Below are 57,822 nucleotides of genomic sequence, written 5' to 3'. Positions count from 1 at the left end.
TCTTCTCGACTGGAGTCAAAAAAGCTGATGGAAATTGGTAAAAATCAGTGTTTTCCTGGTTTTCTGACCTGCATTTGTTTCTCAACATCCATACACAGATTATCATATCAGTCCTTGATCTCATTGAATGGCAGATCAAACTCAATGGGCTGATTCTGCTCCTACGTTTTATGGTCATTACAACAACACAAAAAATGCTTAATTGACCAAAAGCAATTTGGCATATCCTATTATTATGAAACTGCTGTCTGAATAATGTTTATTTCTTTCCACTATAATGTTGCAGCTCTCACATTACAGCTGAATTGTCAATCATGGTGCAGTTAATAGCACTTACATGCCTGAGTCAAGATTGTAGGGTCAAGTCCCATTCCAGAGATTTGGTATACTCTCATGAATGTACCAGCAGGTTCAAAGCCACCAACATTTCAAAAGGTATTTCACAGGATGTGAATTCCAATATGGAGATTAGCAGTTATAGACAAGAGAAAAAGAAATACATTGTTCCGCTAATAGGAAACACTTTGAACAGACAATTGCACAAATGTAAAGAGTCTTCAAAAGGGAAGCAATGGTATAATTGGCAATCTTTTTGTGGAAGCAGGACACAGATTCCATCTAGAAGCCTGAGGTGCCAGTTCTAGTTAGCAGACCAGATGCAAAAGTGCAGAAACCTTTGTGAAGACAGTTAAAACCATATCTTCGCTGAACCATGAGGAGACATTCCACTGCACAACTACTCAATCGTGTACAGTGTGAAATTATTAGCTGGCTTTTTCTTATAGATCTTTTGAATCAGATATTGTTTGTGAAGAGGGAAGTCCTGAAAGAGTTCAGATCTTATAAATGTACCTGAGACAAAAAAGTAATTTCTACTTAACCTGTGTGGATGTGTTTAGTAGTTTCTTGCATGTAAATGTCTTAGGTCATTAAAGTCCTGTTCACATATATATATATATATATATATATCTTTATTGTAATAAATAGTTTTTAATAAGTATTATATGATGACTGGACTAGTTGCTGCTCTCACACGTGCTCCTTACACCATTCCTGTAGACAAAACTATACACCACCATGAACTGGTGTTCCCAAGGTGGGGCACACTTACAGATATCAGCCGGGTTTGTGATAGTACAAAATTTAGGCTGACAGTCCAGTGAAGTTACTAAAGGGAGTGCTACACTGTCAGTGATGCTACCTTTCAGATGAGACATTAACCTGAGTCACTGTTTGCATTCTAAGGATACAAAATACCATGGCATTGTTTTGAAGGTGAGCAAGAGAGTTTTGGTCTATATACACCTCAATCAACATGAGAAAGAACCAGTTGGTCATTATCATATTGCTATTTGTGGAAGCTTGCTGTACACAAATTGGCTGTAGTGTTTCCGACATTACAGCAGTGACTACGTTTCAAAAGTACATCATTATCTGAAACGCACTTGAGGTCCAGAGGTTGTGAAACTACTATATAAATGTAATTTATTTTGGAAACTTTATGTTTGTGTGAAAAGTCACATCCCAAGAATGGGAGGGTTTGATGTAACTGGTCCTTGACCACCTTATACAAAGAAAAAAGGAAATGGGGGAGGGGCAGCTAGGAACTCAGATATTACTTAAAAGAAAAAACTGGAAAATTCTAGTTTACTTCATGTTGGAACAATGGTTAGCACTGCTCTCTCACAACTCTGGGGATCCTGGTTCAATTTCAGCCTGGGTGGGGGGGGGGGGGCTCTTTCAGGTAATTTCAGCCTTGGGTAACTGTGTGGAGTTTGCACATTCTTCCCATGTCTACTAAATTGGCCTTTAGTCCTAACATGTGTAGGTTAGGTAGAATATCCATGGTAAATGTTTGGGGTAAACACAGTAAGAAGTCTCACAACACCAGGTTAAAGTCCAACAGGTTTATTTGATAGCAAAATCCACTAGCTTTTGGAGCTCTGCTTCTTCATCAGGTGAGTGGGAGTTCTGTTCACAAACAGGGCATATAAAGACACAAACTCAATTTACATAATAATGGTTGGAGTGTGAATCTTTATAGGTAATCAAATGTTTGGGGTTACAGAGATGGGGGGGGGGGGTTAGAAAGCTTGAGTAAGACACTCTGTCAGAGAGTCAGTACAGACTCGATGGGTCAAATGGCCTCTTCTGCAATGTAGAGATTCTATAATACATGTTCTCAAATAAGAGTTGTTTAAAATGTATTTGGTGAGTTATAAAACTAAACTGGCTAAAATAGTCAAGTAACACGAAAAGGGGTCCAAAGCAGGGCCATCATGGAATTGTGGATTGAGAATATGCATTGAGGATTCATTTAAATAAGCATAATGGCAGCCCAAGTTGATTTTTAATTCATATAACAAATCTATATAAAAGGGGAAGGATAATCATCCTTTACAACATCATTGTAAATAAGAGATTAAAAACAGAGGATCAGGCTAAAATATGAACACTGAACAAAATATCTAAATAATCAAAATGGAGACAAAAGAAACAAATAATAGATCACATTATCCTCCCAGCATTGACTAGCAATATGTTTTAAACCAAAATCCTTGCTTTGCATGCACTGACCATAAAAATCAGCCTAAAAAGCAATTGTATCATAGTTAAATACATTATATATAAAAGCAAAACAAAAAAAATGCTGGAAACTGAAAGGAAAGGTACATTATTATTACAAACACTTGGGCCAGCCAGCATCTTTCAACAATTGTGCTCCCTCTTCACACATCAAACAAAATAGAAATTATTCCGTTCTTGTTAATTTGCTTTTCATTATATTACAAAAAGGAAAAATGTCTCTTCTGATTAAACTGCTATACTGCTCCACCATCTCCACTCTCCTCTCCAACTGCATAATCCATCACATTTCCACCCCTCATCAGCTCTAAAGAAGTCATACAACCCTGCTGCATATCAAGTAAAATGCACAATACTTAAAACAAACGGGCAAAGGGGTGCACAGGTTTTAAAACGGGATTAAAAAGTTGTTTGTAAACTTGTCCTTTGCAGCAGGTTTTAGAAGTGGGGCGGGCCAGACAGCACGAATCGACCCACAGTCGCTGCTATCTGTCATTCGATGTGCCACTGGTGCAGTCTGGTAATCATGGCGGCGGAGATAATGGTGGTGGAGACTGCGAGCCAATTCCAGGAGGTGCTGGAAAAAGCCAAGAGGTAGGCAGGCCGGATGGCTGGGGTCCAAAGAGTGTTCGCACCCTACCCTTTATCGGGGTGATAGACGCGGCGGAGCCGGGGAGGGAAGAGCAGGGGCAGGAGGAGTTGGAGGCTGGCCGCTATGTGGGGCCCTCTGCTGTGGGTGGCCTAGGGGCTCCTTGCTTGTCGGGGTTTCTCCCCCCCACCCCCAGCTGAAGCCCCCGGGCGGGATGTTAGCAGGGGAACCAGCCTCTGCAGCTCTGATAGCATTGCTGGAGAAAAAAAAGTTACAGTTTGGAGTCTGTGTGACTTCTTCAGAGCTGATGAGGGGTGGAAATGTGATGGATTATATAGTTGGAGAAGGGAGTGGAGACGGTGGAGCAGAAAGCAATAGCGATTGAGTGGCAATGGTGGGGATATTTTGGGGGTAGTAAATCAAATCAAATGAACTAAGTTAAACTCAGGGACAAAACAAGAAGCTGGTGCGGACTCAATGCGCTGAATGACCGCCTCCTGTACTGTAGTGATCTTATTCTATTCTAAGGGCGGTTCCAAAAAGGCGACTGCCTAAAATAAAAGACAAAGAAAGGAAACTTACCTTAAATCAAAATGTGATTTAAGGGGGCTGATAATACACCCAGTCCTTGCGGTGCCCAATGGACAGAGAAGGCCTCGACGGTGCCCCCAGACACCGCATTTTCCCTCCCTAGGGACACCCAGCTGTGAATTTAGCCATGATACCGGGGCAGACCGCCAGGCTGGATACAATGATGGGGCAAGGGAGGTGAAATCCAAATACACCAAGCAGTTCTTCTGATCTCAGCTAGTTGCTGTTTGAGGGAGGGAGGGAGGAGGGGTATTAAATAGAGCTTAATTGGAAAAAGCCCCTTCTGAATAATTAGTGATGGTCTTACTCTCGAAAAGAAGTGGGTGTAGAGAAATTGGCAGGAACCATCAACTAATGATGTTTACTCAAGTTGTCCTCCTGCACCTCCACCTAAGCCTGTTTAACTGGTTCAGTCAGTTAAATTGTTTGTAAAGGTAGACATTATTTTGTGTTATTAATGATTGTTAGGAGTTTATGCAGACAGCATAACAGCAAAATCTGTAATTCAGTCATTCAGTGTGTGTTGGTATTTATCCTTCAAGTAACAGTGGTTCTAATGTCATCTGTCTATACACCTTGATCCCAGGTAGGAAAGTATTTGGGAAAGCATAAGCTTATATTTTAAAAATCTGTAAAATACAGGTTAAGGTCATGGAAGTAGATTTGTCACAATCTTAAGCTCCTTGAAAAATTTGGTATGATAAAATTACTGAAATTAATTGCCCAAAGTAATGGATGATTTACCAAAATTGTGGCCTCCAATTTTTTTTTCCGTTTCATTTGTTCAGATTTTGCCCTATTTCCCACATAAGCATAGGAGTTGCAAATCTGTTCATTCACAATATTGTGCAGGTTTCCAAACAATTCTTGCAGGTGGAAACAGTTCTTCCTGCAGCTTAGTTAATATGCTGTATTTGCCACTCACTTTATGCCAGGGAGCCGAATGCAGCTTATACGACTGTTATGCTGAACACCGCTGTTTTCCTAAATGTGATCTCTGCGCTCTCTGTTGTTTTGTCAATTCAGCTGTCTGTCCTATTATCTCTCTAACCATTGCTTTTTGCTCTTCCACAATGTTCTAATGGCACTCAGCACTTTTTCTGTGGACCATTTTATAGTCCTCTGGATTTAGTATCAACATCAACAACTTGACCTTAACTATAGCTCCCACCTTGTCTTGCAGAAGCTGTTTGTTTTCCTCTCTGTTTCACGGTTGTGGCTCTCCTACGCTCCTTCCCTCATCCTCCTTTATCCTTGAGTCCAGTTATCCACAATCTAGCACTACTTGACTGGACCAGTAAAAAGAAATCAGTAAAATTGAGGTGTATATGGGCTAACATCATATTAACCTTCATCTCAAATGGGCTGGAATAAGGAGTGCCACAGTTGTACAAAGCAATAATAGCCCATGCCTGGAGTAATACATTAGCTATGGATACCGCACCTCAGGAAGAATATGCTAACCTTGGTAGGACTGTATGCAATACAGATACATCAGAATGTCAATAGAGCTAAAAGAGTTACATTAAGAGGCCAGGTTACATAGACTTATCCCTGCAAATGGAATTTAACGCAGACAAGTGTGAAGTATTGCACTTTGGAAGGACAAACCAAAGTAGAACGTACAGGGTAAATGGTGGGACTCTGAAGAGTGCAGTTGAACAGAGGGATCTGGGAATACAGGTATAGAATTCCCTAAAAGTGATGTCACAGGTGGATAGGGTTGTAAAGAGTGCTTTTGGTACATTGGCCTTTATAAATCGAGTATAAAAGTTGGTGTGTTACGCTAAAGTTGTATAAGGCATTGGTGAGGCCGAATTTAGAGTATTGTGTACAGTTTTGGTCAACTAGTTACAGGAAGGACGTAAATAAGGTTGAAAGAGTGCAGTGAAGGTTCACAAGGATGTTGCCGGGACTTGAGAAGCTGAGTTACAGAGAGAGATTGAATAGGTTAGGACTTTATTCCCTGGAACGTAGGAGAATGAGGGGAGATTTGATAGAGGTGTATAAGATTTTGATGGGTATAGGTAGAGTGAATGCAAGCAGGCTTTCTCCACTGAGGCTAGGGGAGGAAAAAACCATGGCTTAAGGATGAAAGGAGAAAAGTTTAAAGGGAATATTAGGGGGGGGGCTTCTTCATGCAGAGAGTGGTGGGAGTGTGGAATGAGCTGCCGGATAAAGTGGTAAATGTGGGGTCACTTTTAACATTTAAGAAAAACTTGGATGGATTCATGGTTGAGAGGGGTGTGGAGGGATATGGTCCAAGAGCAGGTCAGTGGGACTAGGCAAAAAATGGTTCGGCACAGACAAGAAGGGCCAAAGGGCCTGTTTCTGAGCTGTAATTTTCTATGGTTCTATGGACTTAGCTTGTATTTCTTTGACTATAGAAGATTAATTTGTGATATAATTGAGATGTTTAAAATGATTAAAGGATATGGATAGAGTGAAACCATCTTCCCTCTGGCTAGTTCAGAACAAGGGAAGTTAATCATCGTATTAAAGCTAACCATTCAGGTGTGATATCAGGAAGCACTTCTGCACACAGAGTAATGGAAATCTGAAACTCACTCCCTCCCCACCCCACCCCACCCCACCCCACCCCACCCAACCCAACCCAACCCAACCCATACTCCCACCCCACCCCACCCCACCCCACCCAACCCAACCCAACCCATACTCCCACCCAACCCAACCCATACTCCCACCCCACCCCACCCCACCCAACCCAACCCAACCCATACTCCCACCCCACCCCACCCATACTCCCAATCAAGATTTCTGTTAAGCAAGCCTATTGGGATATAGAATCAATGTGGACGAATGGTTAATGTCCAGATCAACCATGATCAAAATGAAAGGAGGAAAGGACTCAGAGTGGTGCTGAATGTCCTGTTTTTATTCCTTTGATCTTGGCTACCTGTCCCTTGGCTATCTGTTCTACAAAGGTATGTAGAGAGACAGGAAGTATTGAGGAAGCAGGGGGACTGCAGAAGGACTTGGACAGATTAGAAGAGTGGGCAAAGAAGTGGCAGATGGAATACAATGTGGAAAAGTGTGAGGTAATGCACTTTGGAAGAAGGAATGGAGGTGTAGGGACTTGGGAGTCATTGTTCAAGACTCTCGTAAGTATAGGTTCAGTCGGCAATTAAGAAGGCAAATGCAATATTAGTATTCATGTCGCGAGGGCTAGAATACAAGAGCAGGGATGTACTTCTGAGGCTATATATGGCTCTGGTCAGACCCCATTTGGAGTATTGTATGCAGCTTTGGGCCCCATATCTAAGAATGGATGTGCTGGCCTTGGAAAGGGTCCAGAGGAAGTTCACAAGAATGATCGCTGGTGTGAAGATCTTGTCGTATGAGGAATGATTGAGGATTCTGGGTCTGTACTCGAAGTTTAGAAGGATGGGGGGGGGGGGGGGATCTTATTGAAACTTACAGGATACTGCGAGGCCTGATAGAGTGGACATGGAGAGGGTGTTTCCATTAGTAGGGAAAAACTAGAACCAGAGGGCACAACCTCAGACTAAAGGGATGATCCTTTAAAACAGAGATAAGGAGGAATTTCTTCAGAGTGGTGCATCTGTGGAACTCTGTCGTAGAAAGCTGTGGAGGCAGGTCATTCAGTATTTTTAAGACAGAGATAGATAGGTTCTTCATTAATAAGGGGATCAGGGGTTATGGGGAAAAGGCAGGAGAATGGGGGTGAGAAAAATAATCAGCCGTGAATGAATGGCAGAGCAGACTCGATGGGCCAAATGGCCTAAATCTGCTCCTATGTCTTATGGTCTTATGGTGTGCAATGACATAGCAGGTCAAGTAGTACAGAATAATGAATGGTGGGAGTGCAGTATAAAAATGCTGTTGTCCTAATGGTAAACCCAAAATTATAACAGTTGGCAGATACACTTTGGCCATTTATATTTTGCATAATCGCTGCTGGTTATGTTGAGGTTTGATGTAACAGTAGATTTTAATAAGTCAAAATGACGAAGGCAGATCTATGGTATTGAAGCTTGTCATTAAAGGTCAAGTAAAATATCCAGTTTTGGTGTGGAGTTGTTAAGCTTGGTTTATTCATTAATATAAAACTTGAACCTCTGTACACGTTTATGTGATGCAGTTGAGTTTCAAAACATTGAAAAATGAACAAAGTTGCAAGATCTGATCTAATGTCTGGACGTTAAAGTTTACTTTTAAAAAATCCTTTTTTTAGGTCACTGGTCATGGTCCATTTCTGGGCACCATGGGCTCCACAGTGTGTGCAAATGAATGAAGTCATGACTGAACTGTCCAAAGAATATCCTCATGTTATATTTGTAAAGGTAATTTTCTTAATTATTCTACCAAGTTGACTGCAATGTAACCATCAAAGTTAATGAATGACTAACAAAGGTTAGTAATATTTCCAAGTGTGCTGATGACACTATACTTGGTGGGAAGGTGAACGCTGAAGAGGACGTTAAGAGGTTTTAGGGTGCTTTAGACATGTTGAGTGAGTGGGCAAAGACATGGCGGATGCAGTATAACATGAATAAAGATGAAATTATCCACTTCAGATGGAGAAACAGAATGGCAGAATATTATTTAAATAGTGATAGATTGGGAAATCTTAACATACAAAGACAAGCATGCAGGAATAGCAAGCAGTTAGGAAGACAAATAGTATGTTGGCCTTCATTGCAAGAGGACTTAAGCACAGAAGCAAGCATGTCATAATGCAGGTATACAGGGTCTTGGTGGGATTACACTTGGATTATTTTGTGCGGTTTTGGTCTCTTCATCTAAGAAAGGATGTACTTGCCATAGAGGGAGTGCAGCGAAGGTTCACCAGACTGATTCCTGGGATGGCAAGATTGAAGAGAAATTGGGTTGACTGGGCTTGTATTAACTGAAATTTAGAAGAATGTGAGAGGATCTAATTGAAATGTATAAAATTGTAACAGGGCTGGACAGACTGGATGCAGGGATATTGTTTCTTTCGCTGAGGTCTAGAAAAAAGAGGTCATAGTCTCAGGATATGGACTGAGATGAGGAGAAATTTCTTCATTCAGATGTTGGTGAACCTATGGAATGCCTTATAATCCAAAACTGCGGATTACTAACTTCTGAATATATTTAAAAATGAAATAAATGTTTAGACTCTAAAGGTGTTGAGGAGTATGGGGAGAATGCTGGAGTATGGCGTTGAGCAAAAGGATCAGCCATGAACATGTTGAATGGACAAGCAGGCTCGGATGGCCAAATGGCTTACTCCTATTTTCTATGTTTCTATGAATTAGAAGGTGGAAAAATAAAATGCATCTGTTTTTACTATGGAGTTCTTGCCAGGAAAATGGAAGCTTTTGGTATAAAACATTAATCGTTATAGTTTTTATGGAAAGCTCAGCAAACAACATACACATGTTTAAACAAAGAGGAATTTACAACTCTTAATGTAGAATGTTTATGGAATCATAAAGTTAATTCTGCCCACATGAATCTGGCTGACAAACAGCTATTTGGGCTAATGTCAATTTTCAGCTCTTAATGCCTAGTTTAAGTGTATATCCAAGCCTGTAAGATTGAGGAACATGTATACAAAGAATTTGAAGATTTACCAAGAGTGTTGAAATAAAAAGATGTCAAGTCCATTCGCAGAAATACTGGCTATGCAGTCAGCAAAAGATTAGACAGCTGGGTGGATGGTTAGAGGAATGTGGAGTAGGGTTTGATTTTTGTGGGAAATTGGGACCAGCTTTGGAACAGGAAGTGATTATCCAGATAATTTAATAAAGCTAATTCTGTCTCCTAAATTCCAGCATCAAGTATAGAATGCTATGGTTGTACATTAAAATAATAAACTTAAAGAAATTGACATGGGAAAGTAGTTAAGAATAATTACTTGGAAACACAAAGTACTCTAGAATAATAAATGAGTGAGGAGGCAGAACTAATTTTACTGAGATTATTTGATAAAACTAGGACAGATAGAACTAAAGCTAATGAGGAGCAAAGTGAAAGATAATAGCTGTGTGAGTGGTTTAGAGTGGGAATATTTATATGCAACTGTGTATGGATTTTAAAGAAAATCAAAACCAGGGAACTAGTGACATAATTAGAATGAAAGGATATAATGTAATCTGGGCTGATTTTGATTTGTGGTGTGTTTTTAGTAGGGAAGATTGGGGGGAGGGGTGCAGGGAAGCCAGAGAGAGGGCTGAAATTGGCTGTTTGTACACCATACTTATACTAATAAAGACTCACTTGAAGTTGTTAATAAGCCGGTTGAACCTGATAACACGTTGCTGATGCTGTACTATGGTTAAGTGAGCAGTTGGGAGAGGGGGAGCAGGCTGTTCTTCCCTTTGAAAAACATTTTAAAATGAAAGGGAGTTACTATCTTTGCGCAGTGCCCTTTATTTTATGTTTCTATGAATTAGAAGGTCAGGCCCCGGAAGAAAACATCCCCCCCCACCCCCCACCCCATTACTTCCCTGCTCTATAAGACACACCAACCCTTCCCTCCTGCACCCCAAATCCTCTCTGCTCAAGACTCCAGATGATTCTTGCTCTTAGATTCATGGACTGCCTGCTTGTCCTTGCTCTATTTCAAGCTCTTGGAGTTGCGGTCCAAATAGAGTGATCAGAAGCTTCTGAGTGTGCAATTTCCTCCTCACTGAGGGGTGGAAGTCCCAGAAACTATAAGAATTGGTCCACCAGCACTGTTTTATGATTGTAGGAGGTTGGCATGGAGCAAGCCCTCTCCAGAGGAAAGCATGGGGCAGCATATTACAGAGTAGGGTGTGTAGCTCCTTGTCTCCTTTTGCTCCCTCATGGAACTGGTAATGTGCTGTCCCATGCTTTAGCTTGCAGAAATGATCACAATTGTAGAAAGGAAAATTTGTAATAATGGTGATGGAGTCTTTTTGGATTCAGTTAATAAATAGTGGGTGGCATTATGTTTAGAGTGCACAGTAGACCACAGAATGATGGGAATGTAGAGGAATTTGCATTACTAAGTGATGGAATGGTGAGCATGCTTCATTACTTTATGCTTTTCTTTCACTCCTTAGTGGTGTAAGAGTACTGTCCTCAGCAGGTGTGTACTATTCATGATGTGGACTGTCTATTTGACTTTGCAGCGAATAAGAATTTTCTGTATGCATACTGAATTTAACTACATCCTGTGTAGTAACACTTGCAGCAAATGTGAGATTAAATTTTAAAAATCTGGCAATATGTAGTGTGGCATCAGATTGTTGCAGAACCTAACTGTTCATTCTAGTTCTCTCTCTCTCTCTCTCTCTATGTCCCATGCTCTTTATATGGAACGTAGAACATTACAGTGCAGTACAGGCCCTTCGGCCCTCAATGTTGTGCTGACCAGTGGAACAAATCTAATGACCCTCTAACCTAAGCTAATCCAATGTTATCCATATGCCTTTCCACTGATCATTTGAACGCCCTTAAAGTTGGCGAGTCCACAACTGCTGCAGGCAGGGCATTCCACGACCTTACTACCCTCTGAGTAAAGAACCTACCTCTGACAGCCGTCCTATAATTACCACCCTGCAATTTAAACCTATGTCCTCTCGTGTTAGCCATCACCATCCGATGAAAATGGCTCTCACTGTCTACCCTATCTAACCCTCTGATCATCTTGTAAGCCTTGATTTGGTCACCTCTTAATGTTCTCTCTAACGAAAATAACCTCAAGTCCCTCAGCCTTTCCTCATAAGACCTTCCCACCATACCAGGCAACATCCTGGTAAACCTCCTCTGCACCATTTCCAATGCTTCCACATCTTTCTTGTAATGCGGCGACCAGAACTGCACGCAGTACTCCAAGTGCGGCCGCACCAGAGTTTTGTACAGTTGCAACATGATCTCATGGCTCCAAAATTCAATCCCTCTACCAATAAAAACTAACACACCGTATGCCTTCTTAACAACCTTATCAACCTGGGTGCCAACTTTCAGGGATCTATGCACGTGCACACCGAGATCTCTCTGCTCGTCAACACTACCAAGAGTCCTTCCATTAGCTCTATGTTCAGTACTCCTTTAATCTTACCAAAGTGAATCACCTCACACTTTTCCTCATTAAACTCCATTTGCCACCTCTCAGCCCACTCTTGCAACTTATCTATGTCCCTCTGCAAACTGTAACATCCATCCTCACTGTCTACAACTCTGACTTTGGTGTCGTCAGCAAATTTACTAATCCATCCTTCTACACCCTCATCTAGATCATTTATAAAAATGACAAACAGCAGTGGCCCCAAAATAGATCCCTGAGGCACACCACTTGTAACTGAACTCCAGGTTGAATATTTCCCAACAACCATCACCCTCTGTCTTCTATCAGCTAGCCAATTCCTGATCCAAACTGCTAAATCACCCTCAATCCCATGCATCTGCATTTTCTGCAGTAGCCTACCATGGGGAACCTTATCAAATGCTTTGCTAAAATCCATATACACCACGTCAACTGCCTTACCCTTATCCACCTCTTTGGTCACCTTTTCAAAGAACTCGATAAGGTTTGTGAGGCACGACCTACCCTTCACAAAACTGTGCTGACTATCCCTAATCAATTTATTTCTCTCTAGATGATTATAAATCCTATCTCTTATAATTCTTTCCAAAACTTTGCCCACAACAGAAGTAAGGCTCACCGGTCTATAATTCCCAGGATGGTCTCTACTCCCCTTCTTGAACAAGGGGACAACATTTGCTATCCTCCAGTCTTCCGGCACTATGCCTGTAGCCAATGACGACATGAAGATCAAAGCCAAAGGCTCTGCAATCTCCTCCCTAGCCTCCCTGAGAATCCTAGGGTAAATCCCATCCGGCCCAGGGGACTTATCTATTTTCATACTCTCAAGAATTGCTAACACCTCCTCCTTATGTACCTCAATCCCATCTAGTCTAAAAGCCTGTGTCTCAGTATTGTCCTCAGCTACATTGACTTTTTCCTGCATGAATACTGACGAAAAATATTCACTTAGTGCCTCTCCTATCTCTTCAGGCTCTACACACAACTTCCCACTACTGTCCCTGACTGGCCCTAATCTTGCCCTAACCAATCTTTTATTCTTGACATACCTATAGAAAGCTTTAGGGTTCTCTTTGATCCTACCTGCCAAAGTCTTCTCATGTCCTCTTCTAGCTCTTCTTAACTCTCTCTTTTGTTCCTTCCCGGCTAATTTGTAACTCTCCAGTGCCCTAACTGAGCCTTCACGTCTCATCTTGACATAAGCCTCCTTCTTCCTCTTCGCCAGAGATTCAACTTCCTTAGTACACCACGGTTCCCTCGCTCGACCACTTCTTCCCCTGCCTGACAGGTCCATATTTATCAAGGACTCGCAGTAGCTGCTCCTTGAACAAGCTCCACATTTCAGTTGTTCCCAGCCCCTGCAGTTTCCTACTCCAAACTATGTGTCCTAAATCTCACCTAATGGCCTCATAATTACCTTTCCCCCAGCTATAACTTCTGCCCTTCGGTTTATACCTATCCCTTTCCATCACTGAGGTCAACGTAACCAAATTGTGGTCATTATCACCAAACCTCCAAGTCAAACACCTGGTCTGGTTCATTACCCAGTACCAAATCCAATGTAGCCTCACCTCTTGTTGGCCTATCTACATACTGTGTCAGGAAACCTTCCTGCACACATTGGACAAAAACTGACCCCTCTAATGTGCTTGAACTATAGCTTTTCTAATCGATATTTGTAAAGTTAAAGTCCCCCATAACAACTACCCTGTTACTTTCGCTCCTATCCAGGATTATCTTTGCAATCCTTTCCTCTACATCTCTGGAACATTTTGGAGGCCTATAAAAAAAACTCCAAGCGGGGTGACCTCTCCTTTCCTGTTTCTAATCTCAGCCCATACTACCTCAATAGACGAGTCCACATCAAACATCCTTTCTGCCACCGTAATACTGTCCTTGACTAACGATGTCATGCCTCCTCCTCTTCTACTGCCTTCTCTGGTCTGACTGAAATATCTGAACCCCAGAACCTGCAACAACCATTCCTGTCCCTGCTCTATCTATGTCTCTGAAATGGCTACAACATCGAAGTCCCAGGCTGCAAGTTCACCCACCTTATTGCGTATGCTCCTCGCATTAAAGTGTACACACTTCAAACCACCCTCCCGCCTGCCAATACACTGCTGCGACCTAGAAACCTTATGCATGACCTCCCTATTCTCATCCTCTTGTACACTGGAGCTACAATTCAGCTTCCCATCCCCCCCTCTGAATCAGTTTAAACCTCTCCGAATAGCATTGGCAAATTCTCCCCCCAAGATATTGGTACCCCTCTGGTTCAGGTGCAGACCATCCCTTTTGTAGAGGTCCCACCATTCATTGACATCCTTTGACAGTAAGAAGTCTCACAACACCAGGTTAAAGTCCAACAGGTTTATTTGGAATCACGAGCTTTTACTGTGAAAGCTCGTGATTCCAAATAAACTTGTTGGACTTTAACCTGGGTTGTGAGACTTCTTACTGTGCCCACCCCAGTCCAATGCCGGCATTTTCACCTCATCCTTTGATGAAGAGAACCTGCCATCTCTATTGAGTCTGGGCTACACTTGACACCAGATTCACCTCCTGATTGACTTTTAATGCTCTTATGGACGAGCAGTATATATGTTCCAGCATCGCCCATATCCCAGGATAAAAGACAATTAAAAATCAATCCCTTGATCATGAGATTTTTTTTCTTGTGTGGAAGACTTACTCTGCCCCAAGGGCCAACAGAGCATGACATGTATAACTACAAATGACTATTGAAGATGGCACTTATACAAATTAAAAAGGAATTAGATAAAACATTTGAAAAGGGAACATGTAAAAGGGCATAGGAAAAAAGAGGGAAATTTGATTAGAGCAGATTTTGCCAGTTGAAGAGAGTGCACAGGCACTGGGTTGAACAGTCAACAATTTATCCCTTTGTGAAACTTGATAGCCCATTCTGTGGAGTTGTAACTAATGTTCCAACAATTTTTTTTTATATATATCCATATTTCACATTCACAAAAGATTAGGAAAAGGAAGAATTGATCTTGAAATCTGTCTGTTGTCCATTTGATTTTATTCCCTCATAAAATAAAAAAATTATAGAACCTTAATTGGATAAAATTGAAACCTGATACATATGTAACCAGGCTAATACTGTCTGTCTCCACAAGTATTTTAGACCTTTTCAACTGCTGTTTTTTAAAAAAAGTAATGAAAGCAATAATTTTAAATTTGATTTTATCACTGCATCTTTAACTTATGAATTATGTAAATATTGATTACTTGATCAGATCAAACCCAAAATAGTTATTAAATCTGCAAATTTACTTGGGAATTTATCTATATGCTAGCAGATAAGTGATATGAACATCTAAAATTAATGTCTTGAAGCTTTAATGTCCAATGAATAAACAATAAATTAATTAAAAGTTGGTCAAGACAAGATTTGTATGTGCAACTTAAATTTTTCACTCTCCTGGTCAGCCTCTTATCATTCATCCTCTAGAAACTCTGAACTATTTACAAAATGCATCTTGGTGCCATAGCTGCCTAATGTGCAACTTTGTTACAAAACCCACTGTTTTTAGAATGATTTGGCTGCTTCACAATAAAGGTTCGCAGGTACAAAAATATAGGTGTTCAGTTATCGAAAGGAATTACAGTTTCATGCAACGCTTCGTTTCTTGGTCTTTTTTTTGTTTTTATTCCAATTCAATCCAATCAAGTCCACTTCAGAGTCTCAATTCCTAATCCAAGCTGACAAGACAGGGCTCTCACCTCCTGTCTTGGGCTTGATCTACATGATCCAAGCTGATTGGAGTAGGTATAGCTCCTCCTCCCAAGGCTTGATCTCATTTGTATCTTAGCCAAAGGGCCGAGATGCCGCTTTTAAAAATTGCTTCAAATGAAGCTAACATGTAACCTAATGACTTCAACCAAGCACAGCATGTCGACACCACACTTGATCTTAGCCAAGATCAAGTGTAGTATGGACATGCTGTGCTTGTTTGAAGTCACGAGGTTAATTTTAGCTTCATTTGAAGCAATTTTTAAAAGCGGCATCTCGGCCCTTTGGCAAAGATGCAAATGAGATCAAGCCTTGGGAGGAGGAGCTATACCTACTCCAATCAGCTTGGATCATGTAGATCAAGCCCAAGACAGGAGGTGAGAGCACTGTCTTGTCAGCTTGGATTGGGAATGCCCTTTATAGCGCAGAAATGTTTGTGTGCTAACTAAATTACTACAACTTGTTGAGACTCTGAATTGGACTTGATTTGATTGAATTGGAATAAAAACAAAAAAAAAATTACCTGGCTAATATTTGCAGCAAAGAGGAGAACCAACCAAATGATTATAAATTGATCTGACAGTTTTATCTTTAAAACGCTTACTCTGGCTGGGCTAAACTAAAATTTAATGTATACCTGCATTACTATGCTGCCAAGTTCCGTTATATTGTGTGGCTCCTCTGGAATTTATCGGAACAAAATGTATCGCGAAAGACAAAAAACAAGTCTTGCCAAATCTACTAGTCCAACTTACAAGTCTTCAAGCGATTGTACCTGAATGACAATTAACAGAATTGAAAGTTTAAAAGTTTGAGTCACAAATAGGTTTACATTAACATTACAATGAAATAATTGTGAAAATCCACTAGTTGCCACACTCTGGCACCTGTTCAGGTACACTGAGGGAGAATTTAGCATGGCCAATACACCCAACCAGCATGCCTTTCAGACTGAGAGAGGAAACTGGAGCATCTGGAGCAAACTCATGCGGACACGGAGAACGTACTGAGAGTGATCCAAACTGGGAATCGAACCCGGGTCCTTGGCGCTGAGAGGCAGCAATGCTAACCACTAATTTCCATTAGTGGCCTGAAGACTTGTGGTGAATTGTGTAAGAAAATAAGACTTTTAGATCTGTTCCAACATCAAGAAATTTGGTTAAACTGAAAATCTTGGTGACGCTTGGTGTTTCATCAGTTTGAAGATTTTTTACATTATAATTTGTTTTGCCTGTAAAAATGTTTAGCTTTTGTAGATATAATATTACCATTGACGTATAAAGAACATTTAGTTTTTTAACTTCAAATTTGTATTAACTTTTAGTTATGGTACTTTTATAGCTTGAAGCCGAATCTGTTCCAGAGGTATCAGAAAAATACGAGATTAGTTCAGTGCCTACTTTCTTGTTTTTTAAGGTAAGATTTTATTGTGCATGGAATCTAAAATAGCAGACTCTTTTGAAGAAGCAGAACACTAGTTGGATTGATTCTATTTTTAGGTTGCCACAGAAACCAGATTTTAAGATCCCTGAATTTTAGTGACAAGAATCTTGACAAGGCTCGAAGTGTATTAATAATTTATTGTGATATATCTGTCTTTGGAAATATTTCTTGAAATCCAGTTTTATGATTTAACCCTTTATAGTGCAGAAACGTTTGTGTGCTAACTAAATTGCTACAAATTTCAGTTGGCAAATGCTTATAAGAATGCAATGAGGTGAGAAATATTTATGCTAAACATTCCTGTATTTTAAATTGGATTAATTTTACGAATCTGCAGGATTTACTGACTGTCTTTTGTTTTGTATGTTTCTGAAAGGGGAATGTATTCAAGAAATCAATGGGTTGTGAGTTGATTAGTTTGAGTCTGTTGTTAGTACAAAGATTTATAAAAGCTGGGATTTCAAAAAAAAATTACAATTTGATTTATATGTTGATTGACATTCAACAAAATTCAATCCCGAAATGTGTGGGTTAGGGTTATTTGGCCATGCTAAAATGATCCTAGTGTCAGGGGGATTAGCAGGGTAAATGTGTGAGGTTATGGGAATAGGGCCTTGGTGGGATTGTGGTCGGTACAGACTGTATGGGCCAAATGGCCTCCATCTGCACTATAGGGATTCTATGATTCTGAAATCTTTTCAATAGGTTAAAAAGATAATTCAAATATTTTCGTACCTCCTGCTTTATCTTCCACACAATCATGACTGCATGATCTGGGTTAAAGTGATAGTCACAGCATTGTCGTTCATAAGAACTCTCTTTAATATTGACTATTTTTCCACTTTAACTATATGGCTAGCTTCTTTTGACCTCACTTTTAAAGGTGTTATGGGAAATGGAGACATTTCAGATGAACATACAAAAATGACAAACAGCAAAACATAAGGCATTAAGTGAAGATCATTTTGGTCATCTTGCCCTTTGAGCCTGTTCTGCCATTTGATGAGATCATGGTTGATTTGGTTGTGCTCTCAACTACACCTTCTTATCTCCCTCCCTTAACTCTTGACTCCCTTGTCTTTTAAAAAATCTAACTCAGTCTTGAATAAATTAAATGACCCAGTCTCCAATGCATTCCAGGGAAGACGATTCCACAGACTAATAACCGTCTGAGAGAAAACACTTAGCCTCATCTATGTCTTGAAAAGAGACATCTTATCCTTAAACTGTGTGCCCTATTTCTCGTCTCCCCCACAAGGGGTAATAACCTTCAGCATCCACCTTGTCAAGTCCCCATTGGATTTGTTTCAATAAGATCACCTCTCATTCTTCTGAACTGCAATGGTTATAGGCTCAATCTGCTGAACACATTTGATAAAATTATCCCTTCATTCCAGGAGTGAGTCAGCCTTTTCTGAATTGCTTCCAATGCACTTGTATTCCTTTTCAAATAAGGAAATCTAGACTGTACACAGTACTGCTGCAGTAAAATTTTGGTACTTATATATTCCATTCATCTTGCATTAAACACCAGCATTATATTTGCCTTCCCGATCACTTGCTGTGCCTGCATACTGACATTTTGGCCAGAATTTTAAGCTCCCCTCCCTGCAGGTTCTGGGTGAGTGGGAGCAGAAAATAGTGTGGACAGGATTTAGTCCTGCCTGCCCCAGGGCCTTATACGGGAAGCCTGCCCATGCCCCAATTAAGATCCTTAAGGAGCCACTTAACGGTCTCTTAAATGCCTTTTTCCACCCAGTCTCAATTTTTAGGCTGGCAGACGTCCCAGTGACTAAAGATGGAAACAAAAAGTTAACATTCTCAATCTCGGGCAGAAAGGGGGGCAAGATTTCCCTCACAGACCAGAGACCTCTGGCCCCCCTCCCCAGTGACTCCCCATCTCCTATCTTCCTCAGGACCACTGGGACTTAATAATCTCAGGCACAGCACTGCAATACTTCTTCTGGCCACTGCAGCAGTGTGGCTGGAAAGGCTGGAGAGCTGTTAGCCTACCTGATTCGCCAGAAGTCACACCAGCTGCCAAGCATGAAATGGCAGCAGGTCTCAGAGTTAGCAGGGGTGCATTCCACGCTGACTCTCCGGATGGTGGGCACGGAGCACTTGCCATTCTGAAAATTCAGGCCTTTTGTGATTCATGACACTTGGTTTTGTCCTGGATCATGAAGATCTGCATTCTTTCTTCATTTAAATAGTATATTGCTTTTCTTCTCCTCTTGCCAAAGTGGACACACTCATATTTCCCCACGTTATACTCCATCTGCCAAATTTTTGTCCACTCACTTAACCTGTCCATATCCTTTGTGGACACTTTACCATGTCTTAACAGCTTACTATCCTACATATCTTGTGTCTTTGGCAAATTTAACTACCATACATTGGTTTCTTCATCCAAGTCATTGATATAGAGTATAAATAGTCAAAGACATGGCCTTAACTGATCCCTTTGACACTCCACTAGTCACAGCTTTCCAATTGGAAAAAGACCCATTTACCGCTACATTTTGTTTCATGTTGGCTAACCAATCCTTTATCCATGCTAATATGTTAAAATGTCAAGTGCTCTTATCTTGTGTAATAACTTTTGATATGGCATGTTAACAGAAATCCAAGTGCACCACATCCACAGGTTTTAAGCATCTTGTTACCCTCAAAGAACTCTGATAAGTTTCCCTTTCACAAAACCATGTTAACTCTGCCTGATCTAGTTATGATTTTCTAAATATCCTGCTATAGCCTCCTTTTTAGATAACATCCTATAGTTTCCTGCTTTGTCTCCCTCCTTTCTTGAATAAAGATGTTACATTTGTTATTTTTCAATCCAATGGGATCCTTCTGGAATGTAAGGAATTTTGGAACATTATTACTAATGGTTTTTCTATCTCTGCAGCCACTTCTTTTCCAATCCTAATATGCATGCTAAATTGATCCTGGGAATTTCTCAGCCTTTAGGTCTAATAGTTTTCTCAGCACTTTTCCCCAAGTGCTGGTGATTGTTTTAAGTTCCTCCTTCCCTTTTCAAGTATCTTTGGGAAATTTTCTAAATCTTCTATATTGAAGACTGACTCAAAATACCTATTCCGTGCTTCTTCCATTTCTTTGATTTCTACTATCAATTCCCCAGATACTTTCCCTGGGGAATTGAGAAATCCTGCTGAATTGGGAAACACTGCTGGGTCAACACTGGAAACACTGTTGAGTCAATTCCATGCATTCCTGGTACAATTAAGCAGTGTGATTCTCCATGCTTCTCTCTTGCCAGAAGTCCTGCTCAAAGTACTAATTTAGTTTGGAGCTCTGCTACTACCAGTTTTTCAAACCTTTAGAAAATTAAACAGAGAATGTGTTGTTGAGATGAAAATGCTCAGACTTAATGATGAGTTCTAAATTAATGTTTTAAATTTATTTTTTCTTTGGAGTTGATAGATCTTCCATAATTACTATCTTTATTTTTATCTTAGTACGGAATTTAGTACAGAACTAGAATGTAACTTGCATTTTTGTTACTGTTCTGAACTTCCATATTAGATTATCATTTTTAAGCCATTTAAATAGGTGACCAGGATCTTTGATATACTGGTGACCAGAGTTGGATCTGTGCTGATTCTACTTGATATAGTTTTTCTTGCTCAAAGTATACCCTAATTATTCATGTTTCAGCGTCACTGATTTTGCCTTACTCCATTTGTGGCTTTGATTTCATCAAAATGCATATGTTTGCTTCAGAACTGTCAGAAGATTGACCGAGTAGACGGTGCCCATGCTCCTGATTTAACTAAAAAAGTTCAGCAGCATGGTGAAACTGCCAAACAAGACCTGAATGACCAACTGAAAAAACTTCTAAATTCTGCACCCTGCATGTTGTTTATGAAGGGAACTCCTCAAGAACCTCGGTGTGGTAAGGGTTATTCTGTTTTAAAATTGTACTTCAAATGTCAGGAATACTTAAGTTGTGTAATAAAAGGATAAAAAAACTGACAACATATTGGATTATACTACATGTAAAATTGTTAAGTACTACTAAAAAATAAAACTTTAGATAAGATTTCATGTAGCCAGTACTAATTAGCATAATGTTGCTAAGTATAATTTGACATTAAAAAGCAGTCATTGTTTATATTCAGAAATAGAATTTATAATCAAAAAATGCTACCATTCAAATTTAGCATTTGAAATGGCATTTCATTATTATATCTATAAGGAATCACTGTATTTATATAATATTTTGTATGACCACCAGCAGTCTTTTAAGTTATTTACAACTACTAAAGTTCAGTTCAAATACAGTCAGTGTTGTATGCGGGGAAATGTGGCAACCAATTTGTGCATAGCACATTCCCACGTTGTCTCTGTCTGTTTGCTAATGTAGAATGCATTATCTAATATTGGGTTTGGTCTAATGAGATGGAGTTTTTTTTATTTCAAGTTATCATTGGTTGCTCAGTTTATTTTTCTGCAAGTCTGAACATTTCCTGTGGGGGAAAAAAGCGTTTAAGTTTATTAGGCGCAAGTAAGGCTTACATTAACACTACAACGAAGTACTGTGAAATTTCCCTAGTCGCCACAGTCCGGCACCTGTTCGGGTCAATGCACCTAACCAGCACGTCTTTCAGAATGTGGGCGGAAACAGGAGCACCCGGAGGAAACCCACGCAGATACAGGGGGAATGTGCAAACTCCATACAGACATGCTGGGAATCGAACCCAAGTCCCTGGCACTGTGAAGCAGCAGTTCTAACCACTGTTCTACTGTGCTGCCCTAAATGTTTGTTCCTCCCTGGCGAGGAATTGAATCCCAGTCTTCTGGGGGACGGGTGGGAATACTAACTACTATACTACCGAGGAACAAATAATGCTGACTGCATTTTAACTCCATACTTCTAATCCAATTTATTAATAGACTAGTGCATACTTCAATTTTGCCAAAAAAGAATGAAGAATGTCTTTTCCCTGTAACTCCGAAAATGTCAGCAGTAAAACAATTCATAACTAAATCAAATTTGGGCAAGTTTTTAGCTGTAGCTCAAAATTTCAAGGAAAATGGTGAGATAAATGAAAATCCGTTACAACCAGTTTCCTGCATAAATATTTTGTGTTTACATATCAAATGCAAATTTTCCTGTTGGAAAAAGTACATTTTATTTATAAAGACAAATGCCTTAATTCCCTGAAACATAATGCCAACAATTTCCTTCTAATATTAATGTAAATTTTCAATATTTTGTGTGTGAAGCATTGGCAGCCTGGTGCCAAATTGTTAATGATTCACATAGAATTAGTTTTTTTTATGTGCTGTGTCAATCAGATTAGTTGCAAAAATAAAAATGGAGGTTCTTTGACCTGCTCGTTGGTTGTAGAATGTAGCTAGCATCTGTTGGAAATAATGAGATTGATTTTAAAGTAAACTCATGACTTATCAGTGTCCTAGTTAAGTTATTTTAAGAAACATTGAGTGGTTACAACACAGAGGGAGGCCATGTGTAAATTTGTTCTGAAAAAGGTAATGGTATATCAGGATAGAACATAGAACACTACAGCACAAACAGGTCCTTCGGCCCACAAGTTGCGCCGATCACTTCTATACCTGCTAAGCGATAGACCTATCTATAACCCCCAATCTCATTAGATCCCATATACTCATCCAGAAGTCTTTTAAAAGACCCCAGCGAGTTCGCCTCCACCACCACCGACGGCAGCCGATTCCATTCACTCACCACCCTCCGAGTGAAAAACTTACCCCTAACATCTCCTCTGTACTTGTTTCCCTGCACCTTAAATCTGTGTCCTCTCGTAGCGACCATTTCAGCCTGGGGAAATAGCCTCTGAGAATCCACCCTATCTATTCCTCTCAACATCTTATAAACCTCTATCAGGTCGCCTCTCAACCTTCGTCTCTCCAGGGAGAAGAGTCCCAGCTCCCTCAACCTATCTTCATAAGGCATGCCTCCCAATCCAGGCAACATCCTTATACATCTCCTCTGCACCCTTTCAATAGCTTCCACGTCCTCCTTATAGTGAGGCGACCAGAACTGTGCGCAGTACTCCAAGTGGGGTCTGTCAAGGTTCTTATAAAGTTGCAGCATTACCTCCTGACTCCTAAACTCAATCCCTCGATTAATGAAGGCCAGTACACCATACGCCTTCTTGACCACATCCTCCACCTGCAAGGCCGATTTAAGAGTTCTATGGACCCGGACCCCAAGATCCTTCTGCTCTTCAACACAGCTAAGACTCCTACCCTTGATATTGTATTCCTTCATCCCTTTGGTCCTGCCAAAATGGACCACTACACATTTATCTGTGTTGAAGTCCATCTGCCACTTCTCCGCCCAGTCTTGCATCCTATCTATGTCCCGCTGCAACTTCTGACATCCCTCCAGACCATCCATAACACCACTAACCTTCGTATTGTCTGCGAACTTACTAACCCATCCCTCCACTTCCTCATCCAGGTCATTTATGAAAATGACAAACAGCAAGGGTCCTAGAACAGATCCCTGGGGCACTCCACTGGTGACCGACCTCCGTGCAGAAAAAGACCCATCCACAACCACTCTCTGCCTTCTGCAGGCAAGCCAGTTCTGGATCCACAAGGCCAAAGCCCCCTGGATCCCATGCCCTCTCACCTTCTCAAGAAGTCTTGCATGGGGGACCTTATCAAACGCCTTGCTGAAGTCCATGTAAACCACGTCTACCGCTCTTCCTTCGTCAATGTGTTCAGTCACATTTTCAAAGAACTCAACTAGGCTCGTAAGGCACGATCTGCCCTTGACAAAACCATGTTGACTATTTCTGATCATTCTAAACTTCTCCAAATGCTCATAAATCTTGTCCCTCAGAAGCCTCTCCATCAACTTACCAACCACTGAAGTCAGACTCACCGGTCGGTAATTTCCCGGGCTATGCCTGTTCCCTTTCTTGAAAATAGGAACCACATCCACAATCCTCCGGAACCTTTCCTGTCTCCGTCGATGACGCAAAGATCATCGCCAGGGGCTCTGCAATCACCTCCCACAGTAACCTGGGGTATATCCCATCCGGTCCCGGTGACTTGTCTATCTTGATAGAGTTTAAAAGTTCTAACACATCCTCTTCCTTAACATCCACATACTCAATCTTTTCAGACTGCCGCAAACCTGTAGTACAACCTCCCAGATCACTTTCCACCGTGAATACCGAGGCAAAGTACTCATTAAGCACCTCTGCCATTTCTTCCGGTTCCACACAGACTTTTCCCCCTTCACCTTTTATAGGTCCTATCCCTTCTCTTCTCATCCTTTTACTTTTCACATATTTGTAGAAGGCCTTGGAATTCTCCTTAATCTTACCTGCCAAGGCCTTCTCATGACTCCTTCTGGCTCTCCTAATTTCCTTTTTAAGCTCCTTTCTACAAGCCTTATACTCCTCTAGATCCTTAACATCTCCTAGCTCTCTGAACCTTTTATACACCTTTCCTTTCTTCTTGACTAGGTTCACCACAACCTTCGTGCACCACGGTTCCCACGCCCTACAAAAACCACCTTGTCTCATCAGAACGTTATCGTGCAGAGCTCCAGTCAAATGTTCTTTGAATATCCGCCACCTCCCTTCTGTACTTTTCCCCAAGAATGCCTCCTTCCAGTTTATTCATCCAATTATCTGCCTGATGTCTTCATATTTCCCCTTACTCCAGACAAACACCTTCCTAGCCTGCCTGATCCTATCTCTTTCCAATGCTATCGTGAAGGAGATAGAATTATGATCTCCATCCCCAAGATGCTCTCCTACCGAGAGATCCGACGCCCGTCCTGGTTCATTAGCCAGCACCAGGTCAAGTACAGCCTCTCCTCTCGTAGGCTTACCCACGTACTGTGTCAGGAAACCCTCCTGAACACACCTAACAAACTCCTCCCCATCCAAACCCCTTACCCTTGGGATATTCCAGTCGATGTTTGGGAAATTAAAGTCTCCCATCACAACAACTCTGTTATTACTACATCTCTCTAGGATCTGTTTCCCTATCTGCACCTCAACTTCCCTGTCACTATTGGGCAGCCTATAGAAAACACCCAGCAAAGTTATTGACCCTTTGCTGTTCCTAACTTCCACCCACAGAAACTCTGTAGACAGTCCCTCCACGGCATCCTCCTTCTCTGCAGCCATGACACTGTCCCTGATCAACAGTGCCACTCCACCACCTCTTTTTCCCCCAACCCTGTCCTTCCTGAAGCATCTGAATCCTGGCGCCTGAAGTACCCAGTCCTGTCCCTGAGATATCCAAGTCTCTGTAATGGCTACCACATCACATTCCCAAGCAGCAATCCACGTCCTAAGCTCATCTACCTTATTTGCTACACTCCTGGCGTTAAAATAGACTCACCTCAGCCCCTCAGTCTGGACATTTCTCTTCTCCACCACCCGTCTAACTTCCCTCTCATACTGTCTACAGTCCTTCCCTACCCAGGAGCTAACCTCCTCGGTCTCAGTCTCCTCACCTCTGTTCCCTCCCCCTAACCTTTCTAGTTTAAAGACCCCCAGTAGCCCTAGCCAGTCTTCCTGCCAAGATATTGGTCCCCCTGGGATTCAAGTGCCACCCGTCTTTACTGTACAGGTCACACCTGCCCCTAAAGAGGTCCCAATGATCCAGGAACTGGAATCCCTGCCCCCTGCTCCAGTCCCTCAGCCACGCATTCACCCTCCACCTCATTCCATTCCTGCTCTCATTCTCCCGTGGCGCAGGCAGCAATCCTGAGATTAGTACCTTCGCATTCCTCTTTCTCAGCTGCCTACCCAGTTCCCTATAATCCCTTTTCATGACTGCTTCCCTCTTCCTGCCTATGTCAGCAGTACCTATATGAACCACAACCTGCGGTTCCTCACCCTCCCCTTTCAGGATGTCTGGGATGCGTCCGGAGACATCCCGGATCCCAGCTCCAGGGAAGCAAACCATCACCCGTGACTCCTGTCTGCGTCCGCAAAAACACCAGTCAGATCCCCTCACTATGGAGTCCCCTATTAGTACTGCCTTGCTGCTTTCTTAGTTTTTTGAAGTACTGGCTCAGCTCCAGAGAGCTGGCCATGCTTCCTCCTCCAGATGAGCTGTCCCCCCCAGTGGTACTCAGGCAGGAGTACTTATTTTGAAGGGGGACATCCACCGGCGTGTTCTCCATCATCTGAGGTTTCCCGTTCCTAATAGTTACCCACGTGCCTTCTTCCCGTTGCCCTGGTGTGACCACTTGCCGATAGCTCTTATCAATTATCTCCTCGTTCTCTCTAATGAGACGAATGTCCTCAACTGCATTTCCAGTTCCTTTACCAGGTCCCGTAGGGACTGCAGCTCCACACTCCGAGCACAGGTATGGATGTCTGGGAGACCAGGAGCCTCCAAGACCTCCCACATATTGCATCGGCAACAACATACAGGCCTCACACTCATACTTGCCCTTTATAGAAACCCAGAGGAAAAAAAAGTAATAAAAACTTATAACTTACTTTGCCTCACCCTTTTCGCTTTGGCCCTGTGAGCCAAAGCCCTGACAGCTCTCACAAAAACAAAAACAAACTTACCTGCTCTCACTCAGAGCCCTTCTCGCACTCTCTCTTTTTTTTAGGTTAGAGGAGGAGGGAGGGGTGGGATACTCTACCTGTGTAGAGTATCGGGTTTCTTCACCTTTCTAATTTATGGGGGTCCAGAGGGGAAAAAAAAACTACTTCCCTATGACCACTTCCTGTATCCGGTTTAAAATTTTAAAAAAAGCTAGAGATGTTAGTTTAAAAAAGAAACACAGTAACTTACTCACAAGCTCTCCTCTCACCAGTCTCTCCCTCTGATGTGCTCCCAAGGAACAATGATAATAAAATGCTACTTTAAAAAATATTCACTTTAGTTAACTAATTATTCAGATATATATTTTGTTTTAATATGAAGGTTTATTTTCTTCAAAATTTGAAGCCAATAGGAATGGAGAAATTATTCCACTGGTTGAAATCATATCTAGCAGAAATGAAAATGGTTATGGTTGTTGGAATCAAATCATTGATTCCAAGATCAATGGAATCATTGCAGGAATTCCTCAGGGTAGTGTCCTAGTCAGTGATCTTCAGCTGCTTCATTAGTGATCTTTCTTCTGTCATAAGGTCAGAAATGTTCACTAAGGCTCCTTAGACAACTTCTTTCAAATGCGTGAAGGCCACTTCTATTAGAAGGGCAACAGACACATGAAAACACCACACCTGGAAGTTCTCCATCAAGTCACTCACCATCCTGACTTGGAAATGTATCACCAGCAGGGTCAAAATCCTGGAACTCCTTACACCACGTAGATTGCAGAGGTTCAAGAAAATGAGATGCAAGAGTTGAGCTCATTCTAACTAGGTGGCCATCTTGATCCTACATTACCTTGCTGTGTCATTCATGGTGGATGCAATCCCAGTATTGCCACCAGGTCATGACCCCAAGTAACTCCATTTCAACAATGTTTATGTGTCAATGCTGTAAATTATAATGCTGCAAAAATAGGCCTGAAAAATTTCCTTATGACTGCATTGATCTTTATTTGTTGTATCTTGTTTTATTTGGCAGGCTTCAGCAGAAAGATTGTGGAAATTCTCAACGAACATAATATCCGTTTTTGCACCTTTGACATTCTTTCTGATGAAGATGTGCGCCAAGGACTAAAAGTTTATTCTAACTGGCCTACATATCCTCAACTGTACGTGAATGGAGAACTGGTGGGAGGGCTTGATATTGTAAAGGTTAGTATTGTAGTTGGGTGATGTGAGAGAAAATATAGAAACTTTATTGCATTTTACTGAAACCAAGGGAAGAGCTGATGCAAGAAATATTGGTGAGTTAAAGTGTAGCAACACCCCTGAAGGGATAATTAGCCGAACAATGAAGTGTGTGCTTTGCAAAGCATTTCTGAAGTCCTTAGTTCAGAACAAAATATCTTAAGCAAATCATAAAGGAAGCATAACTATATATTTTTAAAATAAATTACCACCTGTTCAGAAGGGTAATTTGACAGAGGTGTGTATTGAAAGGTTATCAGTTGTTGCTTAAAACTCCTGTCGTAATTGACTTGCTGGATGTTCACGTAACCTCTTAAATCGATATATTCATAAAGCTTGTATCAACATAAAATCATTGATTTCAAATATCACAATACCTAGGCCCAAAACCACACATAGCATGCACTATTGCATATTAAATAAACGTTTCCTGTGAACTACTAACAAGGTTAGAGGGATTAGCCCCATATGTATAGGGATATGGGGATAGGGCCTGAGTGCAGACTTGATGGGCCAGATGCCTTTTTTTGCACTGTAGGGTTTCTATGATTCTGTGAAAAGATGATCACAGTTTTAGACAATAGACAGGCTATGACAAGAATGCAGCCACGATAGTTGTGCACGTTCAGCAATCTGCCCATTGACCCAAGGGTCATAAGATACCCACTGAAATTCAGCCAAATGCCCTAAGATTTGCAAGCTACATGATGCCATAAGTGAACTGTGAAAGTGACAAGGATGACCGTATATGGTCAGTACAATTACCATAAAAGGTTAAAAAAATAAGTTTTGGCCCTTTGTCACTTTAGGTAACAACACCTTAAATAAGTATCCCATGAGTGAGTTTGAGTCGATGCTTAATTACAGCTTGTATTAAAATAGGTAAGATTAAACACTTAACTGTATTAATGTAGTGTCTAATTAAAGTTGTCTTTTGACTATTGAAGTGAACTGATACCTAATAAGGTATGTCGAACCAAACCTTAACAGCAACAATACGTTTTCTTTTTTAAACATCAGTATTAATTGCTTAAATCTCTCCTAGGAGTTAGCTGAGACTGGCGAGCTAGAAAAAACTTGTCATACGGAAATGGGACTGGAACATAGGTAAAGTAATAAACATAGGTAAAATAATTTTTCCAGCATTTATTTTTTAAAATTATAGTTTAATGTTTGTTACTGCAATGGATTTGATATACCATACACAGCAAGTAATACAATGAGCATAAATAAAGTGAACCTGTTTAGATTAAAATATTCACCCAGAATATGATGTAAAACTTGCATTGCTGCATTCTGCAACAGCATTTGGTGTTCAGCATCTTTGTATTTGTAGGTTGAAAGCACTGATTAATAAATCAAAAGTCGTCCTGTTTATGAAAGGCACCAAAGCGGTAAGTACATTTTATTTTGTTTAAAAAAACAGAAATTGAAATAGTGGTTTGTATCATACATAAATATTTTGCATAAATATGTATACTCTCTCAACTGATGAATGTTAGTGGCAGCATATATGGAACCCATGTAAACTATGCCTGAAAAAAATTTAAATACATGAATTTACAGCCAGTGGGTCAAACGCTCCTCAGTCCTGCCATGCAATTTGCTGCTGTGAAGTAATCAAAAAGGACCTTGAATCAACAATTTTGGGAGACTTTTATCTCCAATATTCTTGATGGATGCTCTGCCTGGCACGACCTGAATGCCACCCATATTTGCAGCTTCTATTCATTTGTGTGGGCCTGATGGTGCAACCTTGGTTGCGATTCCAAACCTGAACAGATAATAGAGAGGAGTGTGCATCGGCATTCAGAATGCTTCTAATAAAGATTGGACTGAATACCTGATGATTTGGGGGGAAGGATGCCTGCAGGGATGGGCAGAGGTCACTGTCTAGGGAAGGTGGCATGAGGCAGTGGAAATTTAACTTTGGACTTTGCCTTGCCTTGCTGCCTACATCTCTAAAGTCTCCACCAATCTAAAGGGAAGCAATAGCAAGACCTACTACCAGCTTTGAGTGCCTAACAAGACAGACCATGCATAACCCCATTCACATTGTAACTGTTGCTTATAATTTTGTTCTTAGTTGGCAAAATGTGGATTCAGTCGTACTATTGTGGGAATACTGAATGAAACTGGGTACGTATCAGTATTTAAACTAAAATATTTTGTGTGAATTTAATTTTCTGTTTTGTTTAAACTGGAGCTTTACATTGTTCTTTCTTAATATAGTGTGGAGTATGAAACTTTCAACATATTGGAAGATGAAGAAGTAAGTTCTGTTTCAGTTCTAAGCTGTTGTGTATAGAATGAAAAGTAGTGGAGAAATTTACATTCCTTCTCAGTTTAGTACATCAAATTTGTTTCTCTGAAATGCTTCTTGTGTATAGAAGGACAGGGTGTTTGAATGTTTGTTTTAACTGTCCTTTATCCTGCATTGACATGCGTAAGATTGCCCTGTTTAGTCATCTAAAACAACAGTTGCATCACAATAGTGTGTAATGATCCACATTATACAAAGATTCCCTGGTCATCTATTCATTAACATTCTAAAATCATTACTGAAATGATGTGTGATCTGTAAATTGTATTCCATTACAAACACTGAATGGATTACAGCTTGCCATTTCAATGAATTGGAAACTTCTCTGTCAGGCATCGTCAATGGGAAACCCATTTTAATGTCAGCATTTACTTGTATAACGTTTTATACTTTTGGTGGTGCTCTGATACAGTAGTGTTGAGTGCAAAACCCGTCACGTACTGTTTTGACCAGAGTCATCTTGCAGTTTTTCTGCAAAACCACTGGGTGTCAGCAAAGAAATGTCATAATCATTATCACATCATCTGTATGTGGCCAAAAGCAAATAACCTCATGCTATGAATGACCTAAAATCTAAAAGTGTTACGAAAACACACCCTCAATTTTACTAGGATTTCAAAATAAATCGAGTTACTAATCAATCAGGTTAGTCAACTTTCAACAATTACATTTGATACATTTTTGATGTGGCCATTATAAGAATTGAAATTCTGTGCCTCTACTCTTGCCCCTACCCTTCCTCCATGATTTCCTTCATTAATAGGTTTTTTTCTCATGAGATGTGAATGGCTCGGGTTCCTTGGTAGGTATTTTGTCTCTGCCAGATGCCTTAATAGAATTCAAGGTTAGATGCCTTTGATCTTTCCCTCCACCTAACCCTACCTTGGTCTAAGCACTCCCACTCTCCAGCCCTTTATAAGCCGAATACTGCAGTTGATCTCGTCTCCTGGTGCATCACAGGTCATTGAGTATTTTAAAACTTTAATTTGGGTAATACAGGTACACGCCAAAATAAAATGCTTAGGAGAAAGTCTTACTTTGTATGGGTTCTGATTTTTTGTGTGGCACGTAAAAGGAGGATCCTGAGTGAAGATTAGACTAACTGCTTTAGAATAAATAATGGGTTGTAGCTTCCTTGAAATGGCAATCAGCAACAAACTCTAATTCTAAAGTGCCCGTCCCACCCGACCTTCCTGACTCAGGCCAGTTGAGACTTGAGCAGCGAAGTCTATAGAAGTGGAGTGAAGGAGAATGTGCTCCCTTTTTACAGAACTAGTTGCTGTATAGTTTAATGGTTCAACTGAAAGTAACAGAGTCAGAAAGGGGCAACTTGGACATTGGTTTGGAGGTGGGGAGAGGTGACGAGGTGAGGAGCTGGCATCAGGAGCCATGCAGGAGGGAAGTCAGATATGGGGGGTGGGCAGGGTGTGCAATCAAACATCAGGGATAGGGAGACGAGTTTTGCATCATGGGAAGGTGTCGGACATCAGGAAGGGGGTGTGGGGTTGTATTTGAAATAGGTACACAAGTTAAAAGTGCTTTCCCAAAACTCTTGTCAGAGTAACTACAAGTGTGAAATTGGCAGAACCATCGAACATTAGCAATTGAGATCATTTTGCCTGATAGTTCCCAGCCTAATGCAATTGTCCAGGGAAGTTAGCCCTTCTAACTAGTTGCCGGGTAAAGACTTATCTGGGAACTTCTGAGAAGGATTCTTTGGGATGCCCCCCTAAATCCAACGCTGGGGAAGCAAGATACAGGTTACTATATAAATAAACAATACTTCTGTAATATTTCAACTGATCGAACACAGTAGTCATCAATATAAGTAACCCCTCATGAAACTCTTTGCCAAATTTTATTACCTTTTATAATACACAGCAAGTTTTTAAAAATTGTTGAAACCAAACCTAATTCAATACATAGTTCCACACCCCTATGCTGTAGCTCAGCATGAGGGAAGTCAGGCTCAGTCATCAGAAGGAAACACCAAAGCCACATGAATACCACACTATACAACTGTACACAGCAAAGACTGACGCAAGCTCTCTCCCTCGCCAGTTTGTGTTTTTCTGTTTCTCGCACTCCCCAGTTTGTGCTCATTTGCTGCATCTTGACCAGTCAGTCGCACATTGCTCCCTTTCCAGCTGATTTTACTTAACCCCTGTGCCATCGTCCTCACAACTGGCAATGAAGTGATGTGTTCCAGTAGCAGGAGACCAGCAGGGCTTGGACAGTGCAGGTTGGCTGCATGTCCTGTCAGCCAGAGTAATGATGTTGAAAAAACTCCATATATAAGGGCTGTTTTTCTTGAACTGTCAGCTGCATTGCACAAGAGAGCAGTCACTCATTCTGGTAGAGTGTTGCCAAAAGCATAAAGGTTGGGATCATAATCTATTCACCTTCTATTTTCACTTTAGATTAGTAGGATCAGTATTATTTAATTGTCAAAAAGTAACATTGTGGGGTACTTTAGGCTGATTATGCGATCAATAGAATGAGCCAATGATATGATCTGGAGGAGGTTAAGAAATAGTTCTTGCACATCCTGCCCTTAAGGCACTGTACCACTATAGGCTTCAAAAAGGAAGCGAGTAATATAGAAATGGTTCTATCGCAAGAGGATTGAGGAATATGCTGAGAAGAGGTTATTTGTCACTTTTTATCTATTCAAGATCTAGCTGCATGTTTCTTTGCATAATCCTGCATCTTGTAAGTCCTGCAATGGATCCTATGACAAAGATACAAAATTACATTATTGTGAAATATTCCTCCAAACAACTTCCAGTCATTGAAAAATCAGGGCAATACCTTTGCATTTCAGTCCAATGTATTGGATTATTTAATTGTTTGTTTTAACTTTCAGCAATTCATCCATGTTTTCTTTCCCCCACAGGTAAGGCAAGGATTAAAAACGTTTTCAAATTGGCCAACATACCCACAACTATATGTGAATGGTGAACTTATTGGGGGACTTGATATTGTGAAGGTAACTTACCATATTGTTAAATGTAAACTGGGAAGAACTGCCCAGAATATTTATTGCTTGCTTTATTTTTCTCCCTCCAAGTGAGAAGGGAAGAACCTGCATTTATATAGTACCTTTCACAAACAGCAGTGAAATAAATAACCAAATAATCTGTTTTGAGTGATACTGCTTGAGAGATAAGTATTGGTCAGGGGATCTTTTACATCAACTTGAGAGGGCAAACGGTCCCTCCGTTGTCATCTACGACAGTGTAGCACATTCTGCTGCAAAATAATTTCTCTTGCTGGGAGAAAACTAATCCCCTCTCCCCTTCGCTAAAGGGTACGAGATAATTGATCTGAGGTATACATTTCCATCACAAAACGTGAAGAACCTTGCTCCTGAATAATGGAAGGATCAAACTTACTGTTATAGCATTGAAGGGCTTGGGTAAGCTGAGGTTGTAGGATTTGAACTATTACACTACAAATGGACTTGTGGGTTGTGACCACTGGAGAAGGATAGATAGTGAGTGGAAAGATAGCAAAAGAGTGATAGGGTGTGGTGATGAATGCAAAGGATTGGCAATGAGCAGGAAATACAGTGAGAAAGAGAACATGTCAGGTGATCCAAAATTAATGGAAATAGAATGAAAGACTAGACCAACTACAGATTTTATTCAAATAGATTTTGTCCTACTTTTGTCAAAAGCTCAAATGGTCCAGAGCAGAATTCAACATGCATAAATTTTCAGAACTCTTTCTTACATTGGCTTGAACTGATTTCTTAATTTTGTTTTTGTAGTAAAATTAAAATTTCATGCGCAAGTTAAATGTCTGGCCAGGAAATGGGCAGACCAGTAAGGGAACATTGAACAAAAGAAAAGCTTTAACTATTGGGACATTAGACTTTGAGACGAAGAACTGAAATGGCATACTATTGTGTGCTTCAGTGTTCTGGTTTAATGCTTATGGAAGACTTTATACTCCAGTTAACACAAAACCTGTGCAAATATGAGTACTGAGTTGTATTATTTGAGGTTCTATTCCATGTGGAATAGAATTAGTGAGACCTTCAAGATATTTTCATCAAACATTAGTATTGTATCCTTGGAGTTGGAATTAATATCATATTGATGATTTGTGGCACAGTGGTTAACACTGCTGCCTCACAGCACCAGAGACTCAAGTTCAATTCCCGGCTTGGGTGACTGTGTGGAGTTTGCACGTTCTCCCCATGCTTGAGCGGATTTCCTCTGGGTACTCCAGTTTCCTCCCTCACTCCAAAAGACGTGCTGGTTAGGTGCATTGGCCATGCTAAATTCTCCCTCAATATACCCAAACACGGCATTGGAGTGTGGCCACTAGGGAATTTTCACAGTGACTTCATTGCAGTGTTAATATAAGCCCACTTGTGACTAATAAATAAACTTTAGCTTTCAAACTTTTGTTCCTATGTTTAGCAATCCAGGATTCACTTTTTCCAGGATCCTAACAATGGGTGCTGGATGTTGCGCACAATGTTTTGGTATTTCCATGGTTGCAGTTGAACCGGGCAGTTTGCTGTAGAAGGGAAATTTGGAAAGTGGAGCTTAAACCACAGATTTCCACAAGTTTCTGATGAAAAGTGGGATAAAGGGCTATGGGGAGGAGGTAGGGAAGTGGAGTTGAGGCTAGGATAAGAGCACCAAGATCATGTTAAATGGTGGAGTGGGCTCGGAAGAGGTAAATTGCCTACTCATGCTCCTAATTCCTATGTTTCTATGAATGCTGTTTGCCTGGCACATCATAGTAAATATTAAGGTGTTATTAATGGATGTAATAGTTGACATTGTATTCTCAGCCAATGTAACATATATACAACCTTTTGTTTAAAACAGGAATTGGAAAAGAGTGGAGAGCTGCTTTCAGTTTTAAAAGGAGAAAATGCCAGTTAGAATTTTACAAAACGGAACAACTGCCATCATCTTATAATATTTGTCTACTTAAAAGATTGATCATTGGCGATAATGTGGTCTAAAATCTGGTAACTGTTGAATATAAATCGTTTTGATGTTTGAGCTCTAATAATTTGTGAGTAATGTTACAATACAAGGGGAGCAAAATGCAAATAGATTAGAACAAAAAATATCATACTACTTTTATTACAATAATAAAACATGACTGCTATTTATGGTGTGGCTTTTTATTGCACTGTGACTATATGGAATCCTCATCCAGCTTTATGTTATATTTATAGGTTATTTAACTGGCTATCAAATATATTTGTGTGCAAATTAAGTATATATCTTGGCCATTTATCCATAAGTTTGATTTATTTGATAAATAACAGGTTATTTTTTAGTAGAAAGCAAGTCAGTCACTGAGGCACATGTATCTCACTGAAACTTTTGTGAGGATTTGGCTCACAACTTGGGGATCATACCACTATACATGTCATGCTAATTATGTTGCCATATATCATTGTAAATATCTTGAATAACCATTATTCTTTCAATAAACATCATACTTAAGACATGTACATTTTAATTAAATGTTTAAATTCAATCTAGAATTGATTCTTAATTGTGTCCCTCAAACTTCTACTTTCTAAGCCTTCACTTTAAAAGCATAAATTTCTGCAACCAATTGAATTATCATTTTTGTAGAAATAGTTTCATTTTCATGAATCTAGCTTTGCAACTAAGTATTTACACGTTATTTGAGACATATTGGCCAGAAGCTTCCAGTCCTGCTGGCAGCAAGCCTACACTGCTTGTTCCTCAACAGTAGGGGATGTAAACAACAGGAAACAATGGGGTGGTACACTGCTGCTCCACAGCACCAGGGACATGGGTTTGATTCCTGGCTTAGGTCACTGTCTGTGTGGAGTTTGCACATTCTCCCTGTGTCCTCTGGGTGCACTGGTTTCCTCCCACAGTCTGAAAGACGTGCTGGTTAGATGCAGTGACCTGAACAGGTGCCCGACTGTGGCGACCAAGGGAATTTCACAATAACTTCATTGCAGTGATAATGTAAGCCTTACTTCTTATGACTAATAAGTAAATTTTTACTTTAAATTCCATTGACAGCAGCAGGACCAGAAGATCCCACTGCCAGCCAATGACAGGCTACCTCTATCCCTGAAAACATACCAAAGGGTTTTTTGTGCTAAATATTTCCATTAAAAAGTTTGTCATATACAATTGATAATGTGCTATTGATAATGTTTCAGTTAAACCATATGGAACTCCTAAACTTCAAGTAAAATCAAGTCTTAAAACACCTTTGCCATTGACAATAACAATAAAAATAGTGTTGGAAATTGAAATTGGGATGTTAGTATTTCTGTGACATTGTTCTATTTTGGATTTGGGTTTAAAAAAAGTTGGGACTGGGCTTTGGAACTAATTTCACCAGGACAGATACCACTACAAATGTCTTGTCAGGAGGCTATCACATACAAAACATGTAACACACCCCAAGATGTGTGGTTTGTGTATTGGGTATAAATAATACCCATTTTGTTTAAAAAGTTATCTGGAAAGATTAAGAGGAAGGGGGTGCCACTGTAGCTTTGTTCAGGAGGACTTGCTGAGATAGAGAACATTAGTCTGCAAGGTGGCACTGAAGCAGGCTTGGGTGTATTTAGATTAAACAGTTGAAACTGAATCAATCATTGTTATCTGCTATTAATCTCAAAATCAAAGTGCTCTTCAGAACAAGTATTTTTGCACATAATCCATTGGGCTGCAGAACTGGTCTGTTTTGTGAAGGATTTTAAATTGCCCTATTTTTCAGGTCATTCCAAGTATTGAGGTAAAAGGATTGAAACACAGGTGGATATAATTTTCACACAACATGGAGGATGATCCTGCACAGAAGGAAGCCATTTGGCTCACCTTGCTGTGCCAGCTCTTTGTAAAAGCTGTCCAATTATTCCCAATCCTGTCTTAATTCTCCCCCCCCCCCACCCCCCCACCCCCCCACCACCACCACATCAACCTGCAAAACCTTGCACCATATATATATTTAAGTATCTTGGAAAGTTTTTATTGAATCTGCTTCTACCACCATTTCAGACAGTGCATTCCCAGTTATCATTATGCACTGCTGATGGGAAAAAAAAATCACCTCTGGTTCTGTGGTTAATTGCCATAAATCTATGTCCTCTAGTTATTGACCCATTCTGCCACCAGAAACAGTGTCTTTTTATTACTCCATCAAAATGTTTCCTGACTTTGGCCACCTCTATTTAAAAATTCCACTTCCTGGGTCTCGCTACATATTTAACAACGTAAGAACTAGGAGCAGGAGTAGGCCATCTGGCCCCTCACGCCTGCTCTGCCTTCAATAAGATCACGGCTGATCTTTTTGTGGACTCAGCTCCACTTATCCGCCTGTTCACCATAACCTTTAGTTCCTTTATTGTTCAAAAATTTATCTATCCTAGCCTTAAAAACATTCAATTTGAAATGCCACAGCCTGGTATCTTTCCAGTTAATGTTTTAAAATATGTATGTATTTAAAATATTTACATTCCATTGTTAAAGTTATAAAACAACCCAGAATGCTTCACAGGAAGGTCACCAAGCAAAATTTGACAGCCAGTCCATAAGGATTTATAGAGACAAATGACCAAATGTAACTTTGGTTCAAGAGAGGTTTTCACCAGCATCTTGGAGATGAAATGGTTGAGGAATGGAATTTGATATTAGAGTCTAAGAAATTGGCAACATGCTACCAATGATGATGCGACAAAAATATATACATCTATCTCCAGACCCATCTTTAGATTGTGCTACATTTATATTGTCTTTTCTCCCTTCCTACCAAAAGTGCATCACTTCATATACCTTTGTTGAATTTAATCTGCCATGTGACTGCAAGTCCAGGCCATTAGTAGATAGATATCAAAATGAGCTATTGTCAACCTCTGGGAAACACCATTGTATACTCCCCACCCAGCAGTTTGAAAAACAGCTTCAACGCTCCTATGCTTTCTAAAGCATCGAACATGTAATCAAACTGCTACTACTCCTTTAATCCCATTGGTTTCAATTTTGATAAATCTGTTGTGTTACTTTATCAGATACTTTTTGAAAATCCATAAATACACCACCTTATCTTCTACAACTCCTTCGTATTGCATCAAAGAGTTCAAATAAGTTTGTCAGTACAGTTTCCCTGAACAAACCTGCACTGAGTCATTATAAATCCATATTTTTCAGTGTTAATTTTGTCTTGGTTTTTTTTTCTGAAGTTTCCCACCACTGACAATAGACTGACTGGCCTATAGTTTCTGAGTTTCTACCTTTTGCTGAACAGGAATATAAAATGTTCATGCCTCCCAGATCTAGAGTAGATTGGCAGATAAAAAAACAGAACATTCTGGAAACACTCAACAGATTAAACTGAAGAGAGAAGCATGGTTAATGTTTCAGGTCAATAACCATGAGAACTGGAAAAGTTAGAGATGTAACCAATTTAAAGCATGTGTATAACAAGTAAGTGGCTGCAGACAATTCTACCTACTGGGGAACTGTGTTTTGTGAAATTGTGTTTCGAATCCATTTTGTCATTAAAGACAGTTCCTTCAGAAATTTTTTGAAGCAGATAGTGACTGGAATGGTATCAACAGGGGCTTTCGCAAAGATGGTGCTGTCACTATAAGACAATTTTGTGATTCCTACCTTCTGATTTATCTAGCCAAACTCTTTGACAATCAAACGTTTACCTTTTCTGTACACATAATGAGACAAGTCACTTTTGTTCTTCCTGACAACCACTGTGGAGCATCTCTGAGATTGATAATGTGTGGGTAAAGGTTATGGAAGAGTTATAATGTAATGACCTATATCTAAGAGTGAAAGCAATACCTGGTGATACAAGTGCAACAAGATCAATAATTAGCTAGCCTACTGAACCCAGCAACCCAAGGGAAGGTAATGGCCGAGTGGTATTATCACTAGACTATTAATCCAGAAACTATGCTAATGTTCTGGAGACCCAGGTTCAAATCCCACTAGGGCAGATAATGGAATTTGAATACAATAAAAATATCTGAAATTAAGAATTTGCTGATGTCAACTGTAGAAAAACCCACCTGTTTCACTAATGGCCTTAAGGGAAGAAAATCTGCCTTCTTTAGCTGGCCTGGCCTACATGTGGATCCAGAGCCTTTGAAGCGTGGTTGATTCTCAACTGCCAATGGACAATAAATGCTGACCAACCAGTGACAGCCATGTCCTACGAATGAATTAAAAACCATTATGCGTTCTTTGCATTGTCACATTGTTTTTGTAAATATGATTATTTCCAATTAATCCAGAACTCTTACTCCTAGCTAATTCCAAGTTTCTCGATGGTATTTATCAAGACAACCACCACAATGTTGTAGCTTTCCCTCACTGAAATTCACAATTGCATATTTGTGGCAGGATCCCAAGGTAGAAATTGAAAATTAGGGTGATTTTTCCAATCTTTAAACCAGGACCTGTTTGAATTATTAGATATCTCTACATAAATTGGGCATTAAATCTGGGGCGCTACTACCATAAATAGCTCGGTTCCTAAGTAAATTAAGACATTTTAAGACCTTTGAATCCTTTACCTAATGTTAATCCAACCATTTTCCCAGGGATGAAATGGTTGCCACAAGAGGACACAGGTTTCGGGTGCTGGGGAGTAGGTACAGAGGCGATGTCAGGGGTAAGTTTTTCACTCAGTGGTGGGTACGTGGAATCGACTGCTGGAAATGGTGGTAGAGGCAGATTCAATAGGGTCTTTTAAGAGTCTTTTGGATAAGTACATGGAACTTAGTAAGATAGAGGGTTATAGGTAAGCCTATTAGGTAGGGACATGTTCGGTGCAACTTGTGGGCTGAAGGGCCTGTTTGTGCTGTAGTTTTTCCATGTTTCTATGCCAAGAGGAACTGTAGCAGATCCTGTGCTATTCTTGCTCCCAACTGAATTTATAATGTGAGGTTCCACATAGCTGATATATAGGCTGGATTGTCCCAAAACAAAACTAAGTGCCCCATGGGCAGGAAAATTGAATAAATTTTCGCCCGTTTTTTTAGGTGTACCTACCTGAACGAATCTCGGAATTCAGGTCAAAGTAGAGTTCCTCAGTATGCTCAACTCTGAAGAGCAAGGGGTGGGGCCTATTACCTCCCAAGACGCGAGCAGCATAGTAATGAGCAGGCCATTGCCCATTTGCTGATCTCTGCACTGACAGACCGGCACGTGCACTGGTCCCGTCATTGCCTGCCTCCTGATTGTTGGCTTACTGAATCCCCCAGGGCCAGATTTGATACCCTCCACCCTCCCTCAACCCCTGGCCAGTCCTAATCTCTCCACTGTCCACCCTGAGGGCCAGCCCCAATTACCCTCTCACTTCCTCCCCGACCAATCCCACTTGTAGAGTGGCAGTGGGCATCTCCCGCACTCCCCGCATCACTCCTCCTCCACACTGATAGAGTCTGTCCGCAGAAGCCCCACTCATTTGCACTGCCTGGTATGTGGTGGGCAGTGTCAAGGTGTCCGGTGGGCAATATCTGTTTACTCTTTGGGGTGTGCCAGGCTGGCATGCCCAAGGGGCACCCACCTTACTCCCAACCTCCCAGGGGCGGGTCTCAATGGCTTCTGTCACCACTATCGGTGTGAGGCCGCCTGTTCCTTGTTAGTGGGAAGCAGTTGTAAACCACTCCTGGCAGGGTGAGGGGGAATGCTAGTGGGCCTAATTTTTGATGCAGAGCTGATTGCGCCAAAAAAAAAGCACTTTGGAGGCTTGTGACTGGTATTCATCTCTCCTGCTGATGTCTCTCGGCCCACTGCATTAATCCCAGCCATAGACTGTTAATTGGTTGAAATTAAGTCAATCTTATTTGTTTAAAGATAATCTTGATATAGTTTAATATTTGATTATATGCTGTATACATGTAACAAGTCATTTTTTTTGACCAAGGTCAATAGGCTGGGACTTTGATTTGTAAATAGGGTATGTTTTCTGTATCTATAGTTGACATAAATATACTGTTTTCTTAACAAAAGTAAGTTACTGATGATCAAGTTGTCAACACAAAATTGTGCAGCTAGCAAGTGAAATGTTTAAATCCTTTACAATACCAACTGTCTGAAAAATTACACAGATTTGTTGTAGAGTAGGGATATCAGAAACATGCGTGATGCTGATAATAAGAATGTTGGATCATATAATAAGAAATAAGAAACATCTGGAAGAAGGAGAAGCTCCAACTTCATGTTCAAATGTGTAAACATTACAACTAAAGAGAAATGATTTCGAGAAACCACAGATTCTAGCAGCATATTTTGGGAGAATAGATAATCCCCAAAACCTCTGTCTGAACCCCAACCACACAAGAAAACACCCCAGTCAACCTGTATTTAAGCTGAATACATTTTATGCCAAGAACTAGTCCTAGCCACGTTAAATCTTACAAGAAATTACAACTGGTGAGGGGTTGTATAATTTACATTTAAATTTATTTAAATGTATTAAAATCAGATTCACACCCATTATGCGTGTGAAACTGATTAAATTGCTGTTGAGAGGTAGTGAAAATCAGAAGTCACGAATTTCACCAGCATTCTGCAGATGGAGAGTGCAGGCTCAAGATATCAGCCATTATCTACAAGGTACGAGTATGGCTGTCAGGTTGTTGCTTGACTAGACTATGAGACAGCTTTCTCAATTTTGACACAAGCCCCTGGATGTTAATTTGTAAGGATGACTTTGCAGGGTTATAGGTGAATTTGCCATTGTCGTTTCTGGTGCTTGGGTTCATGTCGGGTTGTCCATCTGGTTTCATTCCTTTTAATTGACCCTGTCACAGTTTGATATAACTGAGCTTGCTAGGCTATTTCAGAGGTCATTTAAGAGCTAACCACATTAATATGGATTTAGAGTTATGTATTGGCCAGACCAGGAGAGGATGGCAGATTGCCTTCCTAAAAAGCCTTAGTGAATCAGATGGGTTTGACAATGTTCATCGTGAATATCTTTTAAGAAGCATTTAGACAGGTACGTGGGTAAGATTGACACAGAGGGATATGGGACAAATGTGGGCAATTGGAACCAGCTTAATGGTAAAAACTGGGTGGTATGGAAAGTTGAACCAAAGGGCCTGTTTCCAAGATGTAAACCTCTGTGACTCAATGAGACTCTTAATTCCAGATTTCTAGTCAATTCAAATCCCATCACCTGGGTTTCTAATCTGGGTCATTACTTTGAATCTCTGGATTATTATTCCAGTGAAAAACCCATTATGCCACAGCTCCTCCTTTATTACTTTCTAACATCTTTATCTTACCTGGTAAGCAAGGATTGTATCTTTAAGCAGGTTAACTGAAATATCAACCTCCTTCTATGTCCAATATTTATTAGCTTTATGCTTGCAACCAACATGTTTGTTAGCTTTATGATACATATTAAATGCTCAGATCTCAGATATGCTTTTCAACATAAAACGCCGGAACCTCCAAGCCCCAGAGTACCCTATTGATTGTATACCCCAAAGATCCACTGGGCAATCCTTTCTGGAAGGCTTTGGGTACAGTTTGCACATCAATTGGCCAGAAGTGCAAACTTCCCCTGGGCAATTATCCCGCATTGGGAACCATCCGAAAAATTAGATTTAAATGACAAATTTGGATGGTTCCAACTGGGTAACGTCAACAGTTACCCAGAAAAGGTTAGAAGAACTAAACCTCTTCTAAATTCTAGATAACTATTCCATAGAACTATACCTATTTCCCCCTCCATGCTAGAGGACTTGCCCCATACTCACAAACCCGTAGGGGACTCCCCTTCCCACTCAACCCTTCAAAATCAATTTCTTGTACTCATAATTCTCGGCTTTCTCTCTTTGCTAGAAAATAGAGAGCAGAACACCAGGGAGAGGCAAAGAATTAAAGAACTGTTTATTTACTAGTAGGCTTACATTAACACTGCAATGAAGTGAAAATGAAAATCCCCTAGTCACCATATTTGAGTGTCTGTTTGGGTACACTGAGGGGGAATTTAGCATGACCAATGCATGTAACCAGCACGTCTTTCAGACTGTGAAGGCAAACTGGAGCACCCGGAGGAAACGCATCCAGGCACGGAGAGAATATGCAGACTCCGCACAGACTGTGACACAAGCTGGGAATCCAACCCGGGTCCCTGGTGCTGTGAGGCAGCAGTAATAACCACTGCGCCAGCATGCAGAGTGGCCCTCCAGCAATCGCCAAGTGCTGTGAAGGAAGCAATGGAAATCAATACCATATTGGAGTGCATGACCATTGGAAATGAAGAGATGAGTGTCTCAGATTTTTGGTAACACACTTAAGGGCACACTTCTTCAACTGATATCACCGGTTACTGATACACGATCACTCGCACAATGAGAATCTACAAGAAACAAGTCAGTAATGATCATAGCTTGCCTGGGTAAGTGCAGTCCAATAACACTCAAGAAACTCAACTCCATCCATGACAAAGCAACACACCTATTTGACATTTAATATGCACCGTTTAATCCCTCCACCACTGATGCATCATGGCAGACGTGTGTACCTTCTACAAGATGCGCTGCAGCAACTCACAAAGGCTCCTTCAACAGCACCTTCCAAACCTTGGGCCTGTACCATATTGGGCACATGAACACTTGCAAGTTCCTCTCCAAACCACATGTCGTCCTGAGCTGGAACTACATCATTATTCCTTCAATATCACTAGGTCAAAATCCTGGAACTCCTTCCCTGCATGAGTGTAGATGCACTGTGGATGCATCTATACCACATGGACTGTAACATTTCAAGAAGGCAGCTCACTACCACCTCCTCGAGGACTATTAAGGATGGGTCATAAATGCTGTTAGCCATACCCACATCCCTTGAAAGAATATATAAAACAAATACCAATGTAACGATGAATTAATATAGAAACCATACATAAAATCTAGCATTCCTTCCAATAATATTATGTATAGTTAATGGTTGATTAACCAAACAGTATATTTCACAATACATGCTATAAAGTAAATGGATCCCTGGACTAAAATAGTTAACAATTCCATGATTTCCTCCAAAGATGTGGATGACTTGGAGTTAATTTCTTGTATTATGTATTGCTCTATTATTCCCAAAGAATCAACATCTCCAAGAGTTGCAGATTTGCCAGCATTTTATTCAAGCTTCACACATAACAAACAGCCTACCGATGAGAAATATTCATTCTCCGCACCAAGTGAGTTCCAGTACATCTTAGATAATATCATCATTGTTATAACATTCTCCTTTGGTGATTGTGTTGGATGTCACTGTGTTTCTTGCTGCCCGGTGGTCAGTTATCAGTCAACTGTAGTTATCTGGCTACCAAAGCAGCAGTCAGTCACCATTAATCATGACCACCAACTGACAAAAATGAGCTGGAAGGTAAGCCATCCTGAAATGCAATATATATTATGAGCTTCTCTTGTGTTGTAATCCCTGAGTACTTTTGATTTCACTATCTGATCGTGATGGATTTTTAGTGAGTTGAAAACTTAGAACCAAATAAATGTATGAGGTATTTGAGTTTTGTGTATAATGTATCAAGAGAGAGATAATGTTGGGATTAAGCATTTCCTTTATGTATGGAAAATATCTTTGCCTATAAAAAAAGGCATTGAATTGTATTTTAAGATGGTAAACAGGGTATTTCACATCTGCTATTGTGCAAATGTCACCACCTGTCATGTTGGCATTAAACCAGTATAGTCTACTTTTATTAGCTCATCCACACAGCAATTACTCCTTAAATGGGTACAAAGCACAACATAAAAAAACCATTTTACCTCAAATTAATTTCAGTCAAAGGATTATATGGAAAATTAGGAAAGTTTGAGAGCTATTGTTGTTTAATGGACATCACCATAATAGAAATTTTTGCAGATCATACCACAACAGCTGAAGGTTCTGCTTACTTGATGCATCTCATGACCATTCCTATCCCTCCCTCCACTTGTGTCCCATCATTCCTTTGTCTTCCTCCCCCACTTCCTTGGTCTCTGACTCAACCTTGTTTTTATCTCTTTCCTCTGGATATCAACCATCCTCTGCCTTGTCTCCACCATTCTACTCTGTCTTCCTCACCAGCTCTACCTTTACTTTCTTCCCTGCTAACTAACCCACCTCCATTTCCCTAATTCCACTGCCCCTCTGCCTCAAATCGTATTCTTCATCCCTCACTGAACACAATCACTAAATGATAGAATCCCTGCAGTGCAGAAGGAGGCCATTTGGCCCATTGAGCCTACACCAATAACAATATCACCCAGGCCCTATTCCCGTAACCCCATGCGTTTACCCTGTTAATCCTTCTGACACTCAGGGGCAATTTTACTATGGCCAACTTGCCTAACCTGCACATCTTTGAACTGTGGGAGGAAGCCGGAGCACCCAAAAGAAACACACGCAGATACAGGGAGAATGTGCAAACTCCACACAGACAGTCGCCTGATGTCAGAATTGAACCCGGGTCTCTGACGCCGTGAGGCAGCAGTGCTAACCACTGTGCCACCATAATGCTCCCTCACTATCTTCCATATTCTTCTACTACCCCTGTTCCCTGAACTTAAAGTGTCACAATGAAGAATGAATTTTAGAAGTATTACAATGTTCAACTATTTTTTTCTGAGATTTTTAGTTTGGTCTCTGGAAAATCTATTTCTATATTGAAACAAGGTGAACGAGATTTACTGAATGGAGTTTTGTAGACAACTTAAAAATAAAGGAAGTCTGTAAAATGTCTTTCATATTATTCTGCTAAAGATGGACCATTGCGTCATCTAACTGGAAACTACTCTAATTGTAATATCCTTTGGCAAGGTTCATTTTATACCATTGCTGGAGAAGGCTCAGGAAGCAGTTATAGAGAAGACACAGTAAATGGGAATATACTAAAAGAGGTAGATGAAATGAGAGATCTTGGCATACAAGTATACAGGTCCCTAAAGGCAGCAGTTACAAATAGACAAGGTTGTAAAGAAAGCATATGGAATGGTCTCCTTCATTGGAAGAGGGATAGAATATAAAAGCAAGAATATAACACTGTTTTAGCCACAACTTGAATATTATGTACAGTTTTGGTCACCACATTACAGGACGGCTTTAGTTGTTCTGGATAGAATGTAGAGGAGGTTTACAACAATGTTACCGGGGTAGAAAAATGGAGCTACAAGGAGAGATTGGACAGGTTGGGGTTATTTTCCTTGGAACAAAAAGTTGAGGGGTGACTTGATTGAGGTGTACAAAATTATTAGCGGAAGAGATAGTTTGGACAGAGTAACATTATTTCCTTTGGCAGCAGATTCTGGAATCGGGTCATACATTCAAGATGGGAGGTTAAGGTGTAGCAGGGACATGAGGGAGAACCTCTGTATGAAGAATTCATTGCCTGTGTTGGTGGTGGAGGCAGAGACCCTAAACTCTTTCAAAAAGTACTCGGATCTGCACCTTACGTCACATAAGCTACAGAGATATGGGCCAGGTGCAAGAAAATGGGATTAGAAGAGGCACCTGGGTGTCCTTGGCTGGCATGGACAAGATGGGCCAAATGGCCTCCTGTGCTGTAACCTTTCAATGTTCCTATAGCCTATGATAGAGCAGAAGACAGAAGCAGAGCCAAAAGGACTGGTAACGGGAAAAGTAAAGACGCAAAATGCAAGTGGCAGAGGAACAAAACAAAATTAAGGCCAAAACATGCAAAGAAAAGGAAATAAAATGGGGTTAGAGATCGTAACCCAAATTTATTATACTCAGTGTTGAGTCTCAAAAATGATAAAGTCCGAATTGACAGGTGAGGTGCGGTTCCTTGAGCTTGCTTTGAAAGCTTCATTACAGCACTGCAATAGGTTAAGCACAGAGAGGCCTGAGTGAGAGCAAAGCAAAAAATTAAAATGGCAGACAACCAGAATCTCAGGGCCATGCTGGCAGACTGAACAGAGGGGATTCACAAAGCAGGTATCTAAGTTGCTTTTGTTCTTCCCAGTGTTGAGCATACTACATTGTGAACAGCGAAGGCAGGATACTAAATTGAAAGGAAGTAAATGTTGGTCACTGTTTCAGCTGGCAGGAATTTTTGGGGCCTTGGACAGTGAGGATGGAGGAAATCAAAGGTGTTGCATATTCACGCACTTGCACGGAATGTCCACTGGAAAGGTTTTGGGTTGTTTGGGGTGATAGAGGAGTGGACCATGGTAACATGGAAGAAACAGCACATTTGGAATGGTGAAATGTGAGAGGTGGGAAAGATTTCTGGTGGTGGCATCATGCTGGAGGAGATGGATGATCTATTGAATATAGAGCTGGTGGAATGGAAGGTGAGGACCAGGGGACCTGATCATGGTACTGAGAGGGAGGGGAAGGAGTGACAGCAGAAGCTCGGGAAATGGGGGTGCAAGTGGTGGCCTTGCCATCAATTTCACAGTTTGGAGATGCCAGAGTTGTACTGGGCTGGGCATACATGATGAAGGAGCAGTGCTCAGAAAACTCATGATTCCAAATAAACCTGTTTGGACTTTAACCTGCTGTTCTGAGACTTCTTACGTGGCCACTCCATTCCAACACCAGCATCTCCACATCACGGCTATCACTGACACTGCAAATCACCGGTTCTAAAGTGGAGAGGATCTCAAAGAAGATCGTGCGTATCACTCACCTGATGAAGGAGCAGCACTCTGAAAACTTATGATTCCAAATAAACCTGTTGAACTTTAACCTGGCGTTGTGAGACGTCTTACTATGACCAATTTCGTAGAATCACTATAGTGCAGAAGGAGGCCATTCAGCCCATTGAGCCTGCTCCAACAACAATCCCGCCCAGGCCCTATCCCTGGAACCTCATGTATTTATACGCTGTTAATTCCCCAACACTAAAGGGCAATTTACCATAATCAATCAACTTAACTCACACATCACTGAACTGTGGGAGTAAACTTGAGCACCTGGAGGAAACCCACACAGACATGGGGAGAATGTGCAAATTGCACACAGCCAGTCACCCAAGGCCGGAATTGAACCTGGGTCCCTAGCGCTGTGGGGCTGCAGTGCTAACCACTGTGCCACCATGGTGCCCTTATTTCCTGCCACCCCAACCAGCTATCTATAGAGTACTCTATACTGATTAGTTTCCAAAAGGTCCACTGATCTCCTGCTGTAACTTTGGCAAGTAATTGGAGGAAATTCAAAGAAACTGTGCAAGTGGCTAAAAATGGCCTTTCCTGATTCAGGCTCTGCATGCTTCAGTAAGCACATCTATGGTAATAGCTGTAACATTTGATAAGGAGATGTTTGCTCTGTTCACAGAGGTCAAGATCCCCGCCAATAAAATGTTTGTGGGCAAGTGTAATGAATGGCTAGTGTCATATATTTGTCGCTAATTGTATAATCTGGCTATTATGGCCTGGAACATGGAGAAATTGGGCATGGACACAAATGACGAGATGAGTTCTACACTGCCTCAATACTTGTACAGTCAAAGGATGTGACAAATTTCGTAGCCAAGTGTTGTGGCCTCAGTGAGCCAGTTATCAGTTAACGCAAACATTTAGGCTAAAATTTTGGATGAGAGGATGAATTGTACTTGTTCTGCAGACAAATAGAGGGTGTGGATGGTTGTGAATTTGCTGAAGGTAGGATTGCTAGGCGTACGGAATGTTTGTTGCAGAGCGAGCGACATGGAGTACAGGCAAACTTGGTTAGTTTACAAATTGTTTTTGGGTCTCAACTATCCACTGTTCTTTTTATTATACAGTTTCATCATACATTTGACAAGATAATTGGTGACAGTTTACTTTATTACAGGCTAGTTTCAGAGACCAATTTAAAAGGTTATTAACTATATCATTTTGCAGCTCAACCGAGGAGTAGAGTAGTGAGATCAGATTTAAAAACAACATATTTAGTACATATTTGATCAGGTAACAGCTGTTGGTTGAGCGGTTGAGGAATGTAATTTAATATCTCTGTTGTGCCATATTTATAAAACCTCAAACTTTTGTATCTCAATTTACAATATTATTTGAACCTGTAAATTGGATTTTCTACTTGGTGAAGGGCTGATTTCAGTCAGCTATTGAAGTGATGATGCAAATAACAACAGCAGATCAAACAATTGTTTTAGAAAAACAATGCCACCAGAAGGATAATATACCCTGTCACGGAACAAAGTTCTATCTTGCCACTTTAATCCTGAATTAATTTAGTTATTTGATACTTTCTCAAATGAATTCCTTGCACTTCTGAAAATTTCAAACTCCACTAACCAACTACAGCCAGTGAAGCTGTTTTAAACAAGGAGCCCCCTCCCCTTTATTTTTAAACAGCACCCCAGAGTTCTAGACTCTCCCACAAGAAACATCCTTTCCACATCAACACTGCCAAGGCCCCTCAGAATCATATATATTTCAATCAAGTTATCTCTTACTCTTCTAAACTCCAGTACATACAAGCTGAGCGGATCAAAACTTTCCTCATAAGATAGCCTGTCCATTCCTAGTATTAGTCCAGTAAATCTTCTTTGAACTGCTTCTAATGAATTTATTTCCTTCCTTAAGTAAGGTGGCCAATATTGTACACAATAGTGTCCTTTTGTATTCAATTCCCCTTGCAATAAACAATGTTCTGTTAGCGTTCCTAATTAGTTGCTGTACCTGCATACTAGCCTTTTGTAATTCATGTACGAGGACACCCAGATCACTCTGCATCCCAGAACTCTGCAATTTCTCACAATTAAATGTTCTTTATGTTAATGCACATGGCATTCATATGAAAGCAGATTTAAGTTGCATTAACTTTTTAAGAAAACTCATTGGAAGACTTTTCCACATTTTTCAATGCTGATCTTTCATTTGACAACTCGCCAGTAAGTGTCACAACAATCATATTGTTAAAGGGGTGGTTATATTTTCCAATCACAGTACTGTCATAACTCATAATATTGAACACAGATATAACTCATGCAACAGCATCCAAAGATCAATTGTAAAGGAGGCAAATTCCTTTTACTTACCTTATAAATGCTTCCTGCTTCCAAACCATGCTTCATAGCTCCAGTAACCTGGTATAAACTCAGCAGCTGCTAAAATCTGTTGCTTGAAAATTAAAACAGTACCTGGGAGTGGGTTCTCAATGAGCTCACAACAGTGTCAGTTTTATCCACTATATGAGCTGCTAGATTCTAGGGCCCAATCCCTCCCTCACCTTAGTGAAGACAGCTGAGGACATGAACAGAGGCCGGACCTCTGACCTACTCACTTGTTTGTCTTTTTTTTGGTCCCGCTTCTTAGAACATAGAACATTACAGCGCAGTACAGGCCCTTCGGTCCTTGATGTTGCGCCGACCAGTGGAACCAATCTAATGACCCTCTAACCTAAACTATTCCAATGTTATCCATATGCCTGTCCACTGACCATCTGAACGCCCTTAAAGTTGGCGAGTCCACAACTGCTGCAGGCAGGGCATTCTACGCTCTTACTACCCTCTGAGTAAAGAACCTACCTCTGACATCCGTCCTATAATTACCACTCCTTAATTTAAAGCTATGTCCCCTCGTGTTAGCCGTCACCATCTGAGGAAAAAGGCTCTCACTATCCACCCTATCTAACCCTCTGATCATCTTGTATGCCTCAATTAGGTCACCTCTCAACCTTCTTCTTTCTAACGAAAACAACCTCAGCCTTTCCTCATAAGACCTTCCCACCATACCAGGCAACATCCTGCTTCTGTTTGGCCCTGATCAGGACGATGAAAATTCAGCCCTCAAATGTGACAGATTGCAAAAGGCTGTATATTCTTAGCTCCAAAGTACTGGAATTGGTGCAACAACAAACATGACAATGAACTACATAGAAATTAGATGACTTCCGCTTTCCTTTATTCAATTTACTGAATTCCACCTAAAATTCACAAGTCATTTTCATGGGATGCTGCCAATCATTGTCTCTAATTGGCTGATAAGAAATACACTAGAGTAACCTGAGGTGATTTACACTTTGATTTTTTCATGGTTGGATCCTACTGAGAACCTCTTCTTGTAACCTCAAGCAAAATTAGGAGTTTGTTGAATTGAGAATCATATAAGTGCACACTTCAATTGCTCCCTTTCAATTAAAATACATTAAATAGATTGTGAACTTAAACAACAACCCCTAGCAAAACAATGCATCAGTTTTCAGTCAATTCTTTCTTATATTAAACACCAATAGAAAAATGTTTCAATAAATCAAAGTCCTATCACTCTGATGGTATCAGCTAAAGCAAGATCATGATAAAGCATGCAAAGATTCAATATTCATGAACCAAAAGTTATTCAGCTGTATCATTATAGATGGCATTTTTAAGTAGAATTGTGCTTGATTATTTCATGAGATTGTATCAAGTTTGATAAATGTTGTTCTTTATTCCTCAACAATATTGAGCTCTAATAAATTATTCTGGTATAAAATGTTACTTTTAATTATATTTTTATTCCTCCATCTACACTGGTGATTTTATCAAGCCTCAGTCCTATTTTGTGCATTTTCTAGTAAGTATTTTGAAACATTAAACACCAGAATTGTTAATGTACTTCAATTTTGCATCCAAATATTATTTTATGCATTCTTAAGTATTTGTAGGCAGAGAAAAAGCTTGCCACATGGTTAGTATTTGTCATATTTTTACCAAGCACTTTGATTCAATTGCATTTAATGTCCTGACCTTTACAAAAAGGATTAGGTGCACAAAAATTGCATACATTTTTGATTTGATTTTGATATCGAAACATCTGAACTGCTGCAGAAAAAGGGAAATGCATGTGCCTACCATGCCTGCGCCAAGCCAGGAGAGGACAGTGTGTACCACAGAAACCAACATTAATGGGTATTTTGAATTCGCAGTCAGACCTCTAAGGGGCACAGCTGTAAAATTATTCATATCAGGTGGATCTATTTTACTTGTTCTCTGCCACAAAAAAGTGACTTCAGAAAAAAAGAAACTAGATGCAACTGGCCATGTAAAGCTTGATTGCTCCATAAAATATAAGCATATAAAATGAAAGCACCATTTAAATTGTCTTATCTGGAAGGCAATGGACATTTCCTCAGAGGATGTCGCTCATATGCATTATATATTTTGTTGGGTTGCAGGCTGGTACTTTTATTTCCTAGGCTGTAAATACCTTGTTCAATTTTGTTCCTGCCGCTACTTCAACCCATTTATTTCTTTTCTGTATTTTATCCATGACCATCAGTTCAAGCAATGTGTAGAAATTAAATAGCAGCCAAGAACAGAATGGACAATAAAAGCCCAATGAAAAAATGCAAGTGCATTAGGTATTTATTATGAACTTAATACAAGACTATTGATTTATTGTTTATACTTCAGTAAGAATTTCTGAATTAGGTTACTCATCCTTTCATTTCAGGCTTTTCAATACATCCTTATTCATGTTTTGATGTTAAAGTAGAAACAACTAATGATATGACATTGGGCACACAAGTAATGTATTGTCCTATTTTAACAGCCATACATCAATTCATTTTGACTGAATTAATGTGTTATAAAATAATGGAGAAAGGAATGTGATATAAAGGTGTTAAGCGTTCAAGATAATAATGCCATTATTATCTTGGGGAAATGTCCTGGTGCTTCTCCTATTTCCAAACTCCCTTTCTGCACCACTCCCCAATACCACCCCCACCTCCCACAAATCTTTTAAACCTACGTGGAGCATCTTTGTGATGCACTTTGCATCCAATAGAACAGACTAATGCAGCACAGAATAGCCATTCAGCCCATCAAACGCATCAGTTCAAAGGGAAATCCAGTCAGGTCTACCGGCAGTGTGGTTAGCATTGATTCCCCCACCTTGGGTCACTTGTCTGTGTGGAGTCTGCACATTCTTCCTGTGTCTGCGTGTGTTTTCTATGGGTGCTCCAGTTTCCTCCCATAGTCCGAAAGCTTAGGTGCACTGGTCATGCTAATTTCTCCCTCAATGTAATCAAACAGGCACTGAGTGTGGCAGCAAGGGGATTTTCACAGTAACTTCATGGCAATGTTAATATTAGCCTACTGTGACTAAATAAATAAACTTTTACTTTAGCTCTGTTTCAGACAGAAGCACTCACAAGACTTGAATCTCATAAGCACTGTAACCAAGAATCCCATGAGTGAATGAGAATATCTTGAATCAACAGGAGCATATTTGATTAATGCAGGTCTCCTGGTTTCACTTCCAAGTTTAAAAATGGCACAAGTTTCCAGTAAATTAGCACAAACCATTTCACATGTAATTATGTGCTTTTTCTAACTGGTCGGACTGTTAACAACAAAAATTACACTTTGCATTGAATGATAAATATTTTCTGATTATAAATGGAAGCTATCCATACTTACAAGTGTCCAGCATCGAGCATATATTAGAGAGCAAAGTACTGCCAGCACTGAAAATCTGAAATATTAACAGAAGATACTGCAAATACTCAGCAGCCCAAGCAGCAGCTGTGGAGAGAGAAAAGGAATCAATGCTTCAGATCTATAATCTCCACTAGATTTGAAGAAGGGTTACTATTCTCTGTTTCACTCTGCACAGATGCCACAAGATTTCTGGACATTTCCAATAGTCCTCATTTCTACTGAAGTAAAAACAACTCCTTTTGAAGCCCTCCAAAAAGCGCTCCAGACTTGTCGTGATCTTCTCATTCCCCTTCATCATGAAACCCAGAAGGAGCTGCCTGCCTTCTGGTGTGTACGCATGCATAGATGTCATGTGAGTGCTCGTCCAACTCACCCCCAATCTCAAGGCACTCTCTCTCTCATATATGTTCAAGAGTCTCACAGTGGCAGTCGTTACATTGCTGCCTCGCAGCACCAGGGACCCAGGTTCGATTCCAGCCTCGTGTCAATGTCTGTGTGGTGTTTGCATGTTCTCCTCATGTCTGCATGGGTTTCCTCCAGGTGCTCTGGTTTCTTCTCACATTCCAAAGATGTGCAGTTTAGCTGGATTGGCCATGCTAAGTGATCCCTTATTGTCCTGAAGTGTGCAGGTTTGATGGATTAGGCATGATAAATGGGTGGGGTTATGGGGACAGGGAAAGGTACTCTGTCTTCTTTCTCAGAAGACTAAGGAACTTTAGCATGTCAGCTATGACTCTCACCAAATTTTTACAGAAAGCATTCTTTCTGGTTGTATTACAGCTTGGTTTGGCTCCTGCTCTGCCCAAGACCGCAAGAAAGCACAAAAGGTCATGAATGAAGCCCAGTCCATCATGCAAACCAGCCTCCCATCCATTGACTCTGTCTACACTCCACCTCAGATAGAGACCTCATGCCTCAGCGTGCTGTCCCAAAAGTGTGCAGTGGACGGTCCTTTTCTGGGACAAAGTTTCATTGGCCAAAATCCATTTCTCCTGGGAAGAAACTGAGTGTAGTGACCAATATATGTACCTCCCAGTATCCTGCTGGAAGGGTGTTTTAATTAACATCCTTCAAGAAAACAGGATACAGATAGTGGTCACTACAGTCAGTTTCTTCCCAGGAGAAATGGATCTTGGCCAATGAAACCTTGTCCCAGAAAGGAGTGTCCACTGCACACGTGTGGGACAGCACTCTGAGACATGAGATGTACATCCGAGGTGGAGTGGCACTGCTGCCGGTGAAGGCAAAGGCAAAATCTGTGAGTGGAGCTTGGTGCCTCAAAAGGCAGAGTTCCCTTTCTTTCATCTTGTACATTGTACACTCACAGGCCTGCTGACAGTAATTTATCTTCTCAGTTACAAAGTCTATAGCTGAGAATTTCCATGGAGCTAGCCCATACTAATATCATAACATTACTAAAAATGCATAGGTGTCTAAATCACCATAACCTATCCTGTCCTCTCCATACCAACATTATAGTTAAGAAAGCCCACCAATGCCTCTACTTTTTCAGAAGACTGAGGAAATTTGGCATGTCAGCTGCGACTCTTGCCAACTTTTACAGATGCACAACAGACAGCATTCTTTTTGGTTGTACCACAGCTTGGTATGGCTCCTGCTCTGCCCAAGACCACAAGAAACTACAAAAGGTCGTGAATGCAGCCGAATCCCTCACGCAAACCAGCCTCTCATTCATTGACGCTGTCTGCACTTCCCGCTGCCTTGGCAAAACAGCCAGCATAATTTAGGACCCCATGCACCCTGGTCATTTTCTCTTCCACCTTCTTTCATCAGGAAAAGTATACAAAAGTCTGAGGACATGTACCAACCAATTCAAGGATAGCTTCTTCCCTGCTGCCATCAGACTTTTGAATGGACCTACCTCACATTAATTTGATCTTTCTCTACACCCTAGCTTTGACTGTAACATCACATTCTACACTCTCTTTTTCCTTCTCTATGAGTGGAATGCTTTGTCTGTATAGTGCGCAAGAAACAATGCTTTTCACTGTGTACTAATACATGTGACAATACTAAATTCAAATCAAATCAAAAGAACACAGTAGCCCAGACATTCTCTCCTTCACCTTCTTCTGTCAGAAAAAAGATCCAAAAGTCTGAGGTCACGTACCAACCAACTCAAGAACAGCTTCTTTCCTGCTGTCTTCAAACTTTTGGATGGACCTATCTCACACTAAGCTGGTCTTTCTCTATATCCTAGCTATGACTATAACACTACATTCTGCACCATCGCTACGAATGGCATGCTTTGTTTATATTGCATGCAAGAAACAATACTTTTCACTGTATACTAATACATGTGACAATAACAAATCAAATCAAATTTAAAAAAAAAACACAAATAAAGCTTCTGATGCACTTAAAGCAAAGTTACAATGACAAAACAGAATAATCTCTGAGGAAATTCCTGGTCTATGAACCAAGGGGACTTCTGTGAGGAAGACTGGGTCGGGGTTGTATTTTTTTTGAGGGGGGGAGTGGGTTGTTCCCATGGGGTCCCATATATGTGCAAGGGAGGTTCCGTCCCAGTGGGGGGGGACCTTATGTTTTCTTTTCCAGGGCACTCTGTAAAAATGGCACCCCGATCTGTCAAGGACTGAATGTGCTCTCAGGGCAGGCTTGACATCATGGGTCCTGCCTCTTCCATCTTTTTTGAATTGCCTGAATATTTGACAGGTAAAGATGGACTGCCCTCCACTCTTCCCACCAGAGGCAACAGTTTGGAAAATAAGTCACAAAATTTCACCCAATAACTGCAGCAGACATGAAGTAATTGAATTTCTCTGGAATGCACAGCCAGCAAGAGTACTTCAAGGGATTAATTACCAAGGAGGAGAGAGAAATGAAAAGACAATGTTGTGTTAAAACAGTTTGCTGAAAATCTGTTCTTTCTGCCTTTCTCTCTGAAATATTCTGCATGGATTTGCAAAGTAACCATTCTGCAAAAAGAAATCTATTGCAAACTGAGATCTTTTGGGACTAGAACATGGAAACCTATCCCATACAATTACATCTAGGAGGACAACTGAACAAAACCCCTGCAATGTGGAATCACGGCACAGAGTACCCGTGCCACAGAGATTTCCTGCAAGGCTGAAAACACACACTAGTTAATTACAGGAGTCAGTCCAATCAAGCTGGTTTCTGACAATGTCAGCATTTTCTTATGATTAAAGCTCCTGCACACACCAACACTCACCCATTGGTTACAATTCCCCCAGTTAATATATTTCTCTCCTGGCACACTATGTCTGAACTCTTGTGTATTTTTAGCATTTACTGTTTAAAATTTCAGAAAATTATGGGTGATTAAAAATCATTTGTTTAAACAATTTTGTTTTCTGGGCAATCTAAGCAATCCAGCATGTTTTATAACATTTTCCATTTTCACAACAACATTTTAGATACAAATAGTTTATTTTGGACAGCAGTTACTTTCAAGTTATCTGATAATTATTGATTAAAGCTGCGCACTTCTTTTCAGAATACTTATATTACTTAAATTTTCTTTTCATCGGGTACATGGAAGCCATTAAACTTTTAATTGCAAATCCTTTCTTTTTTGAATAAAAAAGCTGCCTGAATATTCATAGAATCAGTAAAAACACCCTGGGCTCATTTAGAGTTAATAGATTGATACAATACAGGTGGAGGCCATTCAGCCCCTTGTATCTGTCCTAGCTCTTTAAAAGAGCTAATCAATTAGTGACTTCCCTCCTCAGCTCTTTCCCCAGAGCCACACAAGTTTTTCCATCATAGTTTTCCATCAAATGTCTATCCCATTTTATTTTGAAAGTTATTACTGAATCCACTTTCACAAGACTTTCAGGCTAGTAATCATTTGGTTGTAGAGAACTTGAGTATTGCTGAAAAAAGAGAGATGTTGTCTAAGCTTTCATTCATCAGGACAGATTTCAAGATAACCAACAGTAATGGGAACAATTTAGACTACATGAGAAAGGAATGCTGATTGGTTGACAAGTGGACTCTGCTTGGTTGACACGTTGTCATGGAGAATGCAGCAGGGAATAGTTAACTGCTAAGTTATTGTTCAAATTCAAAACAGCAGGTAAACTCTGATTGGTCAAGGCATTGCCATGAGGAACAAATTTTAGTTGTGGACACACTCCTGCGTGCAAGAGACTAGGGAAAAGTCTGACAACACCAGGTTTAAGTCCAACCAATTTATTTGATAGTAAACTCACTAGCTTTCGAGGTTTCTCTCTTCTTCAGGTGAATGGATAGTTCTGGCCAGAACTCTCCATTCACCTGAAGAGAAGAGGGAAA

General features: G+C 40.5%; 1 protein-coding gene across 1 annotated transcript; it reads left to right on the top strand.

Annotated features, from left to right (window-relative positions):
* Positions 1-3,072: 3,072 nt before the first annotated feature.
* glrx3 (glutaredoxin 3) lies at positions 3,073-35,259 on the top strand. Its single transcript, XM_080205608.1, has 11 exons — positions 3,073-3,180; positions 7,983-8,091; positions 16,912-16,986; positions 20,758-20,929; positions 27,592-27,764; positions 28,846-28,907; positions 29,137-29,194; positions 29,887-29,939; positions 30,033-30,072; positions 33,020-33,112; positions 34,971-35,259. The coding sequence occupies exons 1-11, from the start codon at positions 3,086-3,088 to the stop codon at positions 35,025-35,027; spliced, it is 987 nt and encodes a 328-aa protein (XP_080061734.1). The 5' UTR covers positions 3,073-3,085; the 3' UTR covers positions 35,028-35,259.
* The last annotated feature ends 22,563 nt before the right edge of the window (positions 35,260-57,822 follow it).

Source organism: Carcharhinus amblyrhynchos, chromosome 17, assembly GCF_965287045.1.
Source record: "Carcharhinus amblyrhynchos chromosome 17, sCarAmb.v2.hapA, whole genome shotgun sequence".
In the NCBI taxonomy this organism is placed as follows: Eukaryota; Metazoa; Chordata; class Chondrichthyes; order Carcharhiniformes; family Carcharhinidae; genus Carcharhinus; species Carcharhinus amblyrhynchos.
The sequence above is the reverse complement of the archived record's forward strand: the minus strand, read 5'-3'. Positions and strand labels throughout refer to the sequence as shown.

Excerpts from the sequence above, each read along its gene's own strand:
- glrx3 (XM_080205608.1), top strand. The coding sequence starts at position 3,086 with ATGTGCCACTGGTGCAGTCTGGTAATCATGGCGGCGGAGATAATGGTG. Across the intron at positions 29,195-29,886 it reads TTATGAAAGGCACCAAAGCG|TTGGCAAAATGTGGATTCAG; the intron begins GTAAGTACATTT and ends TTTTGTTCTTAG. Across the intron at positions 29,940-30,032 it reads GGAATACTGAATGAAACTGG|TGTGGAGTATGAAACTTTCA; the intron begins GTACGTATCAGT and ends TTCTTAATATAG.